Consider the following 72,089-nt stretch of genomic DNA (forward strand, 5'->3'; position numbering starts at 1 on the left):
TTGGCTAGGACAATAGTAAAACAGAGTAAGTTTCAGGAGTTGGCTGAGTGTTGGTCAAGCATGTGACTTGTCTCCAATACCCTTGCTCCCTAGGTCTGGATGAGGTAATAATAGCAATCATAGCAAATTAGCAAATCTTCACCTGCACAGCTCAATCTGTAGTTTTCAGAGCATTTTCATACACATTACCTCATTTTACCCTTCAACATGGCAGTTAGCTTTTGTGCCTTTGGTTCCACTTGGAAATATTTTTTCAGAAATTATTAAAATGGAATTTTGCTCATAATCAGTTTAAAAATCACTATCACCCCATTTCTTTCAGTATTTGCATCTGTACTTTTGACTGTGTATCTTATTTTCTTGTCAACCAATATTTTTACAGCAATTACTATATTCTAAACAACTGTTTATTATTCAGCTGTTTTTCTACAAAATTTATGACTTTCTAAGCTATATTTTTCCCAGTCCATTGGTGTATGCATATATGCATAGAATTGTTTTGAAAAAGAAGGAATTCACAGGGGCTTCCCTTGCCAGGGGACAGCCAGACCCTATCCTTTTCCTGTAAGTCAGTGAAATTCATAGACGGTGAAGGAAGAGAACAAGAAATTAATAAGAAACACGCCCTCTCTTGTGACCCAGTTACATGCTTGGGCCACCACACTGCGGGGACAGCCAGACCCTGGTACCCTCTGGTGCATGGGCTTGGAAACAAATAGAGCCAATCCGAGACCCCACATCCTCCTGTAAGTAACCTGCTGATCCAGAGAGGGGCAGGCTGCAATAATAGCTATTCAGGTGAAATGCAATTTGATGCTTGTGGTGTTTGGTGTTTTACTGATTTTGCAGGTCTAGGACCAGTGATCTGATCATCTGTTCAGAGGATCATGGTACACAGTGTGGCATCTATAGGAGATCTCCTTCTGAGGTGTTAGCCATTGTTAACTACCTATTCTCTTGTTTTAAAGTCCTGTATCATTTTAGGTTTGAAGGATTGGGTTTTATTCAGTCTTGTTTTGTTTGATTTTGTTATATCTGATGGAACTGGTGGCTATTTCAATGATAACAAGATATATCTTGGTAGCCATTTTGGATTTACTGTTTTCTTATTTTGAAGTTCCTTATAGCATTCGTTGTTTTGTTTTTATTGGCTCTACTCTGTTCTGTTTCGTTTAATTTCTAATATGTCTGAAAGTATCTGCAGCTGTTTTGAAGACAAGAGGCATTATGGTAAACATTGCTGATTTCATATTGCTATGAAGTCCTATGTCATTACACTGGTTTGTTATGATTGGCTTTGTTCTCTTTTATTTTGCTTGTTTTTGTTCTCTTTAAAATTAGAAAAAAGACAAAGAAATTGATTTATGTAGTTAGCACTTGCCTTTGAATGAGTGGAACTGACCCCAGCCCAATTGGTTATTAATTGCATCTGTACAGTAATAACTGTTTTTAAAGAGAATTTTTCTTCTCTTTTACTGCAAACAGGGGTATTACTTCTTTCTTTGTGCACTAGAATAATGAAGCAAATAAAAGAGGCTTCTTTAGCTTTGCACAATTCCCTTCATCATCCTTTGTGGATGTGATAATCTTGACATTGTAGGACCAAATGTTGCTGTCACTAACAGAATTCTTCAGTAACTTTGGAAATTGAGGAAAAAGCTTATTAAAAACTATAGTAACCATCTGTGGATTCTCAATTATTTCCTTTTCAAACACATGTTTTAACACACTTAAACACAAATAGATACTGTTTCTGTGTGTGGCCTTAGTACTGAACTACAGCTGTGGCCCTTTTCTTATTTTCTTTTTTTCCCCTATATTTAAGAAAGAATTGCTAAAATGGTACATTGGTCAGACTCAGCTCAAAACTGTGATCCTCCTATCTCAGCCTCCCTCTGTGCTGGCATTACATGCATGTACAGAAAAGATACTTTTACCACACACTCATGAAACCAAATCAAAATCAAGTAATACATCTCCAGTCCTGATCCTCCCTCTCCTCCTTATACTAAATAGCAGCTGACACTTTTGATTACTCTCACTTCTTAAACCCTTGTTCTATACTGCTGTACCAAGTTCTCTTCTCTCTCCCTTGGCTTCCCTTTCTTGATTGCTCATGGTTGTTATTTCTCTCAGCTATATGTATTGATGTCCCTCAATGTTTGATTTTTGGCATTCTTCTTTACTCATCTAGAAATGACATGATTTTTGACATGGTTTACCTAAATGCACAGTTAGTCACCACCAGAGATGTTGATTTACTTAGCCTTGAGTTGGGTGTTTTATAAAAGTCTTTTATTTGATTCTGATGTAAGACCATAAACAAGAGCTGCTTGTCTGATCTTTTATGCACTTGACTCATCATCAGTTCCAACCTTTATTCCACACTTTTCAATTTCCTATTGGGAAAAAACCATTGAAATATTCCTCTGTCCCATCTTTGTACATATAATGATTTAAAACTAAAGTGTTGTCTTTATGTTTTCCACCAAGCAACTCCACTTTTACATACTTTATGGCCATAAGATTTTCCTGGTTACCCATGCAGAGACCCTCAAAATTTTCTTTGTCTCATATCTTTCTTTTGGTCCTAACTTTGTCAGCTCTTTATGTTGCACTATCACTTTTCCTCTACTCTTTTTACTTCAATGCTTGTCCTGAATTATCCCTTAAACTTGAGCAGTAACTCTGTCAAAACTTAAAGCACAATCACGTTGATGTTCAGAAAATGATTTTTGGCCTACCTAAAATATTCCTTAAGAAAAATGAAGTTTCATTAAAAGCTGAAAGGACCTCTTCATTATTTTAATTTGATACTTCCATGTATAGCATGCCTCATTCATGTATGCTAAATTACTTTGAGCTCTGGTTTCATCTCTTACTAATTAAACTTTTAAAACAGGTTTTTTTCTGATCCTCAGTTGTTTTATTTTTATGAAATTTGTTAATTTGTAATAATAATCCTTAGCTACCTATTAAGATGATTGTAAAATCTATTGGGCTAATTGATATGAAATCTACAATCTGAAGCCTTTGACTCGGGTTGAAGATAGGATACCAGTAATCTGTAGGTTTTTTTTTTTTTAATATTTGCTCATCCAACAAATAATTCTTTAGAGTTTACAAGAGTCTCATTATCCTTTTAAGCACCAGGAATGATGAAGTGAATGTAATTGGTGTCTTTGTCTCATGGTACTTATAATCTCGTTGAAGAAAGAGCAGAAAATAAAGAAATGAATGAGCAAAATACTTTGTGTGTTATAAATGTTATAGGTCATAAATGTGATACAGGCTAATAAAACAAGAAAGTGACAGTAAGCATGAATAGAAATTATAATTTTAAGCGTGGTCAGAGAAGTCTTGCTAAGAAGATGGTAAGCACAAATAACAGAAGTAGATAAAGGAGTCAGTAATATGAATATCTAGAATACAACATTCCTGGCTTGAGTAGGTGTGGCAGCCTAAAGGTGAGAGCATGCATGATTTATTAGAAGAACAGCAAAGAGGTTACCATGAATGGGGTGAAGAGAGTAAGGGCAAAAGTAGTGGAGAATTAGACCAAAGTGATAATGGTGGGAGTTAAGGTAGGTAGATTATTAAGGTCTCATCAGTATTAGATGCACTTTCGTTTTATTATGACATCCACTAAAGAATTTTTAAATTGGAAACGACATGATATATCATGATAAAACCACATCACTTTCATTCCTTTAAACCTTTATGTCATATTGTCCCTCAAAAAAATTAGTCTTTCACCAACTTAGTCCTTTATTAGATTCCCACTGAATGTGGGGAAAGAGAAACTTTCTCTGACAGTACTTTATCTATAAGCAAAACGGACAAGACCAAAGCCAAAAGAACTCTTAAAATAGTGATATTTTAGAATTGACTATATGTAAAAATCACCTGGTTACTGGACAAATGCTAGGTGTTCATGTCATATCCCTCATAGATTACATCAGAATCTCTGGGATAAGACCTATGTATCAGTGTTCTTTAAAACTCCCAAGGTGCAGCCAAATATAAAAACCACTGTTCTAAGAATGTGGCCAAAGGAGCTCTCTCATACTACAAATGGAATCTTAATTCTGGTACTGGGTAGAATGTAGAGAGGCAAAATTCATAAACAGTGGAATGGAAGTAAATGAGGTATTTGGTATTTAAAAGTAGGCCATGGACAAGAAAAGGCAAGGGTACGAATGGCTTGGGCCAGACCAGAAAAGGGCTGAAAGTCAGCACCAAATAGTCAACACCTGGATTGTTGGTCAAACATCTGAAAAGTATGAGTGGCCTATACAGATTAAATTCTTGAATTTCAAAGAAAAGAGCATTCTCAGGGCCAAGCTGAACAACTACTTTGCTTTAGCCAATCCTGTGCATGTGAGTGGATGACTGAGCTCATAGAAGCAGAATGGACAGAGAATGGACCAGCTGCTGTCTTCCTCACCCTTTTTCCACTTTGTCTTAGCCAAAAGACTGAGAAAGTTATTTCCTTACTCTTTACAATTCCAGACCTGCAATTTCCAGGCAAAGTAAATATGCTGAAGTCCTGAGTTCTTAATTTAGACTTGTCATTCTGTTGTGCCTATCCAGCCTAGATTAAAAGAGTGTGTTTCATCCCACAGGCATGTGTGGAAACTGAGAAGAGCAGTAGCCACAAGCTGAGGCCATAGGCAGCTGCAACCTCTACAGCCTGAATACTTCACATCCATGAATTAGAAACTTGCCAGTATTAATTGTTCAGGGTACAATAAACTAATGTGGGGAATTATCCTTAATGTTAGCCTCATTGCTTGCTTCTCTGCTCTATTTTTCTACAGTTTGACTCTTCTCATTGTTTTTAAAATAAGAACTGGGGGAATGGACAAAACAGCAGCAGCATGACAAGAAACAGGCCAAATAAAGAAAAACTAGTCATGCTATCAGATGTCAGCATTTCTTGTTAGACTCAACACACACACACACACACACACACACACACACACACACACACATACACACACACACACATACACACACATACACAGAGGGGAGTCTATGTCTATACTTATTTTTGAGAGAGATAAGATCTATGTCTATATTTATTTATTGTGGAGAGAGAGGAGAGAGAGAGAGAGAGAGAGAGAGAGAGAGAGAGAGAGAGAGAGAAGAGATAAAGTTTGGATGAAGCAAATCACAATTGGAGATACATATAAGAACATCCATAGCAGTTTTAATATAATTTACTTTGTTGCTAACTTAGGCAATACCTATTAAAATAACATATAGTAATTAAAGTATTAAATAAAAAAGCTGATGAAATATTTTAAAAAATCAAGATATAATTCATGATCATACAGTTCACACCCTTCAAGTATACAGTTTGTGGATTTTAATATTACTTACAAAGTTGTACAACAATTATATCTAATTCCAGGCTATTTTTCTCAAAGTTAACAGAAACTCACATCCATCACACAATCTCTCCCTCCTCCCTTCACCTCCTGGCAAAACAGTAAAAATAGTTTCTTTCTGATTAGATTATTTATTCTGAACTTTTACTGTAAGCAGAATTATATCATGCTTGCAATTTTGGATTAGCTTCTTTCACTGTACATGTGTCCAAGACTCATCTACATTATAGCATGCAATAAGTATTTCATTTTTTGGACTGAATAATATTTCATTATATGATTGGACCAAAATTTGTTCCTCTGCTTACAAATTGATGGACTGTTTTTTTTTTTTTCTACTTGTTTGGCCATTATAAATAATGTTGCCAAGAATACTCCTGTAGAACTTTCCATGAACATATGTTTTCAATGTTTTGCAATATATACATAGGAATGAAATTACTAAGTTATATGGTAATAGTATATTAAACATTGTGTGGAATTGCAAAATCATTTTTAAAAGGAGTTGCATCATGTTATATTCCCAACAATAGCAGTATATTAAAGTTCCAAAGTTTCTACATCTCTGATAATACTTTCTTGCTCATACTTTTGATTATATCTGCCATAGTAAGTGTAAAGTAGTATTTAATTGTAGTTTTGGTTTGTATTTCCTTTATTTCTAATGATTCTAAAAATGTTTTCATGTTATTATTGGTCACTTGCACATTTTCTTTGAGTAATCTTTGTTCAAATACTGTGTTTTCTTTTTATGTAAGAGTTCTTCATTACATTCCAGGTACAAGTCTGATCAAGATGGATGATTTGCAAATTTCTTCTTGTATTATGTGCATTTTATTTTCATTTATCCTTTGTTTTTTACTGTGATTAACATATGTATTATGCTTGTGTATGCATTTTAGTGTGATATTGCAACACATGCATCCAGTGTGAAAATGACATATGCAATCTTCCATTCTCCTTCCATCTTTCTAATATAGTCATAATATCCTTCCAAAGCAACAGTATACAGTTTAATAAATATTGTTACTGTCCTACTAGCCTGCTTTGAAATTGTCGTTTTTATTTTTTTCTCTTTAAAATATTAAAAAAGCATAGGGGTTTCAAACTTTTGAATTGTGAATGTAAGTGTAAATTTGTCTAGTATTTTCTTTTATTGCTTTTTCATTTGGTAACATGCCTAAGAAATTATTGCCTATTCCAAAGCCACAAAGTTACATACCTCTTATTTTAAGAAAATAATTTTAAAAGTGCAGAATTTTTTTTATTTCATATTAAGAAAAAGAACTCTTGTATGCCAGAACCCTTCTATGATTTCATTGTATATTAAGTTGAAGGATCAGTAAAGCCAATCATGGTGATTCGCAATTACCAGAGTAGCAATTACCTGCGAGCCGAGTCAATATCACCTGAGAAAAGCACGTGAGGGAGCCTACTGAGGTAATGGAAACATTCTGTATCTTTATCTGTGGAATGTTTATGTGAGTGTGTACATAGGTAAACATTCATTAATTCACTTAATAGTTGTATTTTATATATGTATACTTTGTAGTGCAATAAAAAATACATGAACTGTTCTAGCATGTGACCCATGTGAATTTTCTAGAGCACTGCTACATTACTCCATTTGATGTCTAAACTACTCTTCAGAGTTCCACAAGGTAGGTAAAAGTATCTCCATTTTATTGACAGAGAAACTGAGTGAGCTGCCCAAACTCCAAGGAGAAGTTTGAGTTGGTGAAAGAGCTGGAATTCCTGTCAGGAACCATAAACTTCTTTCTACTGCAGCTATCTAGGCTTTGTTCATTGTCTTTCCATTTTCTGTTTTTTTTTTTTTTCCTGAGTTGTTGGTGAGTTGAAGGCAACATTTCATGATGTAGCCTGCAAACAGCACAACTGAGTAGACAAGGGGATTGGGCAGAAATGGAATCCCAGAATGTGTCATACTCCAGAAGAAAATACAAAAGACAACTAAAATTTCCCCCTCTGTCCCATTCCCACTAATTTCTTTTAAATTTTCATTCCAAAGCAATGGTCCCAGGTTTCCAAACTTTGATCAAGTGACTTTACCATATTCAGGAATATCTTGCTGAAAAATGTTCAGTAAATAGTGAGGACAATGTCCATTTTAGTCAAAGTGATTTAGGTATTGAAGATATTGGGAGGAGTCATTCTCAAATTTCAGGTTACTGCTGGCAGCAGGTAGTGAGGAGAAATGTGTTATGGTAAAAAAACATATATTAAACTTGGTTTTCATTTTTTCTATTTCCTTTTTTTTTTCTTTTTTGTCCCAAGGATCAAAGTCATGACCTTGCACTTGTCAGAAAGGTGCTTATGCCACTGAGTTAAATTCCTGGCTAGGTTTGAATTTCACATTGCAACTGCAGTTAATCAATGAAAAAGCTTAGGTGCCTTTTCCTTTTCTCCCTCACAAATCTTAAAAATGACAGATGTGCACTCCTCTTTGCAAAATCGCCACCCTTCCAAATGGGATGAAGGAAAGAGCCAGGTTAAACTTGGAAGAATGGGGAAAGAACTCAATAATTCCTCCACATCTCAGATGCATAAAGCCCTATACTAGATCTTTAACATATATATCTTTACATTTAATTCTCTAAATTACTAGACAATGTATCAAAATCTATATTTTTACAGATGCTTTAAAATATGAAACCGTTTTAAGAACATATAACTAGTGAGTTGTAGTGTTGGTATTCATCCCCAAGTCTGCATATTCCTAACACCTTTGATTTTTCCTTATGAGATGTTATTTCTTACTGTTTAAAAGTCATTTCTTGAGAAATAAATAATTTAAGTTGATAGGCACATAATCACAGTTTAAGAAGCAAAACATCTTGACAAGCTAATAAATCACAAGCATGAGTGTGGTATATACTCTCTGCCTGGTACAGGGCTAGGCACTGGCTGGGCAGTGGTCCCTAATCTAGGGAATTTAAAGTTATTACTGTGGGAGAAGTTTGGGGGATTCGATGAACTTTTCTGTCACAGAGAAGTTCTAGAATTTCAGCTAGACTAGTGGAATGTCCATCTGCAATTTATGGGAGTGAGTGATTTTCTTAAAATCTATGTAGTTTTTCTTAATTTCTCTTAAAATGCGAAGGCGGCTTCATCTGCCACATGACACTGGTGATCACAAGGAAAAAACTGATACAATGTTGCACATTGTTCTTGGATAATGAGATTAAACCCTCATTAGATAATTTTGTCCATACATACTGACTTCCTCAGACTAGGCCAGAATCGATGTTTTTATTCTCTTCAATAAAAACAATTTGTTCAGCTTCTAATGAAAGATGATTTAATTTATACGCATTGGATAAGCAATTTAACAAAAAAAGAGAGAAAAATAAATACTCTTAATTACCTGGGTCCTGATATGGGGGTTTGGCAATAAACATCTCAGCTAGACAGAAATCTAACAACCAGGGTAAGAGGGATTTTTTTTTTATTGGTACCAGAGATCAAATTCACGACTGCCGGCTTGCAAGGCAGGTGCTTATGCTGCTCAGATAAATCTCCAGTCCCTGAGGGATATGTTCTTTTCTCATAATGTTTACTAAGTGGCTGTACCTCTGGAAGTAGCATGTCACAGACACCTAAAGGCCTCCAGTAGCTGCCATGAAAATTTGAAATGGCCCGAGTCAAGAGTTTATTTGAAAAGGAGTTCAGATTTTTGGTCCATCCAATGCTTTATGTTTTTCTAGAAAAGAAAAAGGTACAGGATAATTGTGTACACCATTATGCTGGCTTTCTTCTCATAGCAGTGAGTTTCCTTGTCATGAATACTGCGATACCACTGGTGATTTTTGTGCTCAGTGAGAATGGTATGTAGCAAGGAGAGGACAGTATACTTAGTGAGGCTGATTCCATGGGCCATTAATCAAAAACATACCATTAGAAGATATATTTACCTTCCAGAATAATGAATTTCTCTTTTCTTTTCTGTCTTTTTCTCATTAATTCAGAACCTTCACATTGATCAAGAGTGATCTTTTGTTATTTTTTATTTTGTGACAAGGTCTCACTAAATTGCTAAATTGCCCAGGACAGGCTTGAACTTGCAATCCTCTTGCCTCAGCCACTAAGAGTACTAGGATTACAAGTGTGTGCCATAGCACCTGAATCAAAAATGGATTTCACAGAGCACTTTATTCAGAATGAAGAAATGGGAAAGAGCACCCTTGTGGATAGTGAGAAAACAAGAAAGTTATCAAGGGTATTTTATCCTGTCTTCATTGGGGACTTTTGTGGTGGCCACATAAAAAATACATACACACGCTGCTCTTTTGGTTTGAAAATATACATTCAGTACTTTTGTTTTTGTGCTTATAGAAAGGGAACTGAGGACCTTGTGCATGCTGCCATTGAGCCACATCATCTCAGGGTTTTAAAGACTTTGAATAAGAACCAGAAATTCACCATGATAGGAATAAGTAAAAATTTTCATCATCCTTTTCTTTTTTACAAGGTCAGGCCTCATTTATTAACTACTTTCATTAAATTCTTCTTTATAAAGATAACCTCTGTATATATACAATGTCTAAAACTTATGAACATTCAAGTGGCAAACTTTCACAAATAGGAACAGACCTAGAAATATGAACATTCATAGTTGGGAACAAATCATGGAGGCAGCACACTTGTCTGGCAGGCACTGTCACAGTTGTGCTCTGCTATGTGGTTACTGTACAGAGTGACAATGCAGAGCTCAGGACATCTGAAAGCTTTATTTTCAGTGTGTGTGTGTGTGTGTGTGTGTGTGTGTGTGTGTGTTTAGTTTTTTTATGCTTTGCATTGTGTATTAGTGTCAAAGATATATGAGTCTCACTTTTTTGGAGTTAAGAACAAATCTGACTTATTAATGTTTTCCTAAAATGGCAGATAGGATGAAACTCCCCCAGTTTTAGCACTGAAATATGTGTTGGAAAATCTCTTTTGCCTGAATAAACTGGATTAGAATTCATATAATCTCTCAGTCCAATACATCCTTAAAGTTATCTTTCTATCAGAAACTATTATCTGAGTAATGCTTTCCTTTCTCAACACTTTAATGTACCAGGATATTTCTATGTATTGTGTCATCATCCCATTCTGCCTAGGATAGAAGAAACAAGAGCTAGTGGTCCTCAGAAATACAAAATACTCTGTTGGCAAATAAAAACAATGTATCAGCTTTATCATGCATAAAATAAAGATAATAATTCCAGAGCTCCTTGTGTCACAGGACTATTATGCACAACAAATAATAAAAGGCAAGGACGTGCTTACTAAAGTCTTTAGAATTGTTTCCACATCAAGGATCATGCTTTTTCTGTATACCTGTACAGAAGTCAGCTACTTCTCTTGTCATTTGTTTCAGTGCTTGACATAATCACTAACTATGACCATATAAGCAAGAACTGTGGCCTCTGTGTTTCTGTTTCCCTATTTGAAGAATGGAGCTAATAACGATCCCAGAAATATTTTTTTGAAAATTTAATGAATTGTCACATGTAAAGCACTTAAAAGAGTTTGTGGCACATGGTTAAGGCTGTATGAGTCAGATATTTTTGTTTGAATTTCTCCACTCCTCTCCCTAGGAGCCAAAGATTAGATTAAGTGGATTCAGAAAACAAATGATGCAATAGTCATTAATTATCTTGTGGTACCTTTCTACTCACTCCCTACATCTTATATTCTGTATCCACAGTTTTCTCAACATGGACTGCCAAGAGAATGAGTACTGGGCCTAATGGGCACACTGTGTCACTTGCCAAGAATTTGGTCCTGGGCAGGAACTCTCTAAGGTAAGTCCCTCAAATCATTATACTTATTTTTTCACAATTTAGGATCAATTTGACAACTGAGAGAGGCCAACATTAAGGTAGTCAGGCTTGTCTGTGACTGATCTAGTTAAGCAGTGAAACATGAGATGCAGAGAATATACAAATGCAGTCATTATTGTAGCATGAAGTCAGCCTAGCAGGGTCAATCAAGATCAGAGAAGAGTTTCATGAGATAATGGGTAATTCAAGGGGATATGTATACTATAGAGACACAGGAGGACAGTTTGGCATGATAGCAATCTGTCTGCTAAAACAAGACTCACCCACGTGGGGTTGCATAGGCAGATTAGGTCTTGGAAATGGAGAAGAATGGAAAAGCAAGAAGGATCAAATGTAGCCTTGTCTCAAACAGTCTGGGCTATTGAAAATACTATGCAAGGGATGGTTAAAGGATTCAAGGCTAAGGAACCAGAGTGTGTCTAGAATCCCAGTTAAAGATAAAGTTCAGAACAAAACAACCAACAAGATAGAGAAAAGAGTGGGGCTAGAGTGCTTGTTTCTGTTTCAGGTTGTCTGCTAGTCCCTGAACTGGTGGTAGTACTGATTGTAGGTTGTAGCTGGTGTTACACAAATTAGAAGATAATTTCTGTGCATCCATATTCTGTGTTCATTAATTCAGTCAGTAAGTAATTATGTGTTGAACATCTACGAAATGGCAAATATTTTCATGGGCACCATGGATATTGCAAAACAGAGAAAAGACAAAGTCTTTGCCCTCATGAATGTTACCTTTTAAGTAGTGAAACAAAAATGGGACACATACATAGGTAAATGTGGAATCGGTATCTGAAGACATGACAAAAACTAAATCAGGGTGATATGACACAGAGGGACTGGGGAGCTATTTCAAGTCAGGAGGTGGTGGAAGGACTTCTTTTTTCTAGGGAAAGTTACAGTTAGTGCAGTGTCCAAGATGAGAATGAACCAGCTATTTTCTTTCTTTTTAATATAAAGAGAAACAAAACAAAACAATAAAAGAGTACAAGTAATACAGAATTTCAAAAAAAGATAAACAGTAAGAAATCACTAGTTAATAAATTACATATCATCATCTCATACAAAGTGGACATTCAGTGAAACTGCAAACAATTGTGTTTAATGATCCAACCAAAGCTTAGGAATATGGTCATCTATCTTACAAACCTAAACACCTTGTCCTTTATTTTCATCTCTTTTTTACAATAACATTTAAACATTTTGGGTTTTATTACTCCCACAGTTCTTATTACTTTTTTGGAAGAGAATAAAACCAAATGTGACAAAACAAAGCAGAGTCAGTCAAAACAAAGGATGGACATAGTACATGATGTAAAAACAAAACACTAGGTAATCAACAATGGTTACCATAAGATCCATTGCTACCTTAAAAAGAATTGCCTGTATCACAAGGTATAACAAAATTGAACATAACAGTACAGAACAAAACCAATAAAACCTAAACATTGGAGACATTACTGAACTTCAAAAGAAGATAATAGTCAAACCATCACAGTGAATCTTATTGCCTTCAAAGTAGTTGCCTATACCCTCAAACTGATAATATCAAACAGAACAGAATATAGTAAAATCACTCAAAACAAGATGGTGAGATCAATATGGGACTTCAAATAGAGTACATAGTAAATAAAAAAATTACTATAATATATCCTGCTAATTTTTAAAAAAATTCCCTTAATTAAAAATAATAATAATAAATTTTTAAAAAGAGGGTAGATTGAGAAAAAAGAGGAAATAACAGCATAACAATACAGGTCAGAACAACAATTTAAGTAACATAGTGTTTCACCACAAGATAACCTGACTTAATAGTAGTTACCATAGTGTCTCTTTCCTTGAAATATTTAAGTATAACTTCATATACTATAGCATCAAACATATCAAGACAGTGTGAAACCATTCAAGAGGATAAAAGTATAACAAGGTATTTAGAATCAGCTAACCGGAAACAAACAACGGTTTCTATATTATCACTTTGCCTGTAAATATTTTGTTTATACTATCATATATAATAAAATCCAATAAGATACAACATGATAAAAGCAATGAACGCAGAAAAACAATTTGAGGGGACCTCAAAACAAGATGATACTAAATCAACACCAGCTATTATGGTGTCTTGTTTTCTTCAAAATACCTGTTCATATCATCAGAGACAATACTATCAAACAGCCCAGAATAAAACCATTCCAATTAGTGCGTGAAAACTTTTTAAGGTTTCAAAACCATATAATGGGGAATCATGATTACCACATGTTTCCAAGATCTGACTATTACAAATTGTGCTGCTAAAACATGAGTGCACATATATGACTTTGGTGTGAAGTTTTCAGTTCTTCTGGGAATATGCCTAGAAGTGGAATAGCTGGAACAAATGGGATTTCCAATCCCAGCTTTTTGAGAAGTCTCCAGACTGACCTCCACAATGGTTGCACCAGTCTACACTCCCACCAACAGTGCAGGAGAGTTCCTTTTTCCCCACAGCCTCGCTAGCATTTGGTAGTTTTCTTCATCCTGGTCATTCCCTCAGGAGAGATAAAATCTCAGTGTGGTTTTGATTTGCATTTCTCTAATGAGTAATGATGATGAACATTTTTTCATGTATTTATTTTCCATTTGTATTTCTTCATCTTAGAAGCGTGTATTCATCTGAGATGCCCATTTTTGAATTGAATCTTTGAACTTTGAGGGTCTGATTTAAAAAAAAAATGTATATGTTTTAGATAAAAGTCTTTTATCTGAGGGACAGTTCACTAAGATTTTTTTTCTCAGTTTATGGGTTTTCTTTTCACTATGCTGGAGACTTCTTTTGACATGCAGAAATAATTTAATAAGAGGTGATCATAGTTATTGATTCTGGGAAGTATTTCCCATGTGGTTTGAATCCGGTTCATGAATTCTCTACCTACCCCTATGTCTTCAAGGGTCTTAGCCAATTTGTTTTTCAATAGATTTAGTAATTCTGTTTTAATATTTAGATCTTTGATCCATTTAGATTTTAATTTAGTACATGGTGATAGGCATGGGTCTAGTTTTAGTTTTCAGCATATGGAAAGCCAGTTTTTCCAACACCATTTTTTAAAGTGACTGTCGTTCTTCCAGTGAGCATGTTTGTCCCCTTTATTAAAGATAAGGCTGTTGAGTGTGTTTGTAGTTGTGGCTGTGTCTTCTAATCTATTCCATTGATCTTTGGCTCTGTTTTTATTCCAGAGCCATGTTGATGTGACTACAGTTACTTTGTACTACAACTTCAAGTCAGGGATTGTGATGCCTCTTGCCTTGCCTTTGCTGCTTAGAATTGTCTTTGCTATTCTAGGTGTCTTCTTACTCCAGATGAATATTAGGATTGATTTCTCGAGTTCCCTTGAGGTATGTTGATGGTATTTTTATTGGGATTGCATTAAATCTGTATAATCATTTTGGGAGAATGGCCATTTTCACAAAATTTATTCTTCCTATCCATGAGCAAGGGATGTTTTTCCATTTTTGGAGATCCTCTTCGGTTTCTTTTTTTAGTATATTATAATTTTCCCTGTATAGGTCTTCCATTTCTTTTGTGAGAGTAATTCCTAATTATTTCATTTTTTTGGCTGCTAATGAGAAATATGTGGCTTCTCTTATTTCTCTTTCAGTGAATTTTTTTGTTAGTGTTCAGGAATGCTATTGATTTTTGAGTATTGTTTTTGTATTCAGTTATGTTACTGAATTTATTTATTATACCTATGATTCTTTCAATGGAGTTTTGGGGGTCTTCTATGTAGAGAATCATGACATCTGCAAACAATGATAATTTAACTTCTTCTTTTCCTATCTTTACCCCTTTTATTTCTCTCTCTTGTCTAATTGCTGGCTACTATCTCCAGTACTATATTAAACATGAGAAGTGATAAGGGACATCCTTGTCTTGTGCCTGATTTTAAAGTAAAGGCCTTCAATTTTTGGCCATTTAGTGTGATACTAGCAGTTGGTTTGTCATAGATGGCCTTTGTTATATTGAGGTAAAGACAACCTATTCTAATTTTCTGTAAAGTTCTTATCATAAATGAATGTTGGACCTTATCAAAAGCTTTTTCTGCATCTATAGGAATGATCATGTGATTCTTAATTTTGGCTTTATTGATATGGTGGATTACAATTATTGATTTATGTATGCTGAACCCTCCCTGCATGCCTGGGATGAATCCCACTTGGTCATAGTGTATAATCTGTTTGATGATTTGTTGTATCCTATTTGCCAATATTTTACTGAGGATTTTTGCATCTTTGTTCATTAGGGAAAATGGTCTTAGTTCTCTTTTTTAGTTGGGCCTTTCTCAGGTTTTGGTACTAGAGTAATATTTGCTTCCAGGAATGACCCAGTAAGGATTGTTTCCCTTTCAATTTCATTGAAGAGTTTGAGGAGTGTCGGCATTAGGTCTTCTTTGTATTTCTTGTAGAATTCTGCAGTGAATCTGTCTGGGCCTGGGCTCTTCTTTGTAGGTAAGAACTTAAGTACGTTTTCAATTTCATTAATAGAGATTGGGTTATTCAACTGTTGTACATCTTCTTGATCTAGCTTTGGTAGTTCATATATTTCTAGGAATCTGTCTATTTCTTCTGTGTTATCAAACCTTTGAGAGTAGAGGTTTTCTAAATAAGTGTTTATGATCTTCTGTATTTCTACAGAGTATGTAGTGATTTGGCCTATTTCATTATTTATTGCATGAATTTGAGATTTTTCTTTCCTTTTTAAATAAGTTTTTCTAGAGGCTTATCAATTTTATTTATTCTTTCAAAGAACCAACTCTTTGATTCATTGATTCTTTGGACTGTTTTCTTAGTCTCTATTGCATTGGTTTCTGCTCTGATTTTTATAATTTCCACTCTTCTTTTGGCTTTGGGTTTGACTTCCTCTTCTTTTTCTAGATGATTGAGGTATAATATCAGAATATTTATTTGTATTTGTTCTGTTTTCCTAATGTGGGAACTCAGTGCAATAAATTTTCCTCTGAAGATGGCTTTCATTGCATCCCGCAGATTCCGGTAAGTTGTATTTGCCTTTTCGTTTGCTTGTATGTATTGTTTAATTTCTTCTTTAATTTCCCCTGTGAGCCACTAATTACTCAAGAGTGTGTTACTCAGTTCCCATGTGTTTGTGGGATTTGTGCGTATCTTTTTGTCATTAATTTCTAATTTCATAGCCTTATGATCCGATAATATCCAAAGGATAATTTTAACCATTTTGCATTTATTTAAATATGTTTTGTGAGCTAATATATGGTTTATTTTAGGGAATGACCAATGTACTGCTGGGAAAAATGTGTATTCAGATGTTGTGATGGAACAGGCTGTATATGTCTATCAAGACCATTTGTTCATATGTGTGATTCAGTTCTGTTTGTTCTTTGCTGATTTTCTGCCTGGTTAATCTGTCCCTTGGTGTCAATGGTGTCTTAAGTTCTTCTGTTAAATTGTGTTACTGCTAATTTGTTTTTTCATTTCTGTTAATACTTGTTTTATATAACTGGTTGCTCTGGAATTTGGTGCATATATATTTAAGATAGTTATCTCTTCCTCTTGAAGTTTTTCCCTAACCAGTATGTAGTGACCTTCTTTATGTCTTCTGATCATTATTGGTTTCAAGTTCAGATTGTCTGCAAACAGTATAGGTACTCCTGCTTTTTTTGGCTTCCTGTTGCAGGAAGTATTGTTTTCCATCCTTTGACTTTCAGTCTGACAGCATACTTTTGGATTATATGGGCTTGTGGACAGCATATGTTTGGATTTTGTTTCTTGATCCATTCTGCAAGTCGGTTTCTTTTAATTGGTGCATTGAGGCCATTTACATTAATGGTTATAACTGTTATATGTTGGTTTATTGTTGACATGTTATCTTTCTGCTGTTGCATCTTTATCTTTCTGTTCTGCTTAATTATCTGCTTTGCTTAGTGGTTTTTTCCTAAGTGTATCTAAACTGTCTTTCAAAATTCTTTGCAGGGCTGGCTTGATGATCATGAAGTTGTTCAGCTGTTCTAAACCAGCTATTTTTAAGGAAGGAAAATTCATTCAACTGATGTATGTTGAGTAAGAGGGAGAATATTTCATAGTAAGAGGGAAAAAGAAGTATGAGTCAGATCATCTGGTAACATGAACTCTATGATGAGACATTTTAGTTTTTGAAGTGCACTGGAAACCAGTTGGTGTGTTTTGAGTAGGACATTGACATTTTCCTATGACAAAGGAAAATGAAATTATTAGAAAGCCTATTTTTTACCCACATATGTACGTCAAAAAATGAAGAGAATATTTCCTAGGGAAACCAATAAATTTGAGCATTGACCCTAATTTTAACTCTTTACACATATTATTGGGATGTTCACATAGTAAATAAGAGATTGAAGAACTGAGATATTGTAACACAAGGTAGATCATGCTGGCTATTGGTATAAACTCAATGAAATATGTTGCTTGTGTTTACAGAAATATTTTAAATTACTTCATTCTTGATTATAAGAAGCCTTTCAATTGGGGTTGAGGATGTAGTTCATTGTTTAAGATTTTGTTTAGCATTTGTGAGGACTTAGGTTCCATACCTATACCACAAAACGGTGTGACAGATGTTCCTATTCTACTTTATACATGACTTTTACCTTTAAAACTATCCATATTTACAAAGTTTAACTTCTTCAAGGAGAAAATATGTCTGTTTTACAAACTGCTATTTTCAAACTCTTAAAAAGAAGCCATGATGAAAACTCTTTTAAACAAAGCCATGATGAAAAATATAACCCCTGTGTTATACTGTTCAAGTTGTGAAATACTAAGAATAAGCATACCTTTGTATCTGAAGGCTGGTTTAAAGAGATGTGTCTGGTTGCCAAATTGACAAGGCAGAGTGGCATGACACTGGGGCAATACTGCAAGGAAAAAGCTAGCAAAAGCAGCCTAATCAAAAAAGAGGGAAGAGCAAGCCTCTTTTCCTCCCTTATAGTACAAAAGCCAACCCTGCACTCTCCGGGGTGGGTGTAGTACTTACAAAATCTCTGTGCCCTCCTCTTTCACAAGATGAGGATACTTAAAATTAAGGATCCTGGATCCATGCTGAATCTCTAAACTAAACTTCTCAAATTGACACAATGCATCAACCATAAAATATACCCCTTGTCAACTTGGCAATCAGACACATTTCTTTAAACCAGCCTTCAGATACAAAGGTATGCTTATTCTTAATATTTCACAACTTGAACAGTATAACACAGACTTAACAATCATTGAGAACCAGTATTAAGTCTATCAAAATTATATTACATGATATTATGTTATGTTATATTATATTATAAATATAACATTTTGTCATTGGCCTCCCAAAGACTCATGCACATACCTTTATGCAAAAGGCATTCAGTACATCAGCAAGAGTTGTCAAAGTCCTAAGAGATTAAGTATTGCTGAAAAGTCTCCTCTGAGATGTAAGGCAAACATTAGCTGCAAGCCCCTGTACAAATAAAAATAAACATGCAATAACACAAGATAGAAACTTTCATTCCAAAAGTTACAAACAGGAAAGTACAAAGAATTGGGACAAAAGCAAGCCTAAAATCAAGCAAAGCAAATGTTAAATGCTATAGTTGCATGTCCAGCATTTGAAGTAATCTGTATGAAATTGTGAGCTCCAAAATGTTTGTGTGGTTCCACTCTATGGAACTTTTAGTGGTTATAGGCCCCAGGGCTTCTCTTTTAGGCCTATTCTGCTCAATATTTACAGGTTCCCTTAAGATGATCCACACTTCTGGCTAAACCCCGAAACAATAGGCTCAACATTGGACTGCCTTGAAATTCTTTTGCCAGGTTAATTAGTCCACCATCCTTAATCTTAGTCTCGGACAACATCTTTGGGCATGAGCAAAAGACTGACAAACATTTTGCTGAGCCATAACATATATAATCTGGAGTCCAGCATACAATGAAGTCCTTCTGTGTGGAAATCTGACAAGCCTGGTCTTTACTGACAAGATTTCTATCAGCCTTCTGGTCTTCTGAGCTCTGACCAAACTCTCCCATACGTAACAGCCTAAGGTATTCCAGGCCTACTGTTTCAGGCAACATTTCCAAGCTTTTCAAGTTCTTTCCACAAGCCATTTCCAAAGGCTCTTGAACCACATGCTCAGGTATAGAGACAGGAACAACCCCACTCTTCTGGTACCAAATTCTGTGTTGGTTACTTTTACTTTTCAGTAATGACCTATGAAGGATTGCTTCCTTTTCAGTTTCATTGAAGAGTTTGAGGGTGTCAGCATTATGTCTTCTTTTTATTTCTGGTGAAATTCTGCAGTGTATCCTTCTGGGCCTGGGCTCTTCTTTGTAGATAAGGACTTAATTTCATTAATAGAAATTCAGTTATTCAGAAGTTTTATATCTTCTTGACCTGCCTTTGGTACTTCATATGTTTCCAGGAATCTGTCCCTTTCTTCTGTGTTATGGAACATATGAGAGTAGAGGTTTTTGAAATTGGTGTTGATGATCTTCTGTATGTCCACAGAGTCCGTAGTGATTTCACCTTTTTCATTCCCTATTGCATGAATTTGAGCTTCTCTTCCCTTTTTAAATAAGGTTTGCTAGGGGTTTATCAATTTTGTTTATTCTTTCAAACAACCAGCTCTTGGATTCATTGATTTTTTGGATTGTTTTCTTAGTTTCTGTTTTCATTAATTACTGCTCGATTTTTATAATTTCTTCCCTTCCTTTGGCTTTGGGCTTGACTTGCTCTTCTTTTTCTTGATATTTAAGGTATATCATCGGGTTATTTATTTGTATTTATTCTGTTTTCCTGATGTGGGAATTCAGTGCAATAAATTTTCCTCTGAGGACAGCTTTCACAGCATCTCACAGATTCCAATAAGTTGTATTTGAGTTTTAATTTTCTTATAGGCATTTTTAAATTTCTTCTTTAATTTGCCCTGTTGTGCATTAATTTCTCAAGAGTTGAGCAGGCGGTCGTGAGTTCGATCCCCGGTACCGATAAAAATGAAAAAGACAAAAAAAAAAAAAAAGAGTTTGTTATTTAAATTCAATGTGTTTGTGGGATTTTTGGCAGTTTCTTTTTTCATTAATTTCTAGTTTCATGGTGCTATGATCAAATAACATGCATGGGATAATTTCAACTCTTTTGTATTTATTTATATATGGCCTAGTATATGGTCTGTTTTAGAGAATGTCCCATGTAAGGCTGAGAAGAATGTGTATTCTCATGCTGTTGGATGAAACACTGTATATGTCTGTCAAGTCCATTTGTTCACAAATGTGATCAGTTCTGTTATTTCTTTGCTGATTTTCTGCCTAGTTTATCTGTCCCTTGGTGTGAATGGTGTGTCAATGTCTCCTGTTATCATTGTGTTACTGCCAATTTGGTTTTTCATTTCTATTAATATTTGCTTTATGCTACTGGGTGCTCTGGAATTTGGTATATATATATATATATATATATATATATATATATATATTTAAGATTGTTATCTCTTCCTCTTACCAGTGTGTAATGACCTTCTTTATCTCTTCTGATCATTCTTGGTTTGAAGTTCACATTATCTGCAAACAGAATAGCCACCCCCACTTTTTGTTGGGTTCATGTTGCATTAAGTATTGTTTTCCATCCTTTGACTTTCAATCTATGAGTATGCTTTTGGATAGATGGGTTTCCTGTAGATAGCACATGGTTGGATTTTTTTGAAGGTCATTTATATTGATGATAATACCAAGAACAAATTTTAGAAAAGTAATATGAAGAAATATACTCAAAAAAGATATAAACAAATCAATACAAATACTTATGTAACCCATAGAAAGGCAACATACTACAAAAAGGAAGTATGTTGTCTGTTTCTTTCAGTTGGTGAATTGAGACCACTTACATTAATGGTTATGACTTTTATATTGGTTTATTGTTGATATGTTATCTTTCTGTTGTTGCATCTCTATCTTTCTGTTCTAATTGTCTGCTTTGCTTAGTGGTTTTTTCCTAAGTGCCTCTAAGCTGTGTTTCAGTATGCTTTGCACGGTTGGCTTGGTGATCATGAAGTTCTTCAGCTGTTCTTTGTCATGGAATTATCTTATTTCTCCATCAGTTTTGAAGGACAGTTTTTCAGGGTACATCAGTGTAGGTTGGAAATCACTTTACTTTAGGATCTTAAATACTTCACTCCATTCTCTTCTTTACTTTATTGTTTGTGCTAAGAAGTCTGCTGTGATTCTGGTAAGTTTCCCTTTATAGGTGATCTGTCTTTTCTCTCTGACAGCTTTTAATATTCTACTCTTATGTTGGATTTTTGGTATAGTTATTATTATATGTCTGAGTGTAATTTTTATTTTGATTATGGCTATTTGAAGTTCTATGTGTTTCACTGATCCTGATGTCAGTTTCCATTCTCATGTTTGGGAAATTTTAAGCTATTGCTTCTCCAAGTATCTCTTGACATCCTTTATGTTGTCCCTTCTTTTTCATTTATCTCTATCAATGCTATATTGTTTTTCATTGCATCATCTTGCAGCTGTTGAATTGCTTTTTCCTGATTCCTTGTTATTTTCAAAAGATCTTTCCTTTCCTGTTCACTAGCTGAAATCTCATCTTCATGGTCTGAAATTCTATCATCACTTTTGTTGAAGCGGTTTTGACAACTTCAATGGATTTTTTTTTTTATTTCTTGTATGTCTCTTTGAATCTGCTTCATGTATTCTGTTTGTTTCTTACATTGTTCATCCAGGGGTTCTATCTTTTTGTTTTGTTCCTCTAATTTTTTAACTGTGTCTTCTCTAGATATGTTCAGCATCTCTTGCATTTCTTTTATCATTTCTTCTTTTACCTGGGAGATTATTTCTAGCTTGAATTCCTTTAAAGCTTCCCGGAGTTGCTTCTTTATTTCAGTTGCTATTATTTCAGATATTTCACTTGTATGGCATATATTTTCTTCTACGTACATAGCTTCTAATGTTTCTTGGGATGGGCTGGAGGCTTGAGATTGTATTTTGGTCTTTTATTTCATCATTTTCCTATATTTTTGTATTTCAAGTGTTATTCCAAGGCTTCTCCTGGGCCTGTTTGAAAGCCTCTTCTATGCCCTCAGCTCCTGGGACTCTGACCACCCAGTTCCCCAGATTGAGAGAGGGTCACTATGGGTAGTGCAGAATTAGCCAAGACCTGCAGAGGCAGTCCAGTGTGGCAGGAAGTTCTTTGGCTGGTAGGAGCAATGATCTTAAACTCCTGGGGCTCAGGATGGTGCAGGGACACTCAGCTCTAGCTGTCCAGGTTCCAGAATTGAGGGTGTAGGCAGGTCCAAGATCGCTGCAGCCGGCCTAGCATGGCAGGAAGCTGGAAAGTTGGTACAGCCTGGCCGAAGACCTGCAGAGCTGGCCGAGTGTGGCAGGAAGCCTGGAAGTTCCCTCAGTTTTGATTTTTTGTATTTGATAAGGAAACAATAGCCATGTTCTGTTTGTTCTTCTGCATTTCCAATTGTTTTTTTTTTTTTTTTTATTTAAGAGGAAAAAGAGAAAAACACAAAACAAACCAAAGCGGCGTAAGGGTACACGCAATACAGAACTACAAAACAAAACAAAACAAAACAAAAAACCATAACAGTAAGAAATTACCTGCTAGTAGATTACACACTATTTTCTTGAAAATAGTTCCTCAAATCACAGTATCAAAGAACACAAGGTGGACATTCAAACAGGGAGACTGCAAACAGCTGTGTTCAATGTTCCAAAAACATTGATAAAGTCAGCTATTTAACACCCCCAAACACACTTGCTGTTATATCCGTTAGAGCTCCTTTTCTTTTTTTTTTTCCCTCTCTTTTTTACAACAAAATTTACACATCTTGGATTTTATTACTCCTTAGTGCTTATTACTTTCTTTGGGGGGGGAGAATACAGTCAAATATGGCAAAACAAAGCTGTCAGTCAATACCAAGGATAGACGTAGCACATGGTGTAGAACAGAGTACAAGTTTATCAACAATGGTTATCAACGTTGTCCCTTGTTTCCTTAAAAAGAATTGTCTATCTTATTAGATATTATAAAGTTGGACAAAACAGTAGAGAACAAGACCAATAAAACTTAGGCGTTGTAAACATTACAGGACTTCCAAAGAAGACAATAGTCAAACCAGAATGGGTATCTTAGTGAATCTTATTGTCTTCAAAGTAGTTGCCTATGTCTTCAAAATTGATACTATCATATAGAATGGAACAGAGTCTAATCAGTCAAAACAAGATCGTGGGAGTACTACAGGACTTCAAAACAAGTTAATAGGAAATCGAAAAGAGTTACTATTTATATATCCTAATTTTTTTTGAATTTTTTCTTTAATTAAGACAAACATAAGAAATGACTAAATAATTTTTTTGAAACAATAAGGGGGAGATTGAGATAAAACAGGACATAACAATATAACAATAGAGGTCACAGCATGACTGTTTCAATAACCTAGTACTTCACCACCTTATAACCTGACTTAATAGTAGTTACCATAGTGTCTTTTTCCTTGAAATATTTGGGTAAAACTTCATATACTCTAGCTTCAAATATTTTCATATCAAGAAGCCCAGAATAAAGCCTTTCTAATTAATGAGTGAAAACTTTATAAGGCTTCAAGGCCACCTAATGGGGAATCATGATTACCACATATTTTTATATATTTGAATCATTACTTACATTAGGGAAACTATTCGGTATTCACACATGCGAGATTGATTTATTTCACTTATGAGTATGGTCTCAAGCTGTGCCCATTTATTGATAAATATCTCAATGTGATCCTTCTTTATAGCTGAATAATACTCCATTGTATAGAAATACCACAACTTTTTTATCCATTCCTCAGTTGATGGGCACTTGGGTTGTTTCCAAGATCTGGCGATTACAAATTGTGCTGCTATAAACATAGGTACACATATATCACTGTGGTATGATGCTTTCAGTTCTTCTGGGAATATGCCTAGAAGTGGAATAGCTGGAATAAATGGGATTTCCAGTCCCAACTTTTTGAGAAATCTCCAGACAGATCTCCACAAAGGCTGTACCAGTCTACACTCCCACCAGCAGTGCAGGAGAGTTCCTTTTTCCCCACAGCCTCTCCAGCATTTGTTGTCGGTTTTCTTGATCGTGGCCATTCTTTCAGGAGTGAGATGGTATCTCAGTGTGGTTTTAATTTGCATTTCTCTAATGACCAATGATGATGAGCATTTTTTCATGTATTTATTTGCCATTTGCATTTCTTCATCTGAGAATTGCATATTCATCTCAGATGCCCATTTTTGGATTGGATCTTTGAATTTCGGAGGTCTGAGTTTCTTTAATTCTTTATATGTTTTAGACAAGAGGCCCTTGTCTGAGAGAGAGTTCACTAAAATCTTTTCCCAGTTTGTGGGTTTTCTTTTCACTATGCTGGAGATTTCTTTTGACATGCAGAAACTTTTTAATAAGAAGTGGTCCCAGTTATTGATTCTGGGAAGTATTTCCCGTGCGGTTTGAGTCCTGTTCATGAATTCTTTACCTACTCCTATGTCTCCAAGGTTTCTACCTATTTTGTCTTCCAATAGATTTAGTGTTTCTGTTTTAATATTCAGATCTTTGACGCATTTACATTTTAATTTAGTACATGGTGATAGACATGGGTCTAGCTTTAGTTTTCGGCAAATGGAGAGCCAGTTTTTCCAGCACCATTTATTAAAGAGACTGTCGTTCTTCCAGTGAACCTGCTTGGCTCCTTTATCAAAAATAAGGTGGTTGAGTGTGTTCGTAGTTGTGGTTGTATCTTCTAATCTATTCCACTGATCTTCAGCTCTGTTTTGATTCCAATACCATGTTGATTTTACTACTGTTGCTTTGTAGTATAACTTCAAGTCAGGGATTGTGATGCCTCCTGCTTTGTCTTTGCTGCTTAGAATTGCCTTTGCGATTCTAGGTCTCTTCTGGTTCCAGATGAAATTTAGGAGTGATTTCTCTAGATCTATAAGGTATGTTGATGGTATTTCTATTGGGATTGCATTGAATCTGTATAACAGTTTTGGGAGAATGGCCATTTTCACAATGTTTGTTCTTCCTATCCATGAGCAAGGGATGTCTTTCCATTTTCTGAGATCATCTTCAATTTCCTTTTTCAGTGTATTATAATTTTCACTGTATAAGTCTTTCACTTCTTTCGTAAGAGTAATTCCTAAATATTTCATTTTTTTGCTTGCCAATGTGAATAGTCCAGTTTCTCTTATTTCCCTCTCTGTAATTTTGTTGTTCGTGTATAGGAATGCTATTGATTTCTGAGTATTGATTTTGTATCCAGCCACATTACTGAATTTATTTATTGTATCTAAGAGTATTTCAATGGAGTTTAGGGGGTCTTCTATGTAGAGTATCATGTCATCTGCAAACAATGATAATTTAACTTCTTCTTTTCCTATCTTTACCCCTTTTATTTCTCTTTCTTGCCTAATTGCTCTGGCTAGTACTTCCAGTACTATATTAAATAGGAGTGGTGATAAAGGACATCCTTGTCTTGTACCCGATTTTAAAGTAAAGGCTTTCAATTTTTGGCCATTTAGTATGATGCTGGCTGTTGGTTTGTCATAAATGGCCTTTATTATATTGAGGTAAAGACCATTTATTCCAATTTTCTGTAAAGTTCTTATCATGAATAAGTGTTGGACCTTATCGAAGGCTTTTTCTGCATCTATAGAGATGATCACGTGATTCTTATTTTTGGCTTTATTGATATGGTGGATTACATTTATTGATTTGCGTATGTTGAACCATCCTTGCATTCCTGGGATGAATCCCACCTGGTCATGGTGTATAATCTTCTTGATGATTTGCTGGATCCTATTTGCCAATATTTTATTGAGGATTTTTGCATCTGTGTTCATTAGGGAGATCGGTCTATAGTTCTCTTTTATAGTTGGGTCTTTCTCAGGTTTTGGTACTAGAGTAATATTTGCTTCCAGGAATGACTTAGGAAGGATTGCTTCCCTTTCAATTTCATTGAATAGTTTGAGGAGTGTCGGCATTAGGTCTTCTTTATATTTCTTGTAGAATTCTGCAGTGAATCCATCTGGGCCTGGGCTCTTCTTGGTGGGCAAGGACCCAATTACATTCTCAATTTCATTAGCAGAGATTGGGTTATTCAACAGTTTTATATCCTCTTGATCTAGCTTTGGTACTTCATATGCTTCTAAGAATCTGTCTATTTCTTCTGTGTTATCAAACTTTTGAGTGTAGAGGTTTTCGAAATAGGTGTTGATGATCCTCTGTATTTCTATTGGGTCTGTAGTGATTTCTCCTTTTTCATTTCTTATTGCATGAATTTGAGCTTTTTCTTTCCTTTTTTTAATAAGGTTGGCTAGGGGCTTATCGATTTTATTTATTCTTTCAAAGAACCAACTCTTTGATTCGTTGATTCTTTGGATTGTTTTCTTAGTCTCTATTGCATTGATTTCTGCTCTGATTCTTATAATTTCCTCTCTTTTTTTGGCTTTGGGCTTGACTTGCTCTTCTTTTTCTAGCTGTTTGAGGTGTAGCGTCAAGTTATTTACTTGTATTCGTTCTGTTTTCCTGATGTGGGAACTCAGTGCAATAAATTTTCCTCTCAGAACGGCTTTCATTGCATCCCACAGATTCCGGTAAGTTGTATCTGCATTTTCATTTTCTTTTAGGTATTGTTTAATTTCTTCTTTAATTTCTTCTGTGACCCACTGATTACTCAAGAGTGTGTTATTTAGTTTCCATGTGTTTGCGGAATTTTTGCAGTATCCTTTGTCATTAATTTCTAATTTCAGAGCGCTATGATCCGATAATATGCAAGGGATGATTTCAACTCTTTTGCATTTGCTTAAATATGTTCTGTGAGCTAATATATGGTCTATTTTAGAAAATGATCCATGTACTGCTGAGAAGAATGTGTATTCTGATGTTGTTGGATGGAACATTCTGTATATGTCTATCAAACCCATTTGTTCACAGGTGTGATTCAGTTCTGTTATTTCTTTGCTCATTTTCTGTCTGGTTGATCTGTCCCTTGGTGTCAGTGGTGTATTAAGGTCTCCTGTTACAATTGTGTTACTGATAATTTGAGTTTTCATTTCTGTTAATAATTGTTTTATATAACTGGGTGCTCTGGAGTTTGGTGCGTATATATTTAAGATAGTTATCTCTTCCTCTTGGAGTTTTCCCCTTACGAGTATGTAGTGACCTTCTTTGTCCTTTATGGTCATTGTTGGTTTAAAGTTCACGTTGTCTGCAAACAGAATGGCTACTCCTGCCTTTTTTTGGATTCCTGCTGCATGAAGAATTGTTTTCCATCCTTTGACTTTCAGTCTGTGAGTATCTTTCTGAGTTAGATGGGTTTCCTGTAAACAGCATATGGTTGGATTTTGTTTCTTGATCCATTCTGCTAGTCTGTTTCTTTTGATTGGTGCATTGAGACCATTTACATTAATGGTTATTACTGTTAAATGCTGGTTAATTGTAGGAATGTTATCTCTCTGCTGTTGCATCTTTATCTTTCGGTTCTGTTTAATTATTTGCTTTGCTTAGTGGTTTTTTCCTTTGTGTATCTAAACTGTCTTTCAATATTTTTTGCAGGGTTGGTTTGGTGTTCATGAAGTTCTTCAGCTGTTCTTTGTCATGGAAGTATCGTATTGCACCATCTATTTTGAATGATAGTTTTGCAGGATATATCAGTCTTGGTTGGAAATCATTTTGCTTTGGGATCTGGAATACTTCACTCCATGCTCTTCTTGACTTTATCGTTTGTGCTGAGAAGTCTGCTGTGATTCTGATAGGTTTTCCTTTATAAGTGATTTGTCTTTTCTCTCTGACAGCTTTTAATAATCTATTCTTGTGTTGGATTTCTGGGATGGTGACTATTATATGTCTGGGTGTAGTTTTATTTTGGTTATGACTGTTTGGAGTTCTATATGCTTCACTGATCCTGATGTCAGTTTCTGATCTCATGCTTGGGAAATTTTCAGCTATTACTTCTCTAAATATCCTCCTGACATCCTTCATGTTGTCTCCCTCTCTTTCATTAATCCCTATCATTCTTATGTTATTCTTCTTTGCATCATCTTGCAGTTGTTGAATTGTTGTTTCCTGATTCCTTGTTATTTTCAAAAGATCTTTCCTTTCCTGTTCACTAGCTGCAATCCTGTTTTCAAGGTCTGAAATTCTATCTTCACTTTCATTAAGGTGGTTTTTACAACTTTCAGTGGAGTTCTTTATTTCCTGTATATCTCTGTGCATCTGCATTATGTATTCTGTTTGTTTCTTGTATTGCTCGTCTAGGGATTCTATCTTTTTGTTTAGTTCCTCCAATTTTTTATCTGTGTTTTCTTTAGATATATTTAGAATCTCTTTCATTTCTTTTATCATTTCTTCTTTTATCTGGGAGATTATTTCGAGTTTGAATTTCTTTAAAGCTTCCTGGAGTTGCTTGTCAATTTCAGTGGCTATTGTGTCCGATATATGAGGTGGATGGGATATATTTTCTTCTATATACATCGCTCCTAGGGTTTCTTGAGATGGGCTGGAGGTTTGAGGTTGTAATTTGGTCTTTCGTTTTGTCATTTTCCTATATTTCTGTGTTTCAAGTGTTACTTGAAAGGTTCCTCAGGATCTGTTGAAAATCCCCTTCTATGTTTGGAGCTACTGGGACTCTGGCGCCATGCTACTCCAAGCCATTAGGCCTACAGAACCAGTGGCCCTCCTCTGCCTGCTCAGAACTCCGCAGTTCCAGACAAGCTGGGCCTCAGGGACACTGTGCGCCCACCTGCCCCTTGGAAGCTCCACAGTTCTTCAGTCGCAGCCGGGTTAGGGTACTCACCACAGGCCGCAGTGCTTCAGGAACCTGTGGACCCTCCCTGGTTGCAGAGATATCCACAGTCCTCCAGACACGCAGAGAGGCCAGTGAGGGCACCCCAGATCTGCCCAGCTCCTCCTCTGCAGACCTGTGGCCAGGCGCGGCAGCTAAACAGGCTGGGCTAGGCTGGTAGTGTGGGCCAGCCCACCTATCGGGAGCTCAGCAGGTCTCCAAATGAAGCCTGGAATGGGGAGGCTGATGTGGAAGCCTTAAACCCACCTCTCTCCTTCACTGCACCTGGAAGCCTGAGGGAACTCCAGCAGTCTGGGCGCAGAAATCCAGAGTCCTCCAGACACGCAGAGAGGTCAGTGAGGGCACCCCAGATCTGCCCAGCTCCTCCTCTGCAGACCTATGGCCAGGCGCGGCTGCTAAACAGGCTGGGCTAGGCTGGTTGTGTGGGCCAGCCCACCTATCGGGAGCTCAGCAGGTCTCCAAATGAAGCCTGGAATGGGGAGGCTAATGTGGAAGCCTCAAACCCACCTCTCGCCTTCACTGCACCTGGAAGCCTGAGGGAACTCCAGCAGTCTGGGCGCAGAAATCCAGAGTCCTCCAGACACGCAGAGAGGCCAGTGAGGGCACCCCAGATCTGCCCAGCTCCTCCTCTGCAGACCTGTGGCCAGGCGCGGCAGCTAAACAGGCTGGGCTAGGCTGGTAGTGTGGGCCAGCCCACCTATCGGGAGCTCAGCAGGTCTCCAAATGAAGCCTGGAATGGGGAGGCTGATGTGGAAGCCTTAAACCCACCTCTCTCCTTCACTGCACCTGGAAGCCTGGGGGGACTCCAACAGTCTGGGCGCAGAAATCCAGAGTCCTCCAGACACGCAGAGAGGCCAGTGAGGGCACCCCAGATCTGCCCAGCTCCTCCTCTGCAGACCTGTGGCCAGGCGCGGCAGCTAAACAGGCTGGGCTAGGCTGGTAGTGTGGGCCAGCCCACCTATCGGGAGCTCAGCAGGTCTCCAAATGAAGCCTGGAATGGGGAGGCTGATGTGGAAGCCTTAAACCCACTTCTCTCCTTCACTGCACCTGGAAGCCTGAGGGAACTCCAGCAGTCTGGGCGCAGAAATCCAGAGTCCTCCAGACACGCAGAGAGGTCAGTGAGGGCACCCCAGATCTGCCCAGCTCCTCCTCTGCAGACCTATGGCCAGGCGCGGCTGCTAAACAGGCTGGGCTAGGCTGGTTGTGTGGGCCAGCCCACCTATCGGGAGCTCAGCAGGTCTCCAAATGAAGCCTGGAATGGGGAGGCTAATGTGGAAGCCTCAAACCCACCTCTCGCCTTCACTGCACCTGGAAGCCTGAGGGAACTCCAGCAGTCTGGGCGCAGAAATCCAGAGTCCTCCAGACACGCAGAGAGGCCAGTGAGGGCACCCCAGATCTGCCCAGCTCCTCCTCTGCAGACCTGTGGCCAGGCGCGGCAGCTAAACAGGCTGGGCTAGGCTGGTAGTGTGGGCCAGCCCACCTATCGGGAGCTCAGCAGGTCTCCAAATGAAGCCTGGAATGGGGAGGCTGATGTGGAAGCCTTAAACCCACCTCTCTCCTTCACTGCACCTGGAAGCCTGAGGGAACTCCAGCAGTCTGGGCGCAGAAATCCAGAGTCCTCCAGACACGCAGAGAGGCCAGTGAGGGCACCCCAGATCTGCCCAGCTCCTCCTCTGCAGACCTATGGCCAGGCGCGGCTGCTAAACAGGCTGGGCTAGGCTGGTTGTGTGGGCCAGCCCACCTATCGGGAGCTCAGCAGGTCTCCAAATGAAGCCTGGAATGGGGAGGCTAATGTGGAAGCCTCAAACCCACCTCTCGCCTTCACTGCACCTGGAAGCCTGAGGGAACTCCAGCAGTCTGGGCGCAGAAATCCAGAGTCCTCCAGACACGCAGAGAGGCCAGTGAGGGCACCCCAGATCTGCCCAGCTCCTCCTCTGCAGACCTATGGCCAGGCGCGGCTGCTAAACAGTCTGGGCTAGGCTGGTTGTGTGGGCCAGCCCACCTATCGGGAGCTCAGCAGGTCTCCAAATGAAGCCTGGAATGGGGAGGCTAATGTGGAAGCCTCAAACCCACCTCTCGCCTTCACTGCACCTGGAAGCCTGAGGGAACTCCAGCAGTCTGGGCGCAGAAATCCAGAGTCCTCCAGACACGCAGAGAGGCCAGTGAGGGCACCCCAGATCTGCCCAGCTCCTCCTCTCTGCATTTCCAATTGTTGAAACTTTCTGGTTAGTTATTTTTATATTTTCAGCATTTGTTGTTTACCATTCATTCTCTACTGACATATGAAACTTGAGTATATAAACATGTTGTAGAATGTAGAATATTTTTCAATTCCTTGTACAACAGAAGTATTTATGTTGATTTGCATCTCTTTAATTTCTTAAAAAATGATTCATCTTCCTGTTAATGAAATGGTTACTGAAACAATGTGATAGGCTTTGGCTTTATTTAATATACCAGTCTCCACCTTTTCATTGCTTTACTTAAACAATTTATATTTCAGGGTTTAAAATTTCCATTATATTATTTGTTTGTTTTCCCTGTTTCTTGTTCCTTTTGTAGTATGTTGCCTTTCTATGGGTTACATAAGTATTTGTATTGATTTGTTTATATCTTTTTTGAGTATATTTCTTCATATTACTTTCTTAAAATTTGTTCTTGGTATTATCATCAATATAAATGACCTTCAGAATCCACTGATAACATTTTAACACTTTTAATGAAGTATGAAAGCATCACTTCTGTTTAGGCTCCTTTGCCTTTCCAACTTTTACATATTACTGTCTTAAGAACTGACATATTCTTGTATTTGTTTGTTTATGAATATGATTTACAAAATTCATGAAGTGAAAGAATATTCAACACATATTTGTATAGACGTATTTTTGTTTTTCCATTGTTTGTTTTTCTTCTCTGATGATTTAAGTGTCATAATTTTCTTTCTGTTTGAAGAACTCCCTCTTGGTATTTTTTTAAGAGTAGATGTACATATTCCTTTAACTTTCCTTTGACTGAGGAAGATTTTTTAATTATTGTTAGTCCTGAAGAAGAATTTCACTGAATATAGAATTTGAGGTTTGGAGTTATTTTCTTTCAACACTTTAATGATTGGTTGCTTCCTAATGGTCTCCATGGTTTCAGAAGGCAATCACTGAATTCCTTTTTGCCTCAATAAGTAATAATTGTTTCTAGCTACTTACAAGTTTTTTTTTAATTGGTTTTTGGGAATTTCATCATGATAGGCATTGGTTTATATTTCATTAGACTTCTGTTTGTGATCTAAAGACCTTTTCAGATTTGTAAGTCTTTTTGACAGACTTATGAAGATTTCAACTTTAATTTGAATTTATTTTCAGGCATGGATTTGTTTTCTTTTCATGAGATTCCAATAATATGATTGTTTAATCTTTTGTGATAGACCCACAGTTCCATGAAGCTTCACATATATTTCATTCTATTTTACCCTTTTTGTTCATATTGCATGTATTCTCTTTTCCTTGCATCAGATTCACTGAATTCTATCATCTGTCACCTGTTTAACATTGAGTTCATCCAGTGAGATTTTTGGCATTTAATTTTTCAATTCTTACAATTTCCATCTTGTTATTTTATAGCATAACTTATGTTTCTTTGCTGAGATGTTCCAATTTTTCTTCTGTTTCAAGAAATTTTATAATTGGGTGCTTTAGAACCCTTATCAGATAATTTCAAAACCTGATTTATCTAACTCTTGCTGTTAGTTGATTATTTTTCCAATTCTTTTTCTTTTCCTGATTCCTATTATGATAGGTAATGTTTAAGTGTTTGTTTACTAAGTATTTTGTCAGTTATGGTAGAAGACAGAATCAAAGTCTCACTGAAATCTTTTATTTTAGCAGTCATCTATTTAGGCTTAATATATATGGCTTGGTCTACTTATGTTGTTGACAATTATGAAGACAATTCAATTTTAGGCCTATTGTTGCATGATTTTTGGTTTGTGAGGTTTATAGGATGTACCTGGGGCTCCTCCTACTCTCTGAAGACACTGCCTGCATTTGGAGTTAGCTACTCTCTTGAGTCATCTAAGTGAGAGTAAGGAAATCTCTTAGTGGTAGGGAAGAAAACTTTTCAGACTGTACTACTTGTTATATTACAGCACCACATTTTCCTGTATCATACTCATCTGTATCTAAGTGGCAATCTTAGACTCCCAGAACAAAGAGACTTCTTGGGCTACCAGAACTGCTGTGGTAAGATTGCTCTTGCTGGTGTCACCTGAAACTTAGTATCTCTGGTTGTGAGTGTGGAGTCTTAGGGCCACAGGAGAGAGGTTACCCAAGCTACCCAGTTTTTTGTGATAAAAACCCTATGCCTGAAGTTTACTTATTTATGAAATAGCGATGACAATTTGATCTTAAAATATTTTATGGAGAATAAGCAAATATGTAATTCCATGAATGTCAGAGAGTTTTGTCTGTTTCAATCATTAGTCACAATTTCCAGGATAGCATTTCCAGAATAGTACATGCTAGTTGTTTAACATATAATTTCCTAAGTCCATCAATACTATGAAGAGTAGTGCAAAAAAAATCAATCAGTCAGTTTATTCTCTTAATAAATGACTAAAGCTTAATGAAGATTTAGTTCTTCAGACACCAGTGCTTTGGACATTTTTAAAATCTGCTTTCCCTAAAAACAGTACTTAATATTCTTAATGTACTTAATTTACATCGTTAAAATTTTTTTCTGTAAAAGCAGTACTTAACGTTCTCTGAGAACTTACTATGTGATAGGCACAATGACAGGTGCTGTGTGTGTGTGTGTGTGTGTGTGTGTGAGTGTGTGTAAAATTTTAAACTCATATATAGTCTGTATATATGCGCATTTATTTAAAGCTTATTAATTTTATTTAGTTTAAAATCTTTGGAGATTGCTTTAATTTGAATTTAATTTTGTTTTATATTTATTGTAAAATATTTATATAATCCTAAATCGAAATGTATGAAATACAATAAATTATGTACATGAAGCACTCATTTATTTTCTTATTCCAGTCAACATCTTTCTTTCTTTTTTTTCAGATAATTCTCCTCCTCTCTGCTCTGTTCTGTTTTGTTTTTCATTTTACTTTGATGACATATCAGTGTACTGTTTGTTTTTGTAATGCAAGCAGAACTCTGTGTGCGTGTGTGTGTGTGTGTGTGTGTGTGTGTGTGTGTGTGTACTTGGACCAAATCCCTGCTTTTTGAATAAAAAGTTAGAACATTTCATTTTTTTAACTTAACAATATATCTAGAAAATCTATATGCTATATTAATTCACTGATAGTCCTCATTCCTTTTTACAACTGCAAAACATTTCCTTATGTATGTTACATACTTTATTCAGGGTCTTCTCTAGTGACACTGGGTTACTCCTAGTCTTTTCCTATTATAAGTGGTATTGCACTGAGTAGCCACATGCATGAATTTTTTGTAGTTCTGACATTGTATCTGTGCAATAGATCACTAAATACAAGATTATTAGGTCAAAAAGCGATTGTATAATTTTGTTCAATCATTTTTGTATGGGTTTGTGGCCTGCTTCCCCTCAGCATTATCAACATAGCAAGTTGTCAGACTTGTGCAGTTTGGTCAATCTGATGGCCAAAAAATGGTACTTTATTATTTTTTTTCTTCTTATTTTCCTTATTACAAGTGAAGCTGATTAGCCTTCAACTGTTTAAGAACAATTTATGACTTTCATGAATTCTATGTTTGCCTTCTCCAGAGTTGTTGCTGTTTTTGAGTTTTTCAGTTCCACATATTAGGGATATACATTTTAGCTTGTGATGTAAGATATATGTATTTTCTTTATTTGATATTTTCTGACTTTGTTGCAAAATCTTTTGTCATATGAAATTTTCCTTAAATTTTTATGTAATTACCATTTTTTATCTTTACCTTACAGAATCTAGACTTCTAGGTTACAGTTAGGCAGATTTCTCTATTCCAGATTAATGAAAAATTCACCTACACTTGTTTTAATAATTATGAGGGGTTTTTTTTGTATACTTAAATGTCTATTTTACCTGAAATTTATTCTTATTTTGTCAAGTGAAGAAATACATCAAATTACATTATTTTTCTCTTAGTTGTTCAGTAATTTAACACACCTATTTAAAATGTCATCAGGGATTTAGTTCAGTAGCATAAATGCCTGCCTGGTAACTTTGAGGTCATAAATTCAATCCCTAGTACAGAAAAAAAAATGTCTAGCTTTTCCCTATTGGGATACTTTCTTTGTTTATTAGGTCAGATCCTATAATATGAGTTAAAATTATTTACAATTTGATTCACAAGAAAATTCAGGTCTAGTGTCTTCTCTGAAGTAACATTGCTGGTTAATGGAAGAGGTGGGCATTAAATCAGATCTTGCAGACACTAGGCCAGGGCTTATCATCATCACACTATATTTCCTATTACTTTGATCCTGAGCCCAATTTGTAAAGCAGACACAGCTGCTATCACCATTCTCATGTTCCACATCACACTATATTTCCTATTACTTTGATCCTGAGCCCACTTTGTAAAGCAGACACAGCAGCTATCACCATTCTCATGTTCCACATAAGCTAGCAGAGGTTCCAAGAAACCTTTTTCTTCCTAATGAATTATATTATAAGTAAAATGATAATCCATGTCATGTTCTCCTGGAATACAACAGAGATGGGGTTATTGTGAACAGGGCTATAAGACTGAATAAGTCAAGAATGAGCAAATAAAAGAATAGGAGGGCAGGAGAGTTTAGATGCTGGCTGGTGCTCATTTTTATTACAACCTTGGGAAAATGTAACTTGTATAACATTAATTTAGGTAATGCCAACCACTATAGCAAAGAGATATTAAAATTTTACAATGTACCAGATTATGTGAGTGTATTTCTAACTCCAACAATATTGGGGAGTGGGAGGATATTTCTCTGTCATTGAGAGACTCATGCTTATGGAGGCTCCACCATTTACCTAATAGCCTTTTCAAAATGCAGATCATGTGTCTTATAATTCATCTATTTAAACTATTATTCACTTTTAATTTTGGTAAAATACACAAGATAAAGTATGTGATTTAACCATTTTAAGTATATAATACATTGCCATTAATCACATGCACAGTGTTGTGCAAACATCGCTAGGTTCTATTTCCAAGAAATTTTCATGTTCCGAAAGAGAAAATCTGTACCCTCTAATCAACCAAAAATTAACGCTGTGTCAGTCAGGAACCAGGCCTTGCTTCTATGGAGCTTAGGCTATCAGAATTGGAAGAATCTTTACAGACCACCTAATAAAATCTCCACAAGTGTTAGGTGAAAACCTATGTGGATGGAAGATACCCGTTAGCGTGTCACCTGAGTTGATACCAGTGTTAAAACAAGAGCAAGCTAGATCATTTATCTCTCACCTTTATCACTGACATTCATTCCATTTTTGCCATGACCTAAAGTGAAAAATCATCTTAATCTCAAACTGATACATACATAGCTATATTTTATTTTTAGCTGTAAAAATGTTATATAACAAAGGTGAGTAGTAATTATAGTGATTTGTCAGGTATATACTGCTCCTCACCTTCTGGTAAACTGTAAAATTATATTTTTTAGATTCATTGAAGGTTTATACCTTTTGTAGAATGATTACTTTGGCCTAGTACCTAAGAGCAAACTAATGGGTCATTTAGGATTGGGGAGATTTTAAGAGCCAGTGTGCAGAGTTCACAACGCTCTCTTTACTTTGATACTCCTATCATGGCAGTACAAAGATGAAACCTGTGCATTTTTGATACCCAGTAAAGATGATACAGGGTAGAACTTAGAAAATACCTGGTAAGTGTTATGAGGAAATATTTTTTTCTTCTCTTAAGGTATAAAGATTTTGGGATTAATTTTTGCCATAGCATAACCTAGCCTATGGTGATATAAATGCTTTATTTCATGTTGTGCACTATAATACTTGATAACTTTATTTTATTTTGATCTATTTCAATCTTCAGTTCTTGGTGCAACTTTTTTTTTATTTAAAGAAAGACAAACAAAATAGAAAATGGGCAGAAATAGTACATGATTTTATGACCTAATAATAGGCCTTCTATTTGCAATTTAAAAATACTACTCTATATGCTATCACTTGTCCCTTGGGTGGTCCTTTCTGTAAACTTCTGTAGAGAACATTAATGACTCCCATCTCTCTGCAGGATTGTGGCTATGGAGAGGATCAAGATGCATACTGTATAGTCTGTCCTCCCCAGAGGTACAAAAGCAACTGGGGCCACCATAGATGTCAGACTTCCATCACATTTGCTGTTATGAATTGTGCCCAGAAGACCAACTCCACAGGTATCTCTAATGCGATCTGTTTAGACTGTCTTCCCAGGTGAGCCCATTATTTTTAGTCAAACTTCTCTATACCATTTCAGTTTAGTTCTTTGATGCCTCTATCTGTATCTTTTATAACTTAGTCAAATTATTCTAATCTCTGAATCTTTTCCATTTGGGCTCCTAGAGGGGAGAAATAGTGTATTCTCAAGATCACTCATTAAAGTGTCCAGGACATTGTTGGCCAGAGATGAATACTTAACAGCTTTTTCATCATGCTGGCACTTGGAGCCTAAGCCAAGTTTTTAAAAATTTATTTAAAGAGAAAAAATAAAACTAAACAAAGCAAAACAATAAAAGGCTAGAAGTAATACAGAATTTCAAGAGAAAAAAATATACAGTAAGAATTCACCAGTTAATAGATCACACATTGTCATCTTAGAAACAGTTATTAAGGTAAATTTCATTATATAGGCATAGAATAAATTACAAAGCAGTTGAGATCAAAGCACCTCTCTTATGTCCTGTAAAATTGGCTACCTTTTGCCTATAATGTGTGGTGAATGAAGAAAGAGAATGTCTGAGGTTTTGAGTTAGAATTAAACATGAAGGTAGAAAGCTTATCAGGAGAAGTAGGCTCAGGCTTCTAGGAGGGAAAGTTATTTGAAGCTACCTATGATTTTAGGAAGGACTGATATGAGTGCAATGCTTGTTTCATCATTGTTCCATTCCTTATTGTTCTAACCACAGGTTCTACCAAAAAACTCCACTTCTGGGGTACAGTGTGTGTATCTACTTCTATTTTCTCCCTTCTTCCAAAGCCCATAGTGTGACAGCAAGGCAGGGTAAGAAAAGGCACATGTAGAGGAGATGAGTACTCCATTAATCTTCATTCTATGGAATATTATGGCACAAGAATGAGTTAGAGTTGAATTCTGGTTTTACAATGTAATCACTATATAACCCTCTACTAATCATTCAAACAAACTGAGCCACATTTTCCTTATATGAAAACATATGACTCATGATAAATCATTTTTCTTAATACATTATGCATGGTTGTCTAGATCTAATGAAATAATATTAAAAACAACCAATTATAATGTACACTTATGAATGAATTATGTACCCTTATGAATGAATTATTGTCATTTTGCTTTACAAGGTATAAAGAAATTCCTAGGTCTTATGAGCCCTAAAATGCTGAACAAAGTTGTATAGTACACTGGCATTAATCACATAAACAGTGTTGTGCAAACATAACCATTTTCTATTTCCAAGATATTTTCATGTCCTCAAAGGAATATCTGTACCCATTAAACAACAAAACACTATGACTGGTATCAGGCCTTGTCCCATTAAGTTTAGGCTATCAGAGATGGAGGAGTCTTTACAGACCACCTATTAAAATCTCCACAAGTAACCAGCCGTGGTGGTACACACTGGAATCCCAGCAATTGGAAGGCAAAGGTTTGAGTTTAGCCTGGGCTACGTTGTGAGTTCAAGACAAGCCTGAACTACACAGTGACACCTTGTGTAAAAAATCATAAAAAAAACCAAAAATCTCCTGATATTTGGAGATATAATCCCCTAAAAGCCTATGTGGATGGAAGATACTTGTCAGAATGTTACTGAGCTGATATCAAAGTTGAAACAAGAACAAGCTAGATCTCTCATCTATGTCACTGGCATCCAAATCTTTTTTAATATGATCTAGAGCAAAAACCCCATAATTTTTAATCACAGCTTCACATATAATTAGCTATATTCTACCTGAAAAAAATGTAGTGAAGCAGAGGTCAGTAGTAATTATAGTATTACAGTATTGTCAGTATGTACAGTTCCTCACCTTCTGGTACACTATAAAATTACACTATGATCATGTGAGCCCAACATAATGAGACAAATTTTTCTACACCATTTATTTTAGCTGTTTGATGCCTTTATCATTCTTACTTCTCATAACCTAATCAAACTATTCTAACTATCTGTGGCATATACTATTTATGATCCTAGAGGGGAGAAACAATGTATTTTCAAGATTCGTCTATAAAGTGGCCTGGGGATATTGTCAAACACAGATTAATATTTAACAGCTCTTTCATCATTCTGACACTCAGAATTCAAGTCCAGTATATGCCTACATCACTATCCTTTTATTTGAATTTTTTGTCTACCACTTATCTTTTTTTTTTTTTTTTTGTCTTTTTGTCTTTTTGTCTTTTTGTCTTTTTCCTTTTTATCGGTACCAGGAATCAAACTCACGGCTGCCTGTTTACAAGACAGGCGCTTATGCCGCTGAGCTAAATCCCCAGCCCCTTACCACTTATCTTCTTTATTCTTTATAAATTATTGTTTTTTGTCTTGAAGTGAGAAAATATTTGACATGTAAATATTTTAAAGTGTACAGAAAATTAGAAGTTAAAATGCTCAATTTTTAAGATACAAAGATAATAACATTTTATATTTATATAAATCATAACATTTTATATTTTTATTTTAGATCTTCTTAAAGAACAAAGATTCCACAAGTTAAATAACATTTCATTTCCTTCTCTGAATCATGTTTTCTCCCTACCCACACAGTCACATATCTTTCCTGAAATCGTATGCATCCTCTTGACAGTAATAAATAAAACTTCAAATCACAGCGAGTCAGTACAGTGAGAGTCAACTATTGTAAGGTATTTTTCCGTTGTGTGACTATGCCTTTTAGACTGTGTAGATTACAGACCAATGGCACAGGAGAAGTGTTAGAGGAGAAATACTGGTTTTAAATTGCCATATTGTAGAAGTGTCACACATTGTTAACATATACATTGTATTGGCCAGAAGACTTTTATAAAAAGGATGTAATGATAATGAAGAGAGACAAGTGGCTAATTGTTGAGCAGTATGTCTCTACCATACTGTCCCCTAATTTTTAATACTGCTACTATTTTGTCATATACGTATATTTCTGAGAAATGTTATTATTTTGCATATTGAAATGTTTATAATAAATTGTATAATATAAATAGTTTAACATAAATTATATCAAGTTATATGTTATTTTCAGCTTCAATATTTTTTATTACTTCATATTTGCAGTACATAATTACATTGCTTATGGGAACTTGTACATGTGCATAACACTTCTTAATTCTCCTATGACCTCCTTTCCCTCCCTTGTACCCTACATTTATCTGTGGGTTGCCTTTTTTTTGTAAAAGAGCTACCTCACTTCCTATTATGTATCTTTTATTATGCCCTTTACTGATATTTTGTGTTTCCCATATATAAGAAACCTGGCAATATTTAAACTTGTGTGCCTGATTTATTTAATTCAAAATTATGATGTTGAGACTTCCAGGAGAACATGGCAGACAGATAGCAGCAGCTACAAAGGCTCTCTGAGAGACCCAGCTTAGAATCCAAGAATGGTGCAGAGTGAGGAATCCTAAGAAAGAGGAGATATACCCTGCTGACCCAAGAACGAACTGGGCTGAGAGAAACCAAATGGGAATGCAATCCTGGTGCTATAACAGGAACAGATAAAGCCTCAGCGTGGAAGCTGGAGCCCGCATCATTGGAAGCCGTGATTTGGGTTTCCTGTCACCGCTGCAGCGTCTGAATTGGCTTGGCAGGGAGAGAGACGTGTGAAAGCTCTGAGAATGGGAATCGGTGAACGGAGTTGAGAGTGGGACGGGCGAGGAGCCATGCATCGACCTGCAGTGAGTGAGGGAAACTGAGACTCTTCCACGATCTAGGAGGCTCCAACAGAGGACATTCTGGGACAAGGCAGACTTGCCGGAACAGGGCGCTGTAGTGACTTCAGTCACACATCCCCCTATCAAGCAGGATTGATGAGCAGTGCCTAGCCTACATGACACTGCTGGCTGAGACCCAGTAGGCTAGCACAACCCAGGTCCCAGTGCCTGGAGGTGCACCCTAGCAGTGAAGCCTTCGGTAGGTTGATCTGGAGGGGTGGGCCCTGCATAGGCTGCCTGGTCTGTAACTCCCTGGTGCACTGCAGTGGGCAGGAACACCTAGCCGGTGCAATTAAAACAGACTGTGGCTGACAGGGAAGGAAGCTGGGCCTCCTGTATATGCTTGTATATAAGGAACAAAGAACATGGGAAGAGGGAGGAATAGAAAGGCTCCTTGTCCCCCAATCCTGAGGAACAGGCAATAGCAGACATGGCACCAATAGACATAAAGCACTACCTCCAGAGCCTCATAGACAAGTTCAGGAATGAAGTTATTAATGACCTGAAGCAAGACATAATCAGAATAGTTAGAGAATTGCTAAGCACCACCCAAGAAAAAACAGATGGTGGAATGAAAGAACAGAAAAAAAGGGGGGAATTGTTTGATGGAGAAAATAGAGAAAACATAGAATACGTGAAGCAGGTTCAAAGAGATTACCAAGAAACTAAAAACTCTATCAAAAACTGGCATAACAGCTTGAAAGAAAATAAAGATAGATTATCTGAACTGGAGGACAGATTTGTAATATGGGAGCATGAAATGAAAAACTTCTTAAAAATAACAAAGAAACAAACAGCAATAATACAAAGACTAGAAGATGATAAGAGGATCTATAACTTAAGAATTAAGAACATAAAAGAAGAGGTAGGAACACAAACAAATGAACTACAAAAGCTACTCACAGAAATAATCCAGGAGAATTTTCCTAATTTAGCAAAAGGTAAAGATACTCAGATGTATGAAGTATACAGGACCCCAGCCACCTACAACCCAAACAGAGCTACACCCAGACATATAACAATCAAAATACCAGAAATCCAATATAAGAACAGAATATTAAAAGCCATCAGAGACAAGAAACAGATCACTTACAAGGGAATACCCAACAGAATTAAAGCAGACTTCTTGGCACAAACCATCAAATCACGAAGAGCATGGGGGGAAATAATTCAAGCTTTGAAAGATAATAACCTCCAGCCAAGATTGATATATCCTGCAGTGAGTGAGGGAAAATACACATTGTGTATTATGTCCACCCTTTTGATTTGACCGACTCTGTTCTGTTATGTCACATTTGTTTTTACTCTCTTCCAAAAAAGTAATAAGAACCATGGGAGTAATAAAACCCAAAATGTGTAATAGTCATTGTACAAAAGAGAGGAAAAGAAAATGCTCTAAACAATATAACTGCATGTATATTTAAGTGTATAAGATAGACAATGATATTACTGAGTTTTGTTGGATCATTGAACAGAACTGTTTGCAGTCTCACTGCACTATCCCTGGAAATTGATGGAAAAACAAGGTGCTTCCAGGATAAAGAGGAACTAGGGGAATATGCAACCACCAATTCAACTCTACAGAGAATACTGCAGGATATTGTAAAAAAGAAAATTACAAAGATTCCAGAAACAGTGGCAGAGAGGCCACAATTAATGGAGCAGAAAACAAAATGAAGAAGACAAACTGACAACCAATGACAGAAAAAGAGCTCAACAGAAATGAGGCAGAGAAGATTGGATGTTAGGAACAACTATTTTGGAGAAACTGACGTCATAATAGGTAACACTGATTTAATATCATCTTGCTTTGAAGTCTCATCAAGTTTTGTTCTTCTGTCTCCACAGGTCTTAACATGTTGTATCTTATTGGATTTTATTATATGTGATAGTATAAACAAAAACTTTTACAGACAAGGAGATTATACAGAAACCATTGTTCATTTTCTATTAGTTGATTCTAAATACCGTGTAATACTGTCATTCTCTTGAATGGTTTTACATTGTTTTGATATATTTGATGCTACAGTATACGAAGTTATACTCAAAGGTTTCAAGGGAAGAGACAATATGGTAACTACTTTTATGTCGGGATTATCTTGTGGTGAAACACTATTTTGCTTAAATGGTTATGTTCTGATCTGTGCTGTTTTGTTATGCCCTCTTTATCTCAATCTCCATTTTATTATTTACTTTTTATATTTTTATCCTTTTAATAAGGGAAAAATAAATAAAAAATAGCAAGATATATTATAGTAACCCCCTTTGATTTTCTATTAACTTGATTTGAAACCCTGTATTGCTCTCACCATCTTGTTTTGACTGATGTTCCTCTATTCTGTTTTGCTTGATAGTACCAGGTTCGAAAGTTTAGGCAACAGCTGTGAAGATAGTGGGATTCATTATGATGGCCATTCTGGTTGACTATTATCTACTTTTGAAGACCTGTAATGTTTACCATGTTTTGCTTTTGTTGGTTTCATTCTTTACTGTTTTGTTCAATTTTATTATAACTGATGATATAGGTAATTCTATTTGAGATAGCAGGAGGCATTATGGTAACCATTGTTGATCACCTTGTATTATGTTTTTACATTGTGTATTATGTCCACCCTTTTGATTTGACTGACTCTGTTCTGTTATGTCACATTTGTTTTTACTCTCTTCCAAAAAAGTAATAAGAACCATGGGAGTAATAAAACCCAAAATGTGTAATAGTCATTGTACAAAAGAGAGGAAAAGAAAGTGCTCTAAACAATATAACTGCATGTATATTTAAGTGTATAAGATAGACAATGATATTACTGAGTTTTGTTGGATCATTGAACAGAACTGTTTGCAGTCTCACTGTTTGAATGTCCACTTTATGTGCTTTAATTTTGTAACTTGAACAGATATTTCTAAGATGACAATATGTAATGCAGTAACTAGTGATTTCCTACTGTTTATTTTTTTCTGAAATTCTGTATAACTTGTACCCTTTTTCTGCTTTTTTTGTCTTTTTCTCCTTAAATAAAATAAAAAAACAAAATTATGATGTCAAAGTGAATCACTTCTCCTAACAAATAAATTTATTATTCCTTATGACAAAATAGTACTCCATTGAGTATTAATAGTATATTTTCTTTTTTATTAATGAAGTTTATTGATACATTGTACATAAAAATAATGATCACATGCAACATAGGGAATTTTACCTATAGATGATATGACTTGAATTTTTTTCTATTTCCCTACCTTCCCTTCTATTCATCTTCCCTTCCTTATTTAGAAAAGCTCTGTTTCTGTTTTTGCCTTCTTGTCTCATTTTCCCCATCTTTTCTTGCCCCCTCACCCCTCCCTAACTCCCATTTCCATTTGAATATTTTCTTCCTATTTCATAATATATTTTGGTCCTCATCTCCACTTTTGATTTCGCACACCAGAGAAACAATGTGGTATTTACACATGTGTATTAGATTCATTACATTTAACAGTATGATCTCAAGTTGCCACGCATTAGATAAACATGTCTCAAGCTTATCCTTCTTGATGGCAGAGTAGTCCTACATAGTATAAAAAAACTCCACATCATCTTTATCCATTCACTTGTTGATGAGCATTTAGATTGTTCCCAGGATTTAGTTCTTACAAACAAATATTGCTATAAACATGGGTGTGCATATATTATGTGGTAGGAAACTTTTAATTCTTTCTTGAAGAAATCAAGTAGGGGAATAATTGAGCTGAATAGAACCTTTAGTCCCAGTTTTTGAGGAATATTCACATTGATTTCTAATGTTGAATGGCTCCCTTTTCCTCACAGATCTGCCAGAATTTGTTATTGGTTGATTGATTGATAATAGCCATTTTTTCTGGGGTGAGATGGAATATCAGGGTTGTTTTAATTTGCACCTTTAAATGAACAATGATGTTGAATATATTTTCAAATATTTATTTGCCATTTCTACTTCTTCACCTCAGGTGCTTTTTTTTAAATTGGGTCTTTAAATTTGGGTGATCTTATTATTTTGAATTCTTTCCATATTCTAAATAGTCCTTTGTCTGAAGAACAGTTGACAAAAAAGTTTTCCCACACTCTCTGTTGTCTCTTCAATCTTTTGGTGGCTTATGTTGCTGCGAAAAATTTTTAGGTAAGATGCCATCCCAGTTTTTGATTATTTGTGAAACTTGCTGTGCATTCAGTGTTTTCTTCGTAAAGTCTCTGCCTACCCCAATGTCTTCAAGAGTCCTACCTATTCTGTCTTCCAGCAGGATTAGTGTTTCTCTTTTAATATTTAAATTTTTGATACAGTTTTATTTCAGTTTAGTGTATGGTGAAAGATATAGGTCTAGTTTTAATCTTCCACATGTAGAGAGACAGTTTTTCCAGTGCCATTGAATAAAGAAGCTATCTTTCTTCCAGTGAAGGTGCTTAGCTCCTTTTTCAAAGATGAGGTGGCTTAATACATACGGAGTTGTTACTGCCTCTTCTATTCTGTTCCAATGATCCTTAAATCTGTTGTATGATTTTTGGCTTGGTTCTTTTTTTTTTTTTTTTTTCTCTTATTAGTTAGCTAGATTTTAATCGCAGTAGCTTTGTAGTATAATTTTAAATCCCGGATTGTGATGACGCCTGCCTTGTTTTTGTTGCCCAGAATTGTCCTCAGTATTGTAGTTCTTTTCTGATTTCAGATGAATTTTAGAAAATCTTTCTCTAATTCTGAGAGATATGCTGTTGGGCTTTTGACTGGGATTACATTAAATGTATATAACAACTTTGGGAGTATTACCTTTTCCACTATATTGGATCTTCCTACCCAAACATATGGGATATATCTCCATTTTCTGGCATCCTCTTCAATCTCCTTTTTCAGAGTACTGCAATTTTCAGTGTAATGACATTTTTACTTTCTTCATTAGATCAATTCCTAAGTGTTTCAGGTGGTGTTTTGGTTGCTATTTTAAAAGGTGTTGTTTCCCCAATTTCTCCCTCATTGAGTTTGTTATTTTATCTAAGAAGGCAATTTGATTTTTGAATGTTGAATCTGTATCCAGGTATGCCACTGAATTTAGCTAAAAATATTTTGGTGGAGTTTTAGGGTCTCCTATATGTAGTATCATGTCATCTACAAATAATAATTTAACTTTTTCCTTTTTATCCTTATTCCTTTTATTTCTTTTTCTTGTCAAATTGTTGTGGATAATGTTTCCAAAATTATATTGAGTAAGAATGGTGACTGTGGACCTTCTTGTCTTGCTCCTGATTTTAGAGTGAAAGCTTTTAATTTTATTTCCATTTAGTATGATGTCAGTTGTTGGTTTGTCATAGATACCTTTTATTAGATTGAAACAAAGACCTTGTATTCCAGTTTTCTTTAGGTTATTTTTTAGTCATGAATGGATGTTGAACTTTGTCAAATGTTTTTTTTTTTTTTTCCTCTAGTAGGATGATCACATGGCTTTTGTATTTGGTTCTATTAATACAGTGTGTTACACTGATTTATTCATATATGTTGAACCATACCTGCATTCTAAGGATATATCCTACTTGTTCATGTTGTATGATCATCTACATGATTTGGTGTATTCTGTTTGTCAGTATCTTCTTGAGGACTTTAGCATCTATGTTCATTACGGGAAATGGTCTACATTTCTCTTTCTTGCTTAAATCCTTCTCCAGTTCTGGTATCAGAGTAATGATTGTTTCCAGGAATGAATTTGGGAGTACTGGTTCCTTTCAGTTTCATTAACGAGTCTGAGAAGTAGTCATATTTGGTCTTCTCTAAATTTCTTAAAGAATTCAGCAGTGAACACACCAGTGCCTGAACTTTTCTTGGTTGGTAGAGTTTTAATAACAATTTCAATTTCATTGACTGATATTTATTTCAAATATTTATATTTTCTTGGTTCAACTTTGGTATTTCATGTGTATCTAGAACACTGTCAAATTTCTTCTGCATTTTCCATTTTATGAGAATGTAAATTCTTGAATTAACTATAGATGATTTTCTGATTTTCTGCAGTATTTGTTGTGATTTTGTGATTTCATCCTTAATTTCATGAAATTGAGTCTTTTCCTTCTTTTTTGATAAAATTCTGTTCAGATTTCTCAATTTTTTCCAACTCTATTTAATTCTTCAAAAAAAACACTTCAATTCATTGATATTTCCTCAGTGTCCATTATCTTATTTTTTCTCTGATCTTTATATTTTATTCCCTCATATGAGCTTTAGCCTTGACTTTCTCTTCCTTAACTAGAAGCTTTATGTAGAATATTAAGTTTTTTTTTTAGTTTGCTCTGTTTTCCTGATATGAATATGCACCATTAAAGTTTATTTTGTAGGCTTGCTTTAATTTTGTCCCATCAGAGCCAGTATGTTGTATTGGCATTAACATTTAATTGTAGAAACTGTTTAATTTCTTCATTAATTTCATCTGTGACCCTTTGGGTATTATTTACTTTCCATGTGTTTAAGAAATTCTTGTTGTTTCTTTTGCCATTGATCTCCAAATTTATTGCCCTATGGTCTGAAAGCATGCATGAGATAATTTCAGTTCATATGCATTTACTTAAGACTGTTCTATGAGTCATACCACACACATTCTGATGGACACATAGGCCACTTCAGATACTTAGCTATTATGAATTGTGCTGCTATGAACTTGGGTATCCATTTTTCTCCCCTTGTGAATTTTTTATATTAATGATATGTTATTTACTTTAAATACTGTATAGTAATATATCTTAGGGTTTTATTAGAATTAATTTATCCTGTGCTTATTTATCACTAGATATGTCACGACCATAGAATACATGAATCTTTAGTGAAACTAATATGCATCATGCTTGCAGTATGTGTGAGTACTTCTGCTTGTTCTTTGTTATTTTTACTACTCCCCAAAGAAGTAAAACCAGCATGTCAGTAATAACTGGGGAAGGCCTGAGGTAGAGAGTCATGACCTAAGGAAATCCAGGCCAAGCGTCAGTGTGACTGTTGACTGCCCACACTATCTAACCTCTCCTAATTTTTTGTTCCACAGGTGCCTTTCAGCTGAGCTTAATGAAGGCGGATGTACCCACAGTGCTCCCAAAACAGGCCACACTTGTCACACTCATGAACAGTCTTCTGGTGACATTTGCCCTGACCTCTGTGGTGCTCTTCTTCCTCTACTGCAAGCAGTTCTTCAATAGAAATTGCCAGCATAGAAAGGGTGGCTGCTTCGCATTTCACATGAATCAGAAGTAAGGTTCTTATTGGCAGAAGAGAGGAACGTTGAGGAGCTAAGAGTTAATGGGCCTTACTTTTACCATACTGAAAAAACCCAGGGGTAGTTATTTCCAGTTTTGGACTGTGGAATTATCTGAGATGGCAATACAAAGCAAAGGGACTTAAAAATGACATGAAATAACATTGAAAGTTTTAGGGACATATTTCATTAGATTCCAAGACATCACATAGGAGCACTATGTATAACTTCATGGGAAAGAAATCAGAAGACCCAGAGTCTAAATCAATATCTAACTGATAATGCAACTTTGGAGAAGTTACCTTATTTTTATTCCAGACAGAAATCACTGTCATGTGTTTTCAACACAACATCATCTATTAGCCAAGTATTTCATGGGGGGAAATATGGATGAAATTAAATGGTGACCATTCTGGAACAAAGAAGAAGTTACTTCAGCCAAGAGTAGTATGCTTCAGTGTAATTTCAGTACCATTAAGGGAAATGAGGTCTACACAAGGATACTCAAACATGAACACAGACTAGTACATACTTGAGTTAGTAAGAGGGCTGATACATTTTATAAGATTTAAGGAAGGGCAGCAGTCTTCTTCAGTTTACTGGATCCTGGGCCCAAAGAAACTACATTTTATTTAAAAGCCTTACTCTATTTATATGAAAATGTCCCTCTTAAATAGAGCTACTTGGTCGGCTTTCCTTTCAATCCTGTCAGTCCATCTTGAAAAAATCTAGCAGATGTATTTAGCTGTATGTGTTCTTTGCCTAAAAAGAGGTAAATGTAGCATTTCATAGCCCATAGTGTTTCCCTTTGTCTTTTTAAAAATTATATTTATTGTTACATTTTAGATATACATAATCATGTTCATCATAGGGAATTTGTACCTGTACATGATGTACTGTGATTTCTCTTTTTTCCTAATCTCCTCTCCTCCCTTGAACTCATCTTCTCATCCCTATTTGCAAAGCATTGTTCCCAATTTATTCTTTTTATTTGATTGTTGTTTTCCTTTTCTCTTCCTTTCTTTCCTTCATTCCCCAGGCTAGTTCTTCTTTCCTTTTGAACAATTTATACCCATTTCACAATCTCTACTGTACACTTTGGTCCTTATTTACTCTTTCAGTTCCACATACTACAGAGACAATTTGATATTTACATACATGAGTCCAATTTATGGCAACCTATGTTTATAGGAACACAATTTGTACTAGCTGAAACTTGGAAACAATCCAAATCTCTGTCAACTGAGAAATGGAAAAAGAAGGTTTTTTTAGTATTATGGAGTACTGCTCTGCCATAAACATAAATTTCAGGCATTTCTAGGACGCAACATGAGATCATACTCATAAGTGAAATAAATCAAACTCACATATGTTAACATCATTTTGTCTCTCTGATATGAGAAACCAAAAGAAAAAATAAATTCCCTTTGTCTCTTTATGACTCTTCTCTACTTCAGTCTTCTCTATTTTTTGGTCACTCTTGGGACATGATGACTCAGGTTGGACTATCCTGTCTTTACACAAGATGCCCATATCTCAAATAAGAGTTGCTTTGCAAGTCCTGAGTATGGGCATAAAATATATGCAATGAAGTATTTGGGCTCTAGGGTTTGGCAAGATGATTAAAAGGGACTACATGTGTATCAACTGTCTTCTTTTACTTCCCTAGTAGGGAAGAGATGAATATCATTCTTCTGTTCCCATTTTATTCTCAAGATAATAATGTACCTCATTGGAATATGAGGGAAAACAGCTTCCTTACAAGCTCCATAAGGGGAAGGAAGGTTAGCTTTTTCTTAGTTCAGATAAGACTTTATCAGGAGTGACTGTCTTACAAACATGCTACCACTGTGTAAGTGCGGATACTAGGTGAATCAGATCCACCATGAGGTGTAAGAGAAAGCTGTAGAGACTGTGGCAAAACAGAACTGAATCCCCTATTGAAAAAGGAATGTACTACTCAATTCTAGCTGTGTGTTACCAATTTGAAATGTTCAACATTCCAAAACTTCCCAAACTTTCAAAAGTAACCATCATACCCAGCAACCTCCAAGGGCTAGGAGGGGCCTGAACTCAGTCTTGGGAACTGAACGTGTGTGGATTGAATCCAAGCACATGAAGAAGCTTTACAACATTGTTCCCACCTTGTAATACAAGGCACAGTGTCCTAAATCTCGAGAGGATGCAAGGGAGATCCCCACAGGCCTAACTGAGCAACACCCAGTGACATTCAAGTGGATATCTGTGGCCTGAATTCAGTCCCAGGAGCCAAAAGTGTTCAAGTTGAACATCAACACATGGAAAAGCTTTGAAAATTCATTCCAAGTCAGTGAGACCATAGCCAGCATCCCAAATAATCAGAGGTTCAAGGGAGGTCCCCACAGGACTAACTGGGCCATGCCCAGTGACCTCCAAGCAGTTAGCAGTTACCTACAGTCTGCCCAGGAGCCAAAGGTGGGCCAGTTGATTACCAGCACTAAGGGTAAGCTTTGGAACTTCACTGAAAACACAGACATATAGGAAAATGACAAAATGAAGGAGAAAAATGCAATCTCAAAATTCAAGCCCTACTCAAGCAAGACTAGGAGACATGGACATAAAAGAAAATGTAAACTTTACACCTGAAATTCCTGAAATGATAGCAACTGAAGTAAGGAAACAACACTGGGAAGCTATAAAAAACTCAGATAAGAAATAATCTCCCAGGTAAAAGAAGAAATGTTAAATGTAATGAAAGAAATACTAAATGCATCTAAAGAAGGCATAGTTCAAATATTATAGGAACAATGCAAAAAGATGCAAAACCTCAATAAACAATATAAGAAACAAACAGAATGCATGAAGCAGATTCAAACAGATATACAAGAAATCAAAAATTCCATCAAAAGTTGACAAAACCACCTCAATGAAAGTGAAGATAAAATTTCAGACCTCAAAGACAATATTGCAGCTAGTGAACAAGAAATAAAGATCTTTAAAAATAACAAGGAATCAGGTAATAACATTTCAAAAGCTTCAAGATGAGGCAAAGAATAATATAAGATTGATAAGCATAAATGAAAAAGAAGGTGACAACACAAATGATATCAAGACGCTATTTACAGAACTTCTGAAAATTTCCAAAACAGGAGAATGGAAACTGGCATAGAGATCAGTGAAGCATATAGAACTTCAAATTACGATAGTCAAAATAAAACTACACCTAGCCATATAATAATCAACATCCAAGAAATTCAGCATAAGAACTGAATATTAAACAAGGCCTCAATTCACCAATTAAAAGAAACAGACTGGCAGAATGGATAAAACAGACTGACAGAATCGATCAAGAAACAACAGTCAACCATACGGTATACAAGAATCTCATCTAACCCAAAAGGAAACTCATAGACTGAAAGTCAAAGGATGGAAAACAATACTTCGTGCAACAGCAACCCAAAAAATAAGCAGTGCAGCTATTCTGTTTGCAGAAAATATGAACTCCAAGCCAAGAATGATCCAAAGATATAAAGAAGACCACTACATACTAATTAGGGGAAAATGTCAAGAGAAGAAATAACGATCTTAAATATATATGCACCAAATTTGGGAGCACCTAGGCATACAAAACAAATATTAATAGAAATTATAAATCAAATAAGTAATAAAACAACTATAACAGCAGACATTAACATGACAGTGACACAAAGGGAAAGATTAACTAGACATAATTAGCAAAGAAATAACAAAACTGAATCACACCTGTGAACAAATAGACTTGGTGGACATATACAGAGTGTTCAACCCAACAACATCAGAATGCACATTCTTGTCAGTAGCACATGGAAGTTTCTCTAAAGTAGACCATATACTACCCCCACGGAACATGCTTAAGTAAATGCCCATGCATGTTATTGGATCACAGCACCATGAAACTAGAAATTAATGACAAAAGAAACTGAAAAAACAATATACACATGGAAATTGAATAATACACTCCTGAGCAATCAGTGGCTTTCAGAGGAAACAAAAGAATAAATTAAATATCTACAAGCAAACAAAAATGCAAATATATCTTACTAGAACCTGTGGGACTCAATGAAAACAGTTCTCAGTGGACAATTTATTCTGGTGAATTTCAACATAATGAAAACCAAATGAACACAAATAAACAGCCTGATGCTATGCCTCAAATATCTAGAAAAAGAAGAGCTAGTCAAGCTCAAAGCCAAAAGAAGGGAGGAAATTATAAAGGTCAGAGCAGAAATCAGTGCAATAGAGACTAAAAAAAAAACAATACAAAGCATCAAAGAATCAAAGAGTTTGTTATTTGAAAGAATAAATAAAATTATTAAACGCCAAGCCAACCTGATTTAAAAAAAGGAAAGAAAATAATCAATACATGCCACAAGGAATGAAAAGGGTGAAACTACTACAGACCCTGTGGAAATTAAGATCATTAACATCTTTTTCAAAAACCTCTACTCTCATAGGTTTGATAACAGAGAAGTAATCCACAGATTCCTAGAAACATATTAATTACCAAAACTGGGTAAAGATGTAAAACCACTGAATAACCCAATTTCAATTAATGAAATTGAAAATGTAATCAAATCCTTACCACCAAGGAAAAGCCCAGGTCCAGATGGATTCACTATGAAATTCTACAAGAAATTCAAAGAAGATTTAATGCTGACAGCCCTCAAAATCTTCAATGAAATTTAGAGGAAAGCAATTCTCCCTAACTCATTCCTGGAAGCAAATATTACTCTAACACCAAAACCTGAGATATATCCAACCAAAAAAGAGAACTACAGGCCAATTTTTCTAATTCACATAAATGCAAAAATTCTCAATAAAATATTGTTAAATAGAATGCAACAAATAATCAAGAAGATTATACATCATGAAAAAGTGGGATTCATGCCAGGAATGTAGTGATGGTTCAACAATAATAACCAGCTCTTGGAAACAACCTAAATGCCCATCAACAGAGGAATGTAGAGAAACATGAGCACATTGAGATATTTATAAGTAAATGGATACAATTTGAGACCATATTCATAAGTAAAATAAATCAAACTTACATGTGCAAATACCGTATAGTCTTCCTAGTATAAGTAATGATAAAACTACATAAGATACAAAGTACTCAACAAATAAAATGAAAGGGTAAGAATCTGCTTAAAGGGGAAAGATAATATCTCAGGAAAAAGGAGGAAAAACAAAAAGGAAGGAAAAAAGAAAAAAATATCTGAAATTGTATAAACACATATAGGATAGTTAAGATGATTGTGCTACAAATTCTATAAGGTCTAGGAACAAAAAGTTAGCATTCATAGGATTGGAAAAATTGTGCACATTATTGTATGATTATCTGAGGAACTCTTGAAAATTATTATGTAAAATAGCTACCCTAGTTATGCTCCTACAACCTTGTTTGGAATGCCTATATTGTCAGTGTTTTGGGCTCTTTGCTATTGTTATTTAATTTTTTGTTTCATGTTTTTTGAGGAAATTGTTGTATTTTGCTTTGTTTTGTTTTTCCCTCTAATACAGAAAGAGTAGTTATACATGTAGAGACTCATACATGCATAGAACTCATCCTAAACTGTTTATGAGAATTGACTAATGATAATGAAATGAATAGCTACTTTAAAGAAAAAGAGACACTATGGTATCCAGTGCTAATTTCATAGTGTCATGCTGTGAAATACAGCAATACTATTATTCTTTGTTCAGAGTGATTTTATTCTGTTTTGTATTGTTTAATTTCAACAAACACGAAATTATGAACAGCTATTTTGAAGAGAATGAGAGATATTATGGCAGCCATTATTGATTTCCCTATTGTCTGGTGTTGAAGGCCTATAGTGCCTTCATCAATCTGCTCTGATCAGTTTAATACTATTTCATTGCATATGAATTCATTGTGTGAATATATGGACAACTACTTAGAAGAAAACAAGAGACAATTGATAGCCAATGATGATCTCCTGTTGTCATGCTTTGAAATATTTGTTTTTTCTTCTGATCTGCTTTGTTCTTCTTTGTTGTGTTTAGTTTTACTCTCTTTAAAATAAAATAAAAAGCAAACATTCCAAAGTAGTCAAAAATCTAGATTTTTATAAGAATTCTACTAAATACTGGCAAATAATTTTAATATAGAGCAAAACCATAACCATAGTGGGTAAGTCAAATTCATATACATTCAATATTCTATCAGTTTCCAACCTGATTTTGAATCAGACTCATACATGGTTATATTATTTTTTATCTTTGCCATAAGTAATTGCCACATATTTAATAGCTTATTGTCTCACACTTTCCATAAATTTTCAGGATGTCACAAGACTGAGATATTGTAAATTCAATATTCCTTTCTTAGGCTTCTAAAGCAGAGTCTGTTTCCTTTATCATGCAAGCAGAAGGCTGAATTCATTTCCGTGCAGTTATTCCACTGAAGCCCTATTTTTTTGCTCACTATAAGCTGAAGGCCACTCTCAGCTTCTAAAAGCCATTCACATTCTTTTGCTAATGTCTCTCTTCTATTTTTAAAACCAACAATGATAAGTTGAATCCTTCTGGTGCCACATCTATCCAATACTCTCTCTTTGTCCTTTCTGACATTTTTCCTGCGTTTAAGGATGTGAAGTCTTACATTGGACCTATTTGAATAATCCAGTGCCCTCTCCATAATTTAAACTTGATGAATTAATTCTATCTGCAAAATCTAATTTGTCTTATAATGTAATATACACAGAAATAACACCTAGAGATGAAATCATGGCTGTATGATATTTCAAAATCTGTTTTCCACAAAATATTTGTTTTCTGAAGAAATTGATTTGTTTCCTTAATTCAGCAAAAGATAGACTCAGTCTGATACTACAGTTTAGGTGTGTTTCTTGCATGTCACATCAACCTTGACCTATGTGTTCTGGTTCCCAGAGTGGAAAAGAGTGATACTAGTTCCCAGACCCCTCCTTATTTGTGCCTAGGACAAGGTACCCTATTGAGAAAACACCATTGTTTGCATAATTCATTGGCTTTCTGCTTTGAGATACAGGATGTGCTTTGCAATTTGAGGCTGATGAGGCAGCAGAAGATTCTCTCTTCCCTGTTACTACCTGGCCAGGAGCCCAGTCCTGAGTACCCACTGAGTGAGAACATCTTTGAGAACAAACCACTTAATCCCACTCTGGATGATGAAGGGGCTCAATTCATGTCTTTCCCACACCCTCACAGGAATACTTTATCATGGCCTTCTGTGTCTTGGACAGCCACTCTCACTGGATACACACCCCCATTGAATGCATGGAGTTGGACTTACAGAAGTTTTCCAACTCTGCCACCTATCCTATAGGTAAGACCTTGGTGGGTCAGCTCAAAGCTGTGGAAACAAGATAGAGCTCAATGTGCTCTTTCAAGTTCTCAACTGTCAACTCTACTGAAATGAATTGGAAAGGTGGGACAGAAAATTCAGACATTAGAGAGCATCCTTAGGTAATTTCCCCCTGTAGTCTAGAAGGGCTTGAGTGAAAGAACAGCTGTACACAAGGAACAGTGATGGTTGGAGGAGCAACTGAGGCAACAGTAATACTTCAAGTCAGTCAAATACTGCATTTCTGGGTTAGATTAGACTGTCCTCAGTCACAATTTATGTATTACTTTAAATTATACTGCATTTATCTCATCTTCGTAACACTGTGCATTTTTGGTAAGCAAGTCAGGACATATTAGCCTCACTGTATGGAAATGGCAACAGTAGTTTACCACAAATCACAGAGTGATTCAATGGCAGAACTAGGCTAGAGCCAAGGTTTTAGGGCTTCATTCGAGAGCTCATCCAACTCCACCATTGCAGATAATCCATAGATTTTTGTTCTGAAAGCCTTAAATATGAGACAGTTAAATGTGTATATATATATGACTTATAAGTAATTAACTACTTTTCACACTACTCATTTCCATATTCCATGAGCTAAGATATTTCCACCTACCCCATAACTTCCCCTTATATCCTACCTGAGAAGATATGGACATTATACATTTAAAAGCCATGATTGATACTAAACTAGTCATCCTAAATACCTTCAAAACTTCAGTTTAATCTAAGCCAATTCTCCCTTTAAAGCCTTCAATCTATTCTTAGATATATTTTTATAATATACTTTGAATGCCATATATCTAAATTGTTTATACCAGAAGCATTTTTGATTTTTTTGTTATTGTGGAAGATTTGAATATACATAGTGCAGTATCTTTAGGAATGGACAAATATCTAAACCAGCATTCATATACATTTCATATAGACACAGTATGTAGGTGATTTTATAGTGTTTTAATATGCTTGCATATTGACTACAATCAATTATGTGAGATCAAGGTGCGCAAATTGTGTTGCTCAAAAAAGTTCCAAATTTGGAGCATTCAGTAATTTGGATTTTGGATTAAGGATTCTCAACTTATTTGTACACCAAGAATTTGTAGTCCTCCCTTATACACTGACTGATGCAGAGATCTCACTTTTGGGCAATAGTATGTTGTAGAGCTATACCAGTAGATTTGAACTCAATATAAAGAAATCATTTCCAGTCTCCCTGGTTCCTGACTATTCCTTGGGCCATGCAGACTTCATTTCCTTTCACTACTTTGTTATAATGCTACAGAAGTGTGAAGGCAGCTTCTCTCCTCTGAAAATTAGCACTTTCGGTTCTTCTAAAGTATGTAGGGTATAGAGCCCAGTTTCACGAAGAATTGTTTCTTTGGTTAGAACTTGGTAGATTTTTCATCTCTCTATATAGGTGATGTATTTCTGTATGAGTTAGATCTATAACACTGATCTAACTAATGATTGGGAGGGGACTAGGTAACATAAGCAAATACTGAGATTGGCCCCCACTTTTCTAACTTTCTGTGCTCCTTCCTAGATTTCTCATGCTACAGAGAGCCTTACCTAGTCATTTTACCTAGACCCTCCTGGCTTATTCTTATACCATAGCAATGGCAAAGACCTGGGATAAGTTATCCACAACACTTAGTACCATACAGTGGAGTATATTCCATCCTATCCTACAAAGGAATTATTCCCTCCTCACTTCACCTGAACTAACCTGCAAAATTACTTGCTTCCTTTTTTCACACTAGAGAGCCAAATTCCCTAACCTGGAACAACTGGCCACATTCCTAACTTGACTTGATTGTAAAAAAGAACAGAAGGAATAATAATGAATAGAGTAGAGATTTCCTGGTTATGTTTTGATCCTGTGAGCTTGAAGAAAGGAGGCTCTCAGAATATTATTGGCATCCACGTAGTTCTTTAGGGACTAAATGAAACCACTTTCTTTTGGCTCCTCTGAGTCTCCCTTGCCAATACCTCAACACATACATACATGCACACACACAGATTTCTCTTTGGGGAGGCCTGGCACCATGATCCCTCAACTCACACCCTATGAAAACTCTGTAGTTTGCCTATTGGAGTTTTTCTCCTTAGAAGTAGAACTGTACACCTTTTAGTATGGATTAAAAGTGTCTTTTCCTTTTAAAGTGGGTTTCACTAAAGTCTTTTTATTTTTATTTCTTTATTATTCTTGTCTCTTTTGTTACTTCTTGAGGTAAAGTGAGCTCTTCAAGTCTGGGAAGAACTACCAAGGAGCCAATGTTCTCAATGGGACCTGTTTCTAGGGAAAATCGGAGACCATTTGGTGTTTTCCTCATCTGGTGAAAAGCCAATATATTTCTTCTGAGCCTACATAATCAATTTTATAAACTTAAGTTGTTCTGTAATCGAAGGGCCACTATTGTGTTCTGTATGCAACATTACCCTGGTAATCCTGTACTCTGTCTCAACCTTTGTCCCTCTTTGTGAAAGACAATTGTTCCTGGAATTAGATGACCACAATTTGTCAAGATCCTGTAAAAGAGGAACTTGCTGACCACTAGCTACAAAAATTTCCATAAAGGCAACTGAATAAGCAAGGAACTCTGTTTCCAAGCCAAATAAGAGAACAAAAGGCTTCTTTACCCTTATCCCCTCCTACTCTTTATTTGTGTTTTTTTTTCCTTTATAAGCCTCCCAAAAGTCTAACCTAGTTGCACAGTTTTGCCAATTCCAATGCTAGTATGCTGCTGGATACCAGCTTAAATAAAGTGCTCTTACTTTTTGGATGTCATCTTGTTTTGGGGGTACAACAATTATTAACATGAAATTGAACTCATCTTTTATGGCCTTCCAATGGAATAGGGCAAATGTGACCTGCAAGACTCAGTGGTGAGCATCAGGGGTTGTTTTTAAGTCTCATGTCTATAAGAAGACACTTGGTTTATTACCCATTCCCCCAGAGCATGTCAGGCTCAACTCAGTGGAACAATTAGCTACTTTGTTTGGGAGCAGATTATACAGTTCATAGTCATGAATATGACTTAATTTATAAAAACCATGAGGCAGAGAAGATTTTATTCAAAATTGATATGATTGATAGTATCAAGTCTGAGAGTATAGGCAACTATACTGAAGATGACAAGACTGTACCATACACATTCTGGTTTGGTAACTGCCAGTTTTTGAAGTTATATACAAAGTTGTGTTTTTATTAATACTGTTTTCTACTGATATATTCAACTATACTATGTCTGATGATATAGTCAATTCTATTGGAGATAACAAGAGACAACACAGGAACCATGATAGAACTCCTTGTACAAGAGTCTTATATGTTTATTTCATTTCATGTGCTTATAGGAATATGTTTTGTTTTACCTTGCTTTGTTTTGTTTCTCCCTCTAATATAGAAAGGATATAAATAAATATTAAGATTCATGCATGTGTAGAATCTATAAATAGTTCATGAGAACTGATCTTATGACACATGATGAAATGAAAAGACACTTTAAAGAAAAAAAGACACTAAAATACCAGTGCTGATCCTCAAGTGACATAATGTGAAACCCAGCAATAGTATTATTCTTTGTTCAGAGTGATATTAGTCTGCTTGGGTTTATTCAAACTCAACATAATTGAAGATATGGATAACTGCATGTATGTTTAAGTGTATAGGATTGATAACCATATTTCTAAGTTTTTGTTGGCTAGTTGAACAGAACTGGTTGCAGTCTCACTGTTTGAATCCCCACTTTATATGTTCCACTTTAGTATCTTGAATAACTATTTGTAAGAAGACAATCTGTAATCATCAAGTAGTGATTTCTTACTGTTTCTTTTTTTCTTTGAAGTTATGTATTATTTCTACATGTTTTCTGTTTTGTTTTGTCTTTCTTTAAATTAAATTTAAAAAAAAAGACACTAGGTACCCAGTGCTGATCACAGAATGTCATGATATGAAATCTAGCAATACTATTATTCTTTGTTCAGAACGATTTTAGACGGCTTTAGTTTGTTTAATCTAAAAATAAATGAAGAAATGGATAACTGCATGTATGTTTAAGTGTATAGGATTAACAACCCTGTTACTAAGTTTTTGTTGGACAGTTGAACAGAACTCTTTGCAGTCTCTCACCTGTGAACTGAATTCTGATTCACTGGGACAAGCCACTAATTAGAGAGCTAAAGGCCCCTGATCAGTGGATTACAAAAGAAAACAAATCCTATTGTACTGGGGGGTGGCTTAGAAAAAATTGAATTGCAAGCCTTCACCAAATAGCCTGAACTCATCCAGGCATTCGCAAATATGCGAGCCAAATTTGAGACCTTGGCCTTTAGGTTCTCGTTTTTTTTTTTTTTTTTTTTTTTTTTTCCTGGAACAGTTTACTCTTACCTCACTGGATTTAATTAGCCGTGTCTACATCTTCTGGTCCAGAGGAAGAACTAGTACCCAAAAAGGATCTTTCAACTTGAGCAGACTGGGCAGTGATTCAAGTCCAAATATAACATTGTGCCTCTGTGTAATGATAGTGATGATAATGCAATAATACTGCAAAATGACACTGTCTCTACATTTCCAATGTGCTTACTCCTAACATGGTGTGACTATATCCAAAATTATCTTGGTTCCAATTTTCTGAAGTTCAATGATTAGAATTGGCAAATTGAATAGGGTAAGGAAATTTTCTTTTGCTTTAGTTTTTAAGGTATTTTGGATGAATATGAAATAAAAAAATAAAGCTGTTTTTCTATATAATTACTATTTGATCACAGTCAATGTCATATTTGAGTGTTTACTCAAGGAACATTATTCTAAAGATTTTTTCTTCATTGCTTTTAGAGTGGTACTATCTTTGAGAACTATGTTTTTATTCATCTTTTCCTCTTGCCAGTTATTGAATAGAGAAATCACAGAATGCACTTGATAAAAACATGTGCAACACACCCTGAACATAGACAATAGTTGAGTTGTCCATAATTAAATTACTGAAAGAAAATTCTTTTTGTTTCAGGTGACAGGTTGCTGAGAATGAATTAATATTTTTGTTTCCTTTATTATTTTCCTTTCCATACACTGTGGCTTGAATTTTGTATAGTCTGGGAGAGAAAAATTCTTCTCCAGATTTCTCAAGTTGATGTTACTTAAAGGTGTCAAATACTATGGCACCACAGTTATCAACACATAACCTTCCCACACAGTGATGACAAGTCCTCTTGCCTCGTTTTACCTCCATTATCAAAGTCTAGGGCTTCACATCAAATGTAGCTATATTTAAATTTTTTCCTTATCTATGAGTTACTTATAGTTATTTTGCTAATTTTGAGAAATACACATGTGTGGATACTGTCAGGGTTGTATTGTGCAAGTATTCATATCAGCTAATAAATTGAAATATATTTTAATTTCTTGTTTGTTACTCTATCTTCAGAGAACAGGGGTGACTCATCTGGCTTCTGTGTCTTTTGCTCAGTGAGAACAGCAAGGAACTGTGCTTCTGATCATTATATGTAGCACCAGGGCTGGTACAATTCATTGAATTGACATCCAGAATAAAGAGTTTTGCTCTAGACTAAGTTACAAGATGGGCAGTGGGAGACGGAATCAAGGGGGATGTTTACCTTGAGGTCATTTCCTCCTTCCCCTACTACCACTTGCTTTTTCCTTTCCCAATGCTTGTGAAAAAAGTTCCAATCAGCTTCTCACATGTCATGAATGCCCACCCTAAGCACCACCCCTGAACAGAGGTTATATGTATATTCCATAACCCATCTTCTGGTCAGAGGAAGCTAGACTTCCTATAGTCATGGACTCCTCTCTATTTTTTTACTATATAGTTTGTTTTTTATCACACCAAAAATACTAACACAGAAGATTTGGAGCTATATAGTAAGCGCTTCTACTTTTGAAATTGTTTATGACATTTGGATTATTGTCTATGTATACTACAAATCTACTAGAAACTCTTGTGTTTTAAATACTTCTCAAGTAAGGCTCCATAGTTCTAAGAGTACTCTGAATACATCTTCTGATGTCTGTAAAATCTCTAGGTGTTTGTGTGTATGTTTGTTTATTTTCTGTTTTGGTCATAATATTTATAAAACATGGGTATTTGTAGCTAGACTATCTGAAGGATTTTTTTGTCTGTTTTGAGTCAGTGTTTCACTATATGGTTCAGGCTGGCCTTGAATTCATTATGTAGCTCAGGCTGACCTTAAAATCATGGCAATCCTCTTGCCTCAGCCTCCTGAATGCCAAGATTACAGGTGTGCACCACAGTGCCTGGCCACCTGAAGGATTCTTAAGAGCATTACTGTACCATTTCAGGAACTGTATATGTGTCCACAATTACACTGGATTCAAGGAACTACAAAGGCAGCATCATTTAATTTTAAGCTCTGAACTTTTCTATAATTTTAAGAACTAAGAAAATCAGATTTGTTCCCATTTTTAATATTCTCTGGTCCCAGCAAAATATATGTTCATAAGGACATAAAGAAATGAGAATGCATATATATATATATATATATATATATATATATATATATATATATATAAATGGTGGCTTGCTAGGGGGTTGGATGCAGAGTCTCTGCATAGAAATCAGATCAGATGCTAGAATATGACAACCTGGAGAGGTCTAGACAAATGGGTAACAATTCTTATTAACCAAGGTGATAACCAAATGGAAAAATAAAACTAGGAAGAGGAAGGAAAAGTGCAGGTGGAGAGCTGAAGCCCAATGAGACTCAATCTGCACTTTACTAGGTGTGCCTAGAGGATTGAAGGTTGTGATGAGACCATGGCTGCCAGTAATGAGATTTGGCCAATCCTGGGCCCTTAATGGGAGGACATGGCACAGTGAGCAGTGGATTCAAGGGGACAAGCTATATTGGCTCTCGGCAACTGCTGGAAATTGGGACTTCGAGCCCCACGAAACAACCAGAGCCACCTGGCCAGGCTGGAGGTGACTGCGAGAAGCTCCTGGGCTCCAAAGCTGGACACCACGCAGTTTTCTGACCAATCTATGCTGTTCTAGGAACGCAGTGAAGACACGCGGTGCAGTGTGCAAAGGACCCCAAAGGAAGATCTGCATTGATTCCCAGTGAGTGCTAGGGACTGGGTCTTGCAGCAGCTGTCACTGGCTGCAGGACATCTTGGAATTGGGCAGAGCCGGTGCCCCAGTGACATCAGATAGTTATCCCTGGCACAGAGAAGTCTGGTGAAGGACAGTTTGGTGGTGGGCAGAGCCGAGCGCCATGGTGACATCAGCCAGTCACCCCTGGCACAGAGAGAATTCACAGGGTCAGCTGGGGCTGGTTGGGACCCAATAAACAGATGCAAAATTGTCGTGACTCGATGTCCACAACATACAGCCTAACTTGCAGGAAGGCAGCAAAATCTCTAGTCAGCATGCTACAGAAAGACCCTAAGCAATATGGAGAGAGCCAGAGAACCCCAGGACACACCAGTCTGAAAGAAACCAGAAACATGAAAAGATATAGAAATAAAAAAAAAAAAAATCTCCAGCTGCCGAACCTGGGAAAATAAGACCAGGAGAAGTAAATACAGAAGAGAACCAGTACAATAACCATCCAATACTAGATACAGCATTAGCAGAAATAAAGAAATATCTTCATGACCTCATAGACAAATTTAAAACTGTACTTCTTTTTTTTTTTTGCCTTTTTCGTTTTTATCGGTACCAGGGATCGAACTCACGACTGCCTGCTTGTAAGGCAGGTGCTTATGCCGCTGAGCTAAATCCCCAGCCCCTAAAACTGTACTTCTGATCCAAGTGAGGCAAAATACAAAAAGATTAATTAAAGAAATGATAAGCCAGTCCCAAGAGAACACAGAAGGAAGAATGGAGGAAATCAGAAAAGAAAGAGAAACCTCTGATGAAGAATTTAAACATAACCTAGAATACATGAAACATGAAACAGATCTAAAGAGATTACCAGGAAACTAAAAATTCCATTGAAAACTGGCAAAATGCCTTGACATAAACTAAAGTTAGCCTTTTGAACCTGGAAGGGAGATTTATGATATATTATTGTGAAAGAAAAGACTTTTTAAAAATAACAAGGAACCAGAAAAAAACAATTCAAAGGCTAGAAGATGACAAAAGGATACATAACTTAAGAATAAAGCACATGAGTGGGGAAGCAGGAGTAACCAAAAATGAACTACAAAGAATATTCACAGATATATTAAAGGAAAACTTCCCAAGCATAGGGGGAAAATATGATATCCAGATAAATGAAGCATACAGAACTCCAGCCACCTACAACCAAAACAGATGTACAACCACACATATAATAATCAAGATTCCAGAAATCCACCAAAAGAACAGAATGCTAAAAGCAACCAGGGAATGAAGCAGATTACCTACAATGGAAAAAATTTCAAAATAACAACAGACTTATCAACACAAACTCTCAAATTGAGAAGGGCCAAGGGGGAAGCCCTGAAAGAAAATAATTTGCAACCAAGACTGATGTACCCAGAAAACTCTCTTTCAAAATTAATGGAGAAATAAGATGTTTCCAAGACAAGGAGGAACTGTGGGAGTTCATGGCCATCAGCCAACTCTACAATGAATGCTGAAGGACATTTCAGAGAGAGAGAGAGGTAAGGATACCAGGATTCCAGCAACAGTGGCAGAGTGGCCTGAATGAATGGGGTAGACAGTGGAATGAGGGAGTAAGGTGGACAAATTATAGTAGTAAATTGGAGTAGCAGACATGAGGCAGAGATGGTAGGCTATAATCTTTAATATAGATAGCCTTATATACACTAAAATAAAAAAACACAGAGTGATTAGGAGGCAGGCTTCATTGGGATGCTCTGAATGGGAAATACACTCAAACCTAAAGGAGGGTTAACAAACTGAAAGTCAAAGATCAGAAAGCAAAGCTATATGTGACAGGAAACCAGAGAAAAATAGGGACAACTCATCCAGCAGCTGGAGATAGATGTAAAGCTATCACACTTTTGGGCAGTGTAGAATTATATAGCTGGAAGGAAGGAAAATCCTATGACTTTAGTGAGTAGAGGAGTACTACCCAAGATCAAGCTCAGGGGTAGAAAGGTTCAGCAACACTCAGATAAACAACAGGCTGGCCCCCTAATCTAAAAACTAAAGGGACTAGTGAGACCCAAAACATACAAAGCATCCTGAGAAGGGGGAAAAGTGAAAAATAGACTAAAAAGGAAGGCAGAGGTCACTGTTAATAGTGTATTGCAATTTAAAAGTCACAGTAGTCTTATCACTCTGTTTAGTTTGATTTTATTTTGTTCTGATCTGTCCACTCATATTAGATTTGAGGGCACAGACATCTAACCCAAAAATAGCAGGTTATATCATGGCAACTGTCCTTAATTTCCTATTAACTTAAACTGAAACTCTGTATTACTTTCATTGTCTTACTAAGACAGATTGTATTTGAATCTGGTTTGTTAGACCGCAGTTTTGCCTTGGCTGACTTTTTTGAATTTGCTATGCTTGATATTATCAAATCTAAAAGTAGAGGCAACTACTCTGAAGATTACAAGATGTAAAAGATATCCATACAAATATTGATTATTAACCACTCTCAAGTCTTACAATGTTTTCAAAGTTGTGTTTTTATAAAAATAGCTATGTAATACTATGCTGAAGTATATTAAGCCTCATGATGTCGACTAGTCTATTGAAAATCACAAGAGAAAGCATAGTAACTACAGTAGATCACCTAATATTGTGGTCTTGTGTGTCTTTTTCATTGCATGTTTTTGTAGGAATTTATTTTATTGTCTTGTTATGATCTGTTTTTTCCTATAATATAGAGAGGATATATATATATACATGTAGAAATTCACACATGGGAAGAATTTTTTAAACTATTTATGGGAACAGATTATATAATGCAAGATGTAATGAACAGATACTCTGAAGAAGAAGAGACACTGAGAAACCTAATGCTAATTCTGTAGCATTACTATACAGAATCTAGCAATACTACTATTCACTGTTCAGAGTGATATTAGTCTAGCCTCAAGTTCAATTTCAGCATACGTAAAGATAAGGACAGCTACTACGAAGAGAATGAGAGACATTATGGTAGTCATTATTGACTTCCCCAATGTCAGACCTTAAAGACCTAAAAAGCCTTCATCATCCTGTAATGACTTGATTAGTTCTATAATATACAGTATGTATTCAATGTGTGTGAAGATGGGGACAACTATTTAGATGAAAACTAGAGACAAGAAGATAGACAGTGAAGATCTCCAGTGGACTTGCTTTGAAATATGTATTTTTTAAAACTTTTTCTTTATGAACTGTTGTGTTCTGTTTTGATAAGTTTAATCTTACCCTCTTTAAGATAAAAAACCAGTGTGTAGGGCTGATAACCATATTACTAAGTTTTTTTGGATCATTGTGCAGAACTGTTGACATTGTCACTATTTGAATGTCACTTTATAAGCTTTAGTTTTGTAACCTGATCAACTATTTCTAAGATAACAATATGTAGCTTATCAACTAGTTACTTCTCACTGTTTATTTTCTGTAATTCTGTATTATTTCTACCCTTTCTTCATGTGTTTTTTGTTTCTTTATCTTTAAATAGTAAAAAAAAGAGAATCCTTATATACAATGGATGAAATTACAAAATGGTGCAGCCAGTTTTAAAAGCAGTCTTGCAGTTCCTCTAAAGTTTAAAACTAAAACTAACAGGGCTGGGGATTTAGCTCAGTGGCATAAGTGCCTGCCTTGTAAGCAGGCAGTAGTGGTACCAAGAAAAAGGAAAAAGACAAAAAAAAAAAAAACCCTAAAATTAACGTATAACTCAGTAGTTCCACTCTAAATATACATTAAAGATATTTAGAAACATAAACATGCACAAAATCTATAATCATAGAAATCTTACATCTGATACCTAAGAAATAAAAACAACCAAAATGCCAATCAACTGCTGAAGAGATAAATAAATTGTAGCAAGTATATATGTATATATATATATATATATATATGACTGTTACTAAGAAATTTAAAAATTGAACTTCTGACACATAGTATATTGTAGCTGAACCAGAAGGCTTTCTAAGTAAAAGAAGCCATATACAAGACACCGCATATTTTGTGATTCCTTTTATATAAAGTACCACAAAAAAAGCAAGCAAATACAAGCAGAAATTCAATTAGATTTGCTTGGGTTTGGTTGTGAAAAAGAGATTAAGTATTAATAGATATGAGAGATCTTATTTAGTGAAGAAAATTTTTTAAAATTGAGTTATGATGTTGGCTGCAAGTCTTACTTAATTTTTTGTTGCTGGGACAAAGGACCCAGCATCCACTTAAAGGAGAAAAGATTTATTTTAGCTCACAAAATGTAGATATTTTTGTCCAATCAGTTGGTTCCAAGACAGCTTGGCATGGCAGAGTGGAAACAGCTCATGGCAAGCTCATAGCAAGCAGGAAATGCTCAAAGGGGTAGGGATATATGTATATATATATATATATATATATATATATATATATAGTGTGTGTGTGTGTGTGTGTGTGTGTGTGTGTGTGTGTGTGTGTATCTTCCCACCAGGCTTCACCTTCCAGCATTGCACCAAGCTGTAAATCCATTAGTGGATCAATCCAGTTTCATGAGCTTATGATCCTGTATCACATACTTGTGGTCCAATATTATATACACATAATTCACTCAGCTCCTAAAATCCCACCTATGAATGCGTGAGATTTTTTTGAGGGGGATATCTAGTTAGAAGTCATAATGTTGTGACATTCAGTATAATTGATAAAAATCACTGACATGTACACTTGAAATTGATGAATTTTATAATGTGTAAAATATATCTCAATAAAACATTTTGAAAATATTCTGTGATTACTGATATGAGCAGGATTTGTTGCTTTACCAATTTAATTTTTTATTTGCCTCTCCAGGATTGGTTCCCTAAGATCTCTCTCTGTCTCTCTCCCCTGCTCGCCTCTGTTGCCACACTCAATTAATCAATTCAGAAGAAAATCAGAGGTACAAGATATAGAATATGAGTTCTTTCAGTTATCTTTTTTTAAAAGTATCTACATTGTCAATATAGGGACTACAACTCATCGACACAGTGCCTGCCTGGCAAGCACGAGGTAACAAGTTTGATTCCTATCATCAAAAAAAAAAAAAAAAAAAAAGACAGACATAAGTATTTACATTTCCAAGAGACAAGAAGCAAAGAAAGCATCTAAGAAGAACTTCAAGGAGAAAAGTTAGGTATGCATCACTCAGAGCAAGAGAGGAAGGACAGGAATCCAACACATTCTCAGGAATGGATATAGGAAAGAACTTAATAGTTCTTTTAAGAAGTACCATAACAAACCACAGAAAGTCACCACAGAATGAAGAGTGCATATGAATTAATCAGTGATTTTAATGCCTGGAAATTTGTTTTTAGCTGTGCTGGTTCTTCACCTGTATAAGAAAATCTCTTTCTAAAAAACCTAACCAGACCTCATATTCTCATTTAATAAAATTAGAAATTCTGGTACTGTGAGGAATATTGAATCTTTCAATTTAATAAAGGAATAAAAAGAGTAAACATGGACAGAACCCACATACGGTAGAGAGAATTGACCTCAGCATCTTCATATTGAGTTACAACCCCAATCCTTTATTCCTATTTTTTATTTATTTTACTTTTTGAGACAATGTTTTGTTAAATCACTAAGTTGCCCAGGATGATCTCAAACCTGCAATCCTTGATTAGCTTTCCAAAGTGCTGGAATTATAGCTTTTGTCATCGTACACTGCTTCTCACTTTTATATTCTACCTTATTCAATATCCCACTGTTTCAAAGTCATAGGAGATCATTATGCTATTTATTTCACAAAGGAAGAAGTTGAACTTCAGAGAACTTCAATGTTTTTTCTGTTATACATCCGTGAGTGATGTGCTGGAATTGTAGCTCAAGTCTTGTCTTTTGGGCTCATGAACATTCCACCATACATCAACTGCCTCTGTAAGAGGCCTCAGTGTTTGTCTTGATGAGTCTATCATAATGCCAAACCTGGAAAACTATATCAGTCTTTGCAAGAATCTTAAAGTATCACATAGTAGTATCAAATTATCAATTCATAATGTGCTAACCATTCCCATACAATCTGAACGACTACATTGGCAAATTTCCAGAAAGTTATTAAAAGCAAGTGAGAAATACTGCTTCACCCACCTCTACAAAATACTAGCATTAATACCTTTCCTATTTTCTGGACTGTATCAGTCAGTGCTTACTAGAAAAGCAGATTTAATGCAAAGTATGCAAATATATAAGAATTTACAAGGTTGGATTACAATGGCTATCTATAGAGTCAGGTGTGGAAGAGTGCAAAAGAACTGTCTGCATGCTACCGAGAGACTTTAAGGATCCAGTCAAAGGTCTGGGTTTCAGTGTAGTGTCCTGTGGAAGTATCAGGAGGCCAAAAGGTTTACAATGGAAAGCTGAAGAGTGCGTGCTGAAAACCTGAAGATCTGCTGCAGAAGACCAAAGGGCCTGTACTGTAACACAAGAGATGATGAAGAGTGAAGCTCCTCCAAAGAAATAGAAGCAGGCTTTTCTTTGTTTCCATTTATATCATTATGATGATAATCATTCCTAGCATGGATCTTTCACACTCACAACTATGTTGAGTCAATTTAGTTGGGCATTTCTTTCTCAAGTTGGCACAATTAGTTAACCTATCATGATTCATTCACCCTATAATTTGACAACCAGACATATTCCTTTATAGTATAATCCCCAGATGCCAAAACTAGTTCATTGTCATGCTTAAAATATTATAATTATCCTCCATACAAGCAGAATTGCAGTATTTCTGTCTCCAGAATAAAAATATTCTTTGGGTGAAGCTTACTCCGAACATTTAAGAACTTGAATATTACTTGCAATATCACAGCCACAGTGAATGTAATTATTAGGTATTGTACACATATACCAATAAAAATCCAGACAGAATGTAGAGACCTCCATAATTGTGCAGTGAGGTTCTCAGTTGACCCTTTCTCTCACAAAAATCATATAATTGGAGCAATTGTGTAAAATAATGAAAGCACCTTTTCCCAAGAGTTTATGGTAAGTGAAGAAACACTTGTTTCCAAAAAAATCCATGAAATCTCTGAAAACAATGAGAGCTTTTGGCATTTAAACGACAACTAACTCCCTTTCTCTTCTATGTTCAATGTAATTAAATCTTCATTCCACACAGGTGCAACAAAGACACAGCTTGTGCTCTCTCTATCACCAAATCTAGATGTCTTAGTTGTTTTTCTCATTTCTAAGACAAAATATCTGATACACAAAGTTAAAGAAAGTGAAGTTCATTTTATCTCAGTCTGTAGAGATTTCAGTCTTTAATTGCCTGGCTCCAATGCAAGGCAGTATGGCAGAGGGGCATCACATAGGTGAAACAGTCCATGACATAGCAAGACAGAAGGCAGAAAGAAGCAGTGAAGTAGGAAAACAGAAGCTGCAGCAGAAGCCTTCTGGTCCCTTTCAAGTCTATCCAGGCTGTAAGTCTATTGACTTGTGACACCCACACCTAGCATGGGGCATCTTAAACTCAGCATCATACACTCTAGATCCCCACACATGCAAAAAGTCTTAAATATGATGACATAAGGCTTTGGGGGAAGATACAAATTAAAACACTGGTTTTATAGATTTTTTTCCTGGAAAGGGAAGACCATCCATCTGTTCCTAGTTCTGAGTTTCGTAGACTATTCCAGGACACTGTGGCCAAGAAGTGTTCGAGTCCCCTAATGACACTTTTCAAAGATAGGGTAAAATGGATTTTCAGGCAAAGCAAGTGAAGACTACTGTGGTTTAATTGTCCCTATATCAACTCATCTTTAGATGAACAATGCATGATGGGATAGGCAAATCAAGAAAATTAAAGATGACCAGCCTCATGCAATTCAGTAATTATATAGGGAAAGCATTACTCCAGAAAAGTGGTCCACTATTTCTACTGCCAGAACTGGTTCAATTCTGCAGAGCTTACAACCAGAGAAGCATACAATAAACAAAATTAAACTGCATATATCTAATTTGGACACACATATTAGGAACAGAGTATGGGAAATTTTAAGCCTGTGCACACTCTTCAAATGGTCAAAGTCATTGAAGTAGTCAATTTTGAGAATGTGGACATTTCCATAACAATATCAAGCAAAACAATAGATCAATTAGAATGAAAACCACAGAAAGATACAGCTCTCCATCAGTCAGAGAAGACCTCAAAGGCTGATCACCAAAACTCTATGTAGAGAAGTCTGGTGTGACACTAATAGAGGCAAATTAATTGGAATTTTAACATCAAGATAAAGTAATAGGTAGTTACAGAAAGACTGGTGGAAATCACAGTCATTCTTGGGGATGGGTGAAGGGCAGGGAGACTACACATAATTGTTCATGACTGCTATACTTTCTGTGGAATAGTATAAAAAAGTGAAAACATGGCTCTCTGAATAAATGAATAATCACACAATCAGAAGAGTATAACAGTAAACTCTGGAGTTGAGAAAACCAACATACAGAATTAGAAAGACACATTCACTAATGTGTCCAGATTTCATTAACAGAATTACAAAATGTGCTAAAAACAGGAAAGTTTGGCCCATACTGAGAATAAAACACAGGAAACACAACTATATTTGAGATATTTCTGATATATGGCTTAAAATAAAGAGACTTCAAAGCAATATATATATATATATATATATATATATATATATATATATATGAGCTAAGAAAATCATGCTTAATGAATTAAAGGAAGGTAGGATTAAATTGTCCCATCAAGTAGAAAATAACAATAAAAACCAAATGAAATCAAATTTGATGCCAGTTCATCAAATGAAAAGTACAATAATGAAAGGGAAAACTTATAAGACTCAGCAGAACAGTTCTCCCAATTTGTTGTATATTACAAGATTTTATTTTTCTTATTGAACAGTATTACATCAATATCATGTTTTTGTCCATTCATTTCTTAATTAATCATTGATTCTTAGGTTGATTATATATCTTATGTGTCATAAAAAGTGCCACAATAAACAGGGGCACACAGTTGTCTCTGATATTCTGATTGTATTTATACTGAATAGTGGAATTACTTTGGCATATGGATGTTCCTTTTCTCATGTTTTAGGAACTTCCATGCTTTTTACTATAACAGATGCACTTATTTACACTCCTGACAACACTATATGACAGCCAGTTTTCTTCATAAGCATGTGCTATCATTTTTTGATAACAACAATTTTAACTGGAGTG

General features: G+C 35.7%; 1 protein-coding gene across 1 annotated transcript; it reads left to right on the forward strand.

Annotated features, from left to right (window-relative positions):
- The first annotated feature begins 11,113 nt into the window (after positions 1 to 11,113).
- Eda2r (ectodysplasin A2 receptor) lies at positions 11,114 to 55,834 on the forward strand. The gene is given in 9 exon segments (XM_063245554.1): positions 11,114 to 11,200; positions 37,302 to 37,480; positions 38,173 to 38,199; positions 46,497 to 46,543; positions 48,195 to 48,365; positions 55,450 to 55,508; positions 55,510 to 55,614; positions 55,617 to 55,752; positions 55,755 to 55,834. Coding segments are annotated over 9 exon segments (891 nt in total).
- The last annotated feature ends 16,255 nt before the right edge of the window (positions 55,835 to 72,089 follow it).

The sequence above is a fragment of the Cavia porcellus genome, unplaced genomic scaffold (genome assembly GCF_034190915.1).
Source record: "Cavia porcellus strain 051 isolate PalLab524CR breed Dunkin Hartley unplaced genomic scaffold, mCavPor4.1 scaffold_3, whole genome shotgun sequence".
In the NCBI taxonomy this organism is placed as follows: Eukaryota; Metazoa; Chordata; class Mammalia; order Rodentia; family Caviidae; genus Cavia; species Cavia porcellus.